General features: G+C 39.3%; 2 protein-coding genes across 9 annotated transcripts in view; both read right to left on the bottom strand.

Annotated features, from left to right (window-relative positions):
- Positions 1 to 7,530: 7,530 nt before the first annotated feature.
- rxrba (retinoid x receptor, beta a) lies at positions 7,531 to 29,142 on the bottom strand. 5 transcript variants are annotated; one of them, XM_042436268.1, is made up of 14 exons: positions 28,646 to 29,142; positions 27,710 to 27,858; positions 26,287 to 26,522; positions 25,900 to 26,053; positions 25,545 to 25,724; positions 22,719 to 22,739; positions 20,525 to 20,685; positions 20,209 to 20,338; positions 19,347 to 19,479; positions 16,337 to 16,372; positions 13,775 to 13,866; positions 13,538 to 13,643; positions 12,541 to 12,575; positions 12,281 to 12,412 (listed from the first exon to the last, which is right to left on the bottom strand). In XM_042436268.1, exons 2-14 carry the CDS (start codon positions 27,723 to 27,725, stop codon positions 12,363 to 12,365), a joined length of 1,350 nt encoding a protein of 449 aa, XP_042292202.1. In that variant the 5' UTR covers positions 27,726 to 27,858; positions 28,646 to 29,142; the 3' UTR covers positions 12,281 to 12,362. The 5 variants fall into 5 exon arrangements, with proteins under 5 accessions (XP_042292198.1, XP_042292200.1, XP_042292199.1 ...); XM_042436264.1 differs by lacking the exon at positions 12,541 to 12,575 and having other exon boundaries at positions 7,531 to 12,412; positions 28,646 to 28,864; XM_042436266.1 differs by lacking the exons at positions 12,541 to 12,575; positions 16,337 to 16,372 and having other exon boundaries at positions 7,531 to 12,412; positions 28,646 to 28,862.
- Positions 29,143 to 55,193: 26,051 nt separating this feature from the next.
- LOC121913600 (major histocompatibility complex class I-related gene protein-like) overlaps positions 55,194 to 60,948 on the bottom strand; it is a 36,707-nt gene continuing 30,952 nt past the window's right edge. For 2 of the 4 annotated variants that reach the window (XM_042436303.1, XM_042436304.1), the window contains exons 2-8: positions 59,572 to 59,838; positions 58,509 to 58,787; positions 58,109 to 58,411; positions 56,982 to 57,092; positions 56,754 to 56,771; positions 56,613 to 56,673; positions 55,194 to 55,992 (exon numbers count right to left, since the gene is read on the bottom strand). In XM_042436303.1, the coding sequence (XP_042292237.1) occupies positions 56,618 to 56,673; positions 56,754 to 56,771; positions 56,982 to 57,092; positions 58,109 to 58,411; positions 58,509 to 58,787; positions 59,572 to 59,838 (1,034 nt within the window). In that variant the 3' untranslated portion in view covers positions 55,194 to 55,992; positions 56,613 to 56,617. Of the gene's footprint in view, positions 55,993 to 56,612; positions 56,674 to 56,753; positions 56,772 to 56,981; positions 57,093 to 58,108; positions 58,412 to 58,508; positions 58,788 to 59,571; positions 59,839 to 60,948 lie in introns of those variants that run through there. The other 2 variants (XM_042436305.1, XM_042436306.1) reach the window with 2 other exon arrangements.

Raw genomic sequence — 60,948 nt, 5'->3', positions numbered from 1 at the left:
CAACTATGATGCATTCATGAAAATGTGAACCTTTTATTTGGGTCAAATCTGGAACACAGGACAAAAACTCATTGAACAGACACTTGAGGACTGGATTGAAAACAGATATTAAGGTATCACAAGTGAGCTGATATTATTCACTGTTCAAAAATTCTGCCCACGGCACCTTCTGCCCACATTACCTTTAACCAGGCATCTTATTTGGGCAATGGTGGTTTAAAGTTTATAGAAGTGGGTGTGTGCCTGGAAAGTAGTCTTTTTAATACCCAAGCTCACAGGGCCGGGATAAGTCTGGGTGGATAAAGTGCAAGATCAGCGTTTGCAAATACCACCACTTTAATGCCCTTGAGCAAGGGCCTTAAGGGACCATTATATTCAGTCAGAAGGGCTTGTCGGTTGAGCGAATATAGCCTATAGCTTCGGAAACCCCCTCTCCCGACACCTTTTCGACGTCGGCTAGTGGTGTTGGGGGGGCATTCATACCCACTTCACGTCGTGACCTGCCGGCTGTGCGGAGGTAAGAAAGGATCCAGGGTTTTAACTTCTCTCTAGCATTCGTTTTTTTCAATGTTCCTCAACTATTTCTGTCTAAATTATATCACATCTTCCCGCCTCTCTATGACGGCTGACTTTTCACCTCGCCTTCAAGCGTAGCCGTTCAGAACAACTATGAACACTAGATTTCCAACATGTTGAACGAACTGGTTCTGTCCGAGCATAAACCGACCATTTAGCTCCCGACTGCTGCCAACAAATGTGACTGGAGGCTTCCAGGTGTAAATGTTTACAACACACACACACACTGTGAGAGTGAACAGGGTGTTCCTAAAACTTCCCTGCATAAATTAAAGTTAAAAAAAAAAAAAATCTAACAAGGAAGAAATATCAAAAAGAAAAACAAACAAACATAATTTGCAGAGAAAGTACAACCATGGAAGCAGTAGTGAAAACACCCGAGAGGAAAGGAGTGATGAGACGCGATTCTGAAGAATTGAGGCACCAAAAATCAAAAACAAAAAAACAAATTATTGATTTCAAAGCAGGAGACTGAACATGCGAGCCTACTGTATTAGTACACAGACACAACAGCTGGTTAATGAGGCCAGTGAAAACTAGCAATAAACACAATCAGAGCTGTTGTGACAATGAACTCATTTCAGTCTTTCTGTCCTCTGAAGAGCCATCAAAGAGCTTTTTCATCTCAGTCTTCAGTTCTGTCCCATCCGGGCCATTACTGTACCAACAAAACATACACATCCTAAGGCGGCGGGATAAATCACTGTGATACTGCAAAATAAAAAATACCACCCTCCCTCTTCCTTTTTCTGTTTCTCTGTCTACACTTGTTTCCCCTTGCTGACACATTTGAGCGCTCTCACGTTCACTCCTTGCACACAAACAGGAGCTCGTTAATCCTCCCACACACACACACGCTGCCCAGTCTCTCTTGTTATGACAGTGAAATTAAGAGGTGGTGCTTTGCAATCTTTCCAAGAAATTTATTTCACTCCCTTCTGTGCTCGCACACTAAAGACATCATTAATGAGGTTGCTGCACGCTTTGCGTTTTTATATTTTCCCCCAGAATATTGTGTGTTGAAGCTGTTGATTGTAGTTTTCTTCTGAGTCACATCGCTTTATAACTGAAGCTCATTTTACAATCCATACTGAGGTTAAATGTCAGTGGGTCAACTGTTGCAAAAAATGTGTATTATGTACTTCATGATTTTGAAAAATTCACGACAGACTTGATTGCAGACTGACATCTTTTTATAAGATTCAACAGGCTCTTCTTTACATCTTCCAGGTAGTATGTGTCAATGTAATATCAGTGTTTCTGCAGTGTTCACCAAATTTAATTCACTTGTTAAGACCTTTTTAATTCCACATAGAATGCAATTTAATACCCTTTTTATGGTCATACATGATATTATATAATACATGAATTTATTGACATTTATCTCACAATTTTGCCAGTACTCCCCAGCTGTATATAACTCCAATTAACATTAAAGTAACCTGGACGCAGATACGCAGCAGAAAACTGATGGATGGATTAACCAATTACAAAGTAATTGATCGGACTACGATGAGCTGCTTTGCTACTAGCAGTAGTGTCGGTGTTCGCTACAGGTCCACAAAAAAGGATGAAACAGCTTCCTGTCACACAATCCACTGTCACACCAGTCTCACATGTAGTTCATAACGTCTCCCAACAACCTGCAACAGCTTACAAAAGTTATAACTCTTACTTACTGTCTACATCAGGCAAGAAAAACTATTCAATACCTCTGTACATTAAATTCAAAACTTTTTAGTACCTTTCAACGCCCTTTTTCTGGAGATTAATTCACTTTTTAAGACCTACAGATACCCTGACTTTTATTTTATATTATGGTAATTTTTGCATCTTTGGTGTTTGGGAACATTAAAGTATACATGCAAAGTGACAAGGCATACTTTTATCATCAGAGAAGAGACTCGGTCATATTAAGAAGTAGCATGTACAATCACATGATCTGGAACGAACAAGGCAAACAGACAATGTGCGTGTGTGACATCATGTTTGACTTTGGATCATGAATGAGGCCTAAAATCCCGCATTTTCCATACATAACCGTTTTCCAGTTTTGTATTAAGGTTTGGATCATCTCCTTGATATTTCTGGCACCATGATGTCGTTCTGAAACATCTCTGTCGGCGTCTCTGTCAGTCTGACATATTTTTATCTGTCATCTTCCCTTGATTAGAAAGCAAGACCAACCACCCTCAGATGTAGAATTATATACTTTATGCGGGACCCATTTTGAGTTTCACCCAGATTTAGCTCTGCTCAGGAGGCGCGTTCAGCCATCTAAGTGTACCCTGGCTCATATTTGGTCTGTATATACCAAAACCTAGCATATCATTACAGCTGAAAGAACACGGGGACAGTGGCTGACCAGTAATTTGACTTTGCTAAATGTTGTCACTTGTCATTCCAAAGTTTTTTCCCCTTACCATCATTCTTGTCCTTATACAGCAGACAGCTTGTTTAGCTTGTTTTTTTTTTTGTTAAAAAAGCAAACAGTACAGTCATGGCTGTATATTAAGTTGACAAAAATCTGGTTAAAATTCCACACTAATGGTTGCTTTCACCATTTACCGACATGACATTTTGATCCCACGTGCAGGTAAACATGCACGTGTTGTCTTTCATTTGGCACAATAAACACTCAAAGCTGCCAACAGTAGATGGTTTTAACCAGCAAGCTAAATGTTTTTGAGATTGTGTGACTGCAGTCTGATTTATGTAGTTCTTGGTACAAATCAGTATCAGTATAAATCAGTTTTCGGTGGTTCAGAGTAGCATCTGTCCTCCAGGCAGGGAGGATATAACGTGCAAAACACTGCAGGTTTAAAGTTGTGTGCTTGTGACTAAGTGTAAATGTTTAAGAATTTGAATGAATCTCTTTTGTACAGTAAAGGAACATTTTGCAACCCTGAAGTTCAGAGTGGGGGGATTATAGTATTAATCTTACTGTGTAATTATACCTGAGAGAACAGAACAGTGAGCAGCAAACACACCTGGCATATTGCCCTGCTGTTTGGTACTTGCCCTGTCTATAGAGTACACAAACTCAATAAAGCTCTGTGTTTCTCAGAGATGTGGGTGTGTGTGTATGAACGCAATGTGTGAGGTAGCTATTTTTACCGCACAGAATCCACCAAATCGCTGCTGGCAAGTGACTTCAAACAAGATTCGCACAGCATTAACATTCACCTGGTGAAAATTGACATTTGTGAAGCAGAAATTAAGAGGAATTTGACCCTTGGTATAAAAGGTGTCTTTCTGCAGCGCTCGCCCTCACACACTGGAAAAGGAGGGAGAGGGAAGAAAAAAACAGGAGGGAGAGGAGGAGTTAGAGCCAGAAGGAGACTGAGGAGAGAGGAGGGCAGGAAAGACATCGGAGGGGATCGAAAAGGTTGACAGACAGGATGGATGGAGGGAGTCAGAATGAGAGAGAGGTGGGTAGAAGAGCGAAGGAGAGGAAGGTACAAGTATAAGAAGGTGAGACAAGAAAAGTGAGACACGAAAAGAAAGATGTAGGACAGGAAAGTGTAGTTCAGAGAGGTTCCTCCTGATCAAAGGATGTGCAGACAGACCAATAGGTGTTTAAAGTGCTTCTGTGCTCAGTCTTAAAGAAAACGTGAAAACCTCGACACAAACCCGACACTTTCTGCACCGATCTTTAATAAACATTTAACTCGTCTCCTGAATCAAAACTTACTGTCTATCACTCCAAGCTGAGAGGTTACAGGTAGAGGTCTTCTCCAAATATGATGCTGCTGACACGGCTGTAATGTACTGCGTAGTAGTCCTGAACAGAGATCTCATTGTGCCTGCTCCCTCTGCTGGCAGCTGCTGGAACTACAGGAGCAGCTTTCCACAGATGTCTGCAACATGGGAAAGTGATGCTTTAACTGACGAGTGATTTGTTTTACGCTAGTCATGTCAGGGTAACAAAACTCATGTTTGAGAGCGTATTTAGTTAGTCGAATACTTCTCGAGTGTGAATAGTTTAACCCGGTAGTTTACAGGCTTGTTCCTAAGGAGTTTGGAGGATCCGGGACAAAACTCAGGTGAAACATTATACTGTAACTACGATTATATCTACATTATTTTATACAAGACTTAACACACTACTTAGTATCAAAACAAGATTTAAGAGAATCATAAAGGGGCATTTTAAAAGGCTAAATAATGGGATATGTAAAGGTAAATTGCCAATCAATGGCTGCTTTCTAAACATGAGTTTACTAGAAAGAGGCTGAACATAAGAAGATAACTGCTGTTAAATCCTTTCGTATTCAGTTTAGAGGAAACTTTAAAACTATCATGACAGGCTTCACATATGACCTTATAATGTATTTGAGTCTACAGAATTTAGATAACAGAGTGAGTTAAGTTCTGCACATCATTTCAGCTTGTACAGTCTAGCTCCTGCAGGCCAGGACGAAGAAGAGGAAGAGTAACTCTGGACAGACTGTCAGAGACGAGGGAGGAGACGGACTGAAGGAGGTGGGAGGAGAGAGAGAGAGAGAGAAAGAGAGAGAGAGTACAGCCTCAGACTACATGGCCACACAAATACAAACTCATAACCACATTCCTATCCTTCTTAACAGACATCTGAATCTGTGGCAGAGGGAACAGAGCCATGAAATTTACCTATTAATATGTTCTGATCTCAGTTGCGCTGCTTCCTTATTGGCTGAGGTGCGTTAAGTGGGCGGGAAGGCAATAAAAAGGGCACTCTACAACTCTTAGTGGAGGGGAGGAGGTGGTGCCACGGGAGACCACGGTTTGTGGAAGCTTGGACGAGGACAAGAGGTCAGTGCTCCCTCTAGAGGTCGTAAGGCGGGAGTGCGGCGCCAGCGGTCACCCGAGGCCCTGGGGTCCTGCTGGACTGAGGAGTGTACCATCATCTCTCTGAGACACAGTGGGAGCCGAGTCGGGACGTTCCATTTCATAAGCAGTGAGTGGGTGCAGGAAGGAAATGAGTGCACTCTGGTAATTTTCAACCTACAGATTATGTTTTAAAGCATATAACTACTGTAATTAAAGCAATTTTCTTTTACATGTTGCCATATCTGATATTATTTGGAAAAAAAAAACACTGGTGAATTATAAAATGCACTGCAGAGATTCAAATGTGAGCTTTTTTTTTTTTTTTTTTTTTAAATAAGGAATGAAAAACAGTTCGGGTACAGTATTAAAACCTTTACTCGGACATGATACAACAAACAGAAACAAGATTCAGAATTAATGACTGAAAAAATTATTCAGATTTTTTTTTTTTCTTCTTTCAATCCCCGAAGCACACAATAGTCAATCAGCTCCACATGTACGATGGAGTAGGATACAAACAGGACAAAGAACGAGACACGAGAAAAAAAAAATAGATAGAGAGAGAGAAAAAAAAATTAAAAAATAAGAGTGACAGATTCCATTCAGATTTTACAGTTTTTGTATTTGTTTAATACTTTGTAATAAACAAAAGATGAATAGCATAGTCAGAGAAGAGGGAGACAGGAAACGAGACAAAGAAACAGTGTGTGAATTTTTGTTTAGGTGAAGAGTAAACAATTAAGGAAGATTCTAGGATCTACTGGAAAAAAAAAAGGGGGGTTTTCTGTTTTTCTTCTTGATCGACAAATAAACACCTGATCAGAGTTCTTTAAAGTCCCTGCCCTTCTTTTCCTCCCTCCTTCTCTCTAACCTACCCTTCACAATTCCTCCTACCTTTAAAACCAACAACAACAACCTCCAAAGCAATCATAGTAAGTTGACGCCTCCCATCAAGTTCATTCAATGTATCCAGATCCTGCTCGGGGGGGGGGGGGCAGACGTGTGGATTTCAGCGGCCTTTGCGATGTGTGTCTACGATTAGAGCCACAGTTTCTCCTTCGTAATCTAGAACTGATTCCGAAGGTTTTGTGTGTTTTTTTTTTTTATTGCTGGTAGTATCCAGCTACAGCCACACATGATCCTAACACAGTAAACACACAAAAAAGTTGCAGCGGACCAGGATGCAGAAAACATCCGACCGAATGCAGCTCAAGTAGAGCAGGTCTAGGGTTAGGCTAGGCCGGTCAAACCATTCCTTATTTGCATTTCACTCATATATGCAATTTTCCCTGTGTTTTGGAAACCAAAGCAGACGTTTTCAGGCCGGGGGACCCTTTAAAAAAAAAAAAAAAAAAAAAAAGCACCAATGCACAGCTTGAGCACCCAGAGGGGGCCACACACTGGTCTACTCATCTCTCCTAAGACCAGTCCTCCCCTCTCCACACGAGCTGTCATTCCGTTCCTATTAGGGCCCCTCTTTAGTATGCATTACACAGGGCGACGTTAGGGCACACTCTTTAGTGCGCTGCACAATAATCACAACATATATGACAAACAAGCACTGGGCGCTGAGCGGCCCTGCATTTAAAAACGGCCACATCCGCTAACAGCTTGGCAGTGATAAATAAACCAGTGAGGGTGGTGGTTTCAAGGCTGCATAGCACACACTGCGCCTCATTGTTCATAATGGGATGGGCCTTGGCTCCAGGGGGCCTGTGTCAATAGGTAAAAACGCCACCCTGATTATCTAATCTATACAAAATGATCAATTCTTCAGTCACAGCCTGTGATCCGTTTAAAAAAGAAAAAGCATACTTAATTAAATGTCTTTATTTTCAAAAAAAAAAAAAAAAAAAGCGAGTAATTTCAAAAATGTAACAAAGATGGCGACAACGATACTGCTACACAGTCAAAAGGTCACAGCATGCGTCTGCCTTGAGTGCACACGGTTGCAACGACAAACATTTTTTTTTTTTTTGTGGGCGTTGCGGTGCGATCCGACGGTCTCCCACGGCGACCGCAGATCGTCGCTGCTCTGCCGTCAAGTAAAGTAAGCAAAGAGGGACACACGGTACTGAATCCCTTCCTTACAGCTCTCCGATGCTTGATTCACGAAAAAAAAAAGCTTCACATCCTTTTTTCCCCCCAAAAAACAGTCCAAGAATCATATGTTACGAGTCAATTCCGACGCAAAGCTCAGGCGTTTTTCAGCCCGCGTGGGTGAGTGAATAAACGTTTGTTAAGTTTGAAGTAAAAAAAGCAGGGGGGGGGGGGGGGGGGGGGGGGCGAAGTGAAGGAAGGGAGGAGGCTGGGTTGTGTTGATAAAGCATCGGGTCGACAAGCCGGTTTAAATCACCCCTCCAGCCTGGCTCCTGTTCCTCTGTGCGTCCTTTTCGTTATTTTGCAAATCAATTTAACAGCGCTCAGCACATCACGTCACAGCCAAAGCTACAGTATCTGCCAGTCAAAAGGCGTAGCTGCAGACAGATCCCATACACGTGTGTAATAGTACACGCACGTGGCCACACATACTCTTTAACAAAAAAAAAAAAAACAAACCAAACTGTAACACCCGATCACCAGCTCTTGCTAAAACAGGCCGTCTGATCAGCAAAGCTTTAAGTGGCTTCGCATACAAAACCTGAACTATCTATATAGCTTTTTTTTTGTTTACTGTATCTGTTTATCATCCTCTAAGCTCATAGCAAAATGTAAAGAAATACAAACATGGCGTAGCAAAACTTAAATGCATTGCTGTTATATGGAGGGATGGAAATTCTAGATAATTTCACTGCCAGTTATTATTAACTGATGTAACAGACTAAGCTAAAATTTACAAATGCCGGAAACATAATGTGCATATTGCATGACAACTGTTTAACCACGTTACCACAATATGAATATACAAGTTGCATATGTTGACTTTTATGATGAATCGTCAACAAAGATTGGCATTTGCTCAGACAGTTGTGTATGTTTATGATTTTTTTTTAACAAGTGCATCACTCAGCACTCGACTGATTGCGTGATTATTCCCATCCCCGGCTTTAAAACATGATGCTGTAGCAGCAAAGCTTAAACATTCAACAGAGGAAAAGCTCCGAAAAAAAAAAAAAAAAATCCTGCAGATAAAGATGCTGAGCTGTCAAACAAACAGAAGGTGAGATTATTTACAAAAGCGCACGTCCTAGAGTCAGGCTACTCTCAAAATCTCATTTTGGGTTTAAAGGTTATTTATTTATTTATTTATTATTATTTTTTTTTTACCTCTAATCTAGATATGCTCCGACAATAAAAAGACTGAGAAAGTGTGGTCGACCGGATCACAGATCTCAAAGCCCGGCGGCCGCAAAATCTTTTTCACTTAAGTCTCAAAACTGCTAATATTCGCTCGTCAGAACCGATTCAATCCGCTAAAGCACCGCGACCGCACGGTAGCGTATACAGTATAAGAATTCAAGCAGGTGTTTGGTGCTTTTTCACCCAAAGCATCAGCTGCACCTGGCTTTTCCATGCTAACAAAACACCAAAATGAGGCAGTAACGGTGTACGCGGGGGGGCTGACTTTCCTCTGCATGTACGAAATTAATCTGGAGACTACTTTGTTGAGATGGCCATGCATGAGTGGAGAAAAAAAAACAAAACAAAACGGAAACAACACCAAACTCTATGGTTAGACCAATTCATCGACGTGTTAAAAAGAACAACCTGTCTTACAGGTCGTCTTAACTGCCGGCCTCCGAGTCCACATCACATGGGGGGGAGGGAGGCCGAGGATCCTCTCTGAGTAGAAGTATTTGGACTATCTGCAGGGGAGGAAGCTCATTGCTAAAATCTGGTGAAAAAAATTCAACAGCTACTTTCACCGTTTTCCACCAGCCTTTTCTAAAATACAAAAGACTCTGTGGCTGTGTCTTATCATCCACAGCCAAAATGTACAAGCACTTAGCTGGTGTTCATTTTCCATAGTTGGGAGTCTGCGATAAAGTTAGGGGTCATAAAGAAACAAAAAAGAAAAATAAATGTACATGTTAAGCAGACCAGTGGTGGAGAAATGTCTGATTTGTCTGTGTATTTGCATTGATGTAAATGTGCAAGTCTTCAACTAAAAAGACCACATTAGTTATTTAGCACCTGGTAGAGGACAGCTGTACCTCTTCCCTGTAGAATGATACTGCAAAATGTACGTTTCTAATTTGTATGAAATGTGGTGACTAATAAGAAGGCTAAATATACCTCTGAACTTCAACACTCCTTTAAATACTTTACTAACAAAAAAAAAAAAACGGTAATAAGTCTTAATGTGTACCCCAGTATTGCTCGACTTGGAGCGTGCGTAGACGGTTTAATTCATAGTTTATATATCCTGAACATGTGGTAGCTGCATTAGACTTCTCAATGCAACGCTCAGATTCAGTTGCCCGCAAATTTTCAATCACAGTAAATGTCAAGTGCCATTGTCGATGAAAATCCAGCCAATCAATTACCAAGAACATCAGGAAACATTGGCAGAAGTTGGTGCAAAAGCAGCAGTGAGGTGTGGTTTTGGCCCTGGGCTCGATAATAATAATAATAATAATAATAATTTTCATGGTGACGTCAATATATGGGAGGCGAGTCTAATGTTGATTTGACAGCAAAAAAATAGAGCTTTTAAATTTGTCAGAGCCACGTATTTCACATTCACGTGAGTGTGAACAGGCCTTTGTTTCTGCATGACTCCTGTGTGATTTTTTTTTCTTCTTCTTCTTCTTCTTCTTCTATTATTTACATCTACTGTACAAAAGTCGCAAAGCATTGAGCCGATACACGCTGAATAAAGTTTTCAAAGCTGCAGGTAGTAAGTGTAGGATTTCCATTAAATAGAACTAATTCATTTCATTATTGCATTACAGTAACATGGCACACAAAATGTCCTTTGCGATTCAAACACCGGTGCTTTGTTTCAAGAATCGATATCAACAGTCGGCGATCCATCCCGTGAGCGACGGGCTAAAAAAGTATCACCGACTGACTACTAGGTGAAATGAAATGTTGCATTATTGCCACTGTAGGATCATTTCTAATCTTTATATTTACCATCTCTGCTGTTGTTTTTTTTTTGTGTTGCACAAAAAAAAAAATTCAGCTTTTTGCACTTTGTTTGACAAAGAGGGCAAAGTGCAGCATCTTGAATACAAAGCAATGCCTCAGAAACTGGTTCATTCAGTATCTTGAACAAGGACACTTCCATAGCTGCGGCGAAGAAGGGTCAAGCCTAGACTAATTTATTTACTCGATGATTTCCCTGACCAGTATGGCCACACAACACAGATACAGGTTGGCCAGTGCAACACAGCGTTATTTTCCTCTTCTGTGGCCAATAGACAGTTGATACAAAGTAGATTTTTGGAATAAAGAGCTACCTATCAATAATAGTAGACTATCAGCTGGACTGGACAGGTCGATATACCTGCTGCCGGCCAAAATTTTCCAACCATTTGATTGGTTAACTAGTGTTAATTCCCAAACCTGGTTATCAACTGTACAGGAAGTAACATATTATTTTGCAAGGTCTATAACAAATCATCTCATCTGATTTGAAATTGATGCAATAATGAGAAAACCCTACACATAGTACCTTCAAGGTCATCTTAGGTGTCTGAGAATAGATGGTCATTTTGAGAAAACAGGAACATTTACACAGTTACAACTCACAAAAGTGCATAAATGACCACCAGGAAAGGGAGGATTTAGAGGAACGGGAGATAAAAGAGAAACAAATACTATTTTGTCTTGCATGAAGCTGTACTTCCTGTGAGCCTCAAACTGTTCAAAATGCCAACCAACTGCCAAAGTAGAGAAAAGGATAAAAATCAAAACAAACAAAAAAAAAAAAATTATAATTCAAGTCATTCTTCTTGTCTTACAAAGCCCACTGTGCGCATCAGGGTGGGAAGGACAAAGTTTATCTGTTCAACAAAGTGCTCCCAGCCCCCTTTTCCTGGATTACAATGCCTTGGAAAAAGCTCTCATTTCATGAGTACAGTACTTCAAGATAGAAACTCAAACAAGTTTCAGCATGAATATTCAAAAAAAAAAAAAAAAAAAAAAAAAGCATAAAATATTTTAAGGTTAACAAGATTGGATGAACTCACTGGGAGGGTGTGTGTCTGCCTGTCCGTTATAGGACTCCTCCTGACCAATAAGAAGTTAATTTGTTTGATGGTGGACAGTTGATTGAAATGCTACGCACCTGATTTTAAGCTAAAACCATACATGGATAACTAACCGACTAGTGATGGATACAATATACAGAGGTGCAGCTAGCAGTGTAACCAAGTAAAAACAGGGGGAGTACACCAGTTATGCAGAAGCAAAAACCCACTGTGAGATGAAGATGTGAAAACTGAAGGCTAACTTAAAATTAAGACATTAGCTGTAATTTTGTGATAAAAAGGGGATATATTCCTTGAGTCTTAACCCCTATGGGGGAAAACTGAGTATGGGAAAAGAGGGTGAAAATGTATGTGTGTGTGTATGTGTGTGTGTGTGTGTGTGTGTGTGTGTGTGTGTGTGTGTGTGTTAGCATCCTGTTCATTCAGAGCCATATCATCTGTGTAATATTTACGTTGCATGTTGATTCATTGATGCAAATTAGCATCTGCATGTAACAGTGTGTGTGTGCGGAGAATTCGCCGGTGACTGAGAACATATGTGTGTGTGTGTGTAGGTCTACAGTATATGTGTGTGTATAAGTGTGAGAGCTGGTACATTAAAACCAGCAGGTGCTGCAGTTAAGTGAAGCCCAATGGCAAGAGCCAACGACCCAACACGGGGCAGGCTGTAGGTAATCCTGGTGTGCATCGGATCCTGACCGGACTGAACCTGGCTCCTTTAGGTGAGCTGGTGAGGCGCCTCCAGCATCTCCATCAGGAAGGTGTCGATGGGCGTGTCACCGATCAGTTTAAAGAAGAACAGGTGCTCCAGGCACTTTAGACCGATGGAGCGCAGTGCTGGGAGCCGGAGGAGGAGCTTTGCAAACCTGGATGACATAAGAAGGGATGAAGAGGAGACTAGAGTGAGAGACGTCCATAAATCTATCAATTATATGAACTGAAAACAAGAATTCAGAAAAAAATATGACGATGTAATGCATTAAATTGTTCTCACTGGATAATCTGGGAGATAGACTGTAGCCCAAGGATCTTCAAGATGACACAAAACAAATACAGACTGATACAGATGTTCACAATGTTACAGCGTTCAACAAAATACACTGTTTATTAGGTGTGGATGGTATTTTAGTCTCATCTTTAAATTTAACTTGTGCCAGACAGACACGGGAATGATGTGCGCCAACCTCTGACTGAAAGCAAAAATTATACTGCAATAATAATCATACTAATAAAAACTACTAGAGTGAAACAAATTACAGCACGTTGGGGGGTCAAGTGGGTATGCCACAAAACTTATTTAACATGATGATATCTAAGGATATATGATAGTATCTAACAGCTTAGATTAATTCATGCTTTACATGTCAACACTCTCGACAGTCTCCTGACAAAAGATACAGGACTCCTTGCTTTGCTTTTATTCTTTACCTTAAAAAAAAAAAACAGGAAGAACAAGAGATAATTAAGCACATTGATAACATTAACAGTCCTGCCAGAGCCAGCGAGGCACGAGAGCTTTTCTCAACCATGAACGCAGAAATAAACAGAAATGAAATGTAAAATTTTATATCATTGTGTGTAAGTCTTGCTGGATGAGTAATAGGATTTTTTTTTCTTTGTTTAGGAGAGCGGAAAGTACCAATACGGCAATCAATCACATCGGGTGGCGGCTCTTCATGCAGTAGTTATTCCCTTTAACAGTTATATTTTATGAGGGACAACTGTCTAGCATGTATAGTGACCAAGCATTTATTAGAGTTCCCTAAGGAAACAAACCTGAGTTTTTGTTTCATCTTGGTAGTACAGGGGAAACCGCTGCATCACATCCAGCCTTCAACCAGCTGCTGGGATGCAGTGACATCATAAAGCTGCTGAGCTGAATATTATGTAACTGTACTGTTATGTCTCCACACACACCACAGGCTCCCAGACCCGTCACAACCAGCAGCCTCCCCTCTTGTGTGTGTGTATGTCTGGGTGTTGTAACGTACCTGCCCTGCTGGTCGGGGTATTTCTGTTTGCAGTAAGTCTCGAGAGACGCGTACACCCTCTCTCTCAGGAGCTCCACCTCGCTGGGGTTGGACAAACCCTTGGCATCTTTAGGAGAAGAAGATAATTAAATGATCTGTTGCTACATATTTCACAAATCCTTTTTTATTTTTCCAGACATTAATATGTTCACTTTCTTTGTGTGTCTGATGTTTTCCAGATTCTGCCTGCTTGTGTACCTGGGTTGAAGAGGATAATGGCTCGAAGGCAGCCCAGCTCCGTCTTATCCATTTGCATGTCTCTCATCTTGCTCACGAGCTCTGTCAAAACCCTGCGGAGAGGAGAGGAGAGGAGAGAGGAGAGGAAAGAGGAGAGAGGAGAGAGGAGAGAGGAGAGAGGAGAGGAGAGGAGAGGAGAGGAGAGGAGAGGAGAGGAGAGGAGAGAGGAGAGGAAAGGAGAGAGGAGAGAGGAGAGGAAAGAAGAGAGGAGAGAGGAGAGGAAAGAAGAGAGGAGAGGAGAGGAAAGAGGAGAGGAGAAGCAGGGGGAAGCACAGTTAAAAGACAGGAGGATAACATCAAATTAGAGAAGAGAGAAGAAGCAAAAGGAAGGAAGAAAAAGAGAACAAGGGAGAGACAGAGGTGACAGAGCAAGAAAAACAACGAGAGAAAGAAAGGGAGGGAAGAAGAGAGTAAGAACAACAGAGAGGCACCAGACTCCATAATCACACTGTCATTGACTTAATGTCCAAACTAGTTAAGAGTATGGCTGAACTGCTGGTTCTGTAAAAAAAAAAAAAAAAAACACACTGGTTACAAAATGGCCAGAGTGATAAACTGCTGCCACCAAATGGTGTTAAGTTGCGGCTGTGACTGGTTCTGGTTCTCCTACTTACTATTACAATGTTTGCCTCACGCTGTTGTGTGTAAGATAATGAAAGTGGCTGATAAACCTTTAAATCTACCATGGCTGGAGAGTAAGAAGGTTAGTTTCCTGTCTAGTTTCTTTTAAGTCTTACATTATTTTGTCTTGACTACAGCTTTTTAAGAGGTTCTAGCCTCTCAAGTGGATATAATATGAATTAAAATGTTCTTAGTTCTTCATTCATCTGTGATAGTAAACTAAATATCTTCGGATTGTTGACTGTCGGTCGTCACCTTGGGCTTTGGAAAACAGTGATTGACATTGTCCACAATTTTCTGACATTTTATAGAGCAAACAACTAATTGATTAATTGACAAAATAATCAACAGACTAATCGATAATGAAAATGATCATTGCAGCCCCGGTTCTGACCTCAGCAGACGACTCTAAGGAGGTTGAAGCATATGGCGATCAGGGTTCAGAGGCTAAAAACACTTTAATTCTCAAACGAACAAACTGTTCAAGTATTTAACAGATGATCTCACTCACAGAAAAGAATGAAGACACCAGGATGTCAAAACTGGCATGTTTTAAGGTAAGAAACAGGTTTGGTTAAAATCCTCAGTTTTAAAACTACTGCTGTAAAACCTCTAAACAAGGAGATTTTAACTTGATGGTGCAAGAATGAAGAAAGAGCCGACACAAAGACATGATGGTGAATTTGACGGCTATATTCTAAACTTTCAACGTCATCCGTTAATTTGTAAACATGCTTCACGAATCTCAAAACCAGAGGATCTAAGAGAGGTGTCTCGTTATTCAAGGAACAAACATGCAACCAGTAGAAACAAGAACTTCACATGGTAAAGACTGAACAAATACCAAAGACTTATCCAGGTGTCTCACCCATATATCAATATGTTATCAACAAACTTATCATGCTGCATTAGATGTAATATGAGGTATGTGAAAATGGATTACAAAAAAATACTCTCTTCACCTTCACCTTTATTGTCTGGTAATTTGTTTGCAGAAAACTGTGTAAACAGCAGAATGTCAGTTTAACTTTAAGAGGCCTTGTGTGGGCCGTGAGAACAGATGTGTCCTAAAACCTTTATAACTACTCCTGCTTTGCTCCTGACGGGGAACGATTTTAATGACACTGCCTGAGCCCACAATACAGCACACTGCCAAATCAAGGTTTTTATGCATACCCAACACAAAGGATAAAAAAAGTTATATTCATATTTGGTTGAGAAAGTGGGGGAAAGGAGTGATTTTACACACCCAGAGTGTACGTCAATAATGTTATAAAACAGACACCTCCCGTCACAGAGGCGTCACTGAAGAAGGCCGATAAAACCTCTCGAAAGCTCAAAAAAAAAAGCATCAAAACTAACTAACAAGAACTGCGAAACAGCGTCCTGTATAGGAGATACAGAGTATTTCGAGTCATATCCCACCATTAATGCCATGGGAAAAGCTAGCTTCGCAAAGCCAGCCCACACATTTTGATTTGCTCATTATGGTCTGGCAAGGCTCGACAAGCGTTTGGCTTGGCAAGAAGAGGCATCATCAATGGGCAGAAGATGAAAAGTACTCTGCAGGCAACTGGACCAGCGTTTTAGCACTCAAAGCCACAAACCAAACATGGTGCTGAATTCAAATACAAAACTGCGGTACTGCTATTTGTCATCATCATCATCATCATCGAAACCCACACCCCCGGCGTTTGCTGAGTGATCAGGTCGAGCGATTCTCTGTAGATGTTGTTCAGAATAACATCATCGTAGCGAGAGAGACCCGGCTGGCTTCGGCAAAGCTGCGGAAAAGCCTCAAACGCATCAACTTTTAAAGCTTTTGGTTCTGTGATTGTTTTAATGTTGACTCAAGAGGAGGGGTTCAAGAGAAGTGTTTGTGTAGTGGCAAGTGGTAATTACCTGTCAAATATGGCCCCAACCTCGGCATTGTGCGCCCTGTGTATTCAATCACAATGTGTTATTACAATGTCATTACACAGTTACATTGTTATTACAGCATTCTGTCTGTTTTTTTGAGCCCTTCAGCTGTACAGATTGTAAGTTCCTACAAAATCTGTGGTGCTACAAACTAGTTTCTGATATATTAAAACCTGTTTAACACTAAACATGGGCTCAAGCTTTGCTTTATCTTTCTCCTGCACCAGAATTCAACTCTGAGAAACATCTGATCAGTTTTAAACCATCTGAATCTGTAATCTGACGTAAGGAACTACTATATTCACATGTATCAACATAAGCAGAGAGAAGGTTATGATAAATCTTATGAGCCAAATGCATTTGCAGCAGAAACCCATTAGTACACATGAAACTGTTCATAATTGAAAAAAAATTAACCCTCGACCTTCAACAGGTGTTACTGGCTAAATGTTGTTAATATAGCATAAAAACTACAAGTGATTGAATCAAAATCATTAAAAAAAAATTTCACTGAGCTGTAGCTGTTATGTGTGAAAACTCTGAAGTGCAAAACATATAAAGCATTTAAGAAAACCAATTAACAACAAAGAAAATACATTTTAACACAACAACTCAACAAAACAGAGAACAGAACATTTCAGAAAACACAACATTTCACAGACTGGAGAAGAAAAGGTATCAACTGTCTTTATCGTTCTGAATTCTGACTGAATGTAGACAACAGACCTTTGTCACTGCAGACATTTTGACATTAACGACAGCTGAATCCCGTTTAGTTTTTCCAAATTCATGACACGACTTTAGTGCATCGAGTGTGGGTTTCTTGTACACTTGAATGGGACTGAGCCATCATTGATGTCACCAGTTCCAGCTGTGCTTTTCCTGCTATTACAAGAGCCCCAGCTGCTTAGAATGATAAAAACAGTCGGTATGCACCTTTTCCACTTGGTAAAATGTGCAGTTTTCGAAAATGTTTTCCTCTTTTGACATTTGTGTTGTGTTTTCTGAAATGTGGACGTATTTTCTGCTTTGTTCAGTTGTTTTATTAAGAGGTTGTCGTGTTTTGCACTTCACAGCCACCCTAGTAAGAAATCTACCTCGAATAAGGTGTTAAAGAAATTACATTTTTAGGATTTCATTATTAACACCCTGTCTGATAAAAAATACAATCCAGTAGCTTCAAACAGATACCAAGCTGAAACAGAAGCCTGCTGCTAGAAGAGAGCACTGCTATGAAAAAAAAAGTAAAAATCAGAAGGAAAACATTGAGCCGTTTGCCATGAGCCTAGTTAGCTTGCTTTCATTTAAACCTGACTAGATTTATAGGTGGAATTGTTCCTTTATAACAATGTAATTACTGTGTAATTAACAGTGAATTGACACGCTGTGATGCAGTTGGGATTTTATGGAAGATTCGTTATGATTTGTCATATTATCTGCATGGTTTTACTTCAGGCAGGTGATAATGTCTCACTCAAAGCACTGACGATATAATAATATACTGATTGATTATACAATTTAACATCCCATTATGGCATGAACCAGCATTTATTACAGCATAAGAAGTGTGATATTTTAATGCAATAATACTTATATTCTGAAACAACTCCTGACAATTACAAAAATTTTTTGTTGTAATTGACTAAAAACACGTAATTTTACATTTGATGTAATAACTGATGGTTGATGCAAAAATACAGAAGGTTGCAGAGGCCACGGCTGCAATTTCTGTTTTGGTTTCCTGTGATCATAGAATAGATTTTAAGATTTTTAAATGCATAAAACTGTGATGTGGCAGTAATGTTTAACCAGCAGACATGAAGCAATTTCTGCCAGCAGATTACAGTTATTAACTGACGTACCTGCAATAACCTATAACATTCCTATAAGGATTGATAGTGAGCCTGTGGTTATCAATCATACAGTAGCCTAAAGAGAACAGAGTAGTCATGAGGCACATAACTGCAGATTATAGATAATTATCACAATCTTTTGCATTTTTATCTCATGAAAAGACAGTCTGGGTTATATTAAGATTGCAATTATTTTATGATCACAAGAAAACAAAGCTCTTCATGTTGAATAATTATTCTGTGGTAGAAATAGAAATGTCCTCTTCAGCCTTCTGTGCAACAATGGGATGTCAAATATTACATTAAAGTATTTAAAATAAATTTTAGGGGCATTTTTTATCCTATTTTACACGTTAGTAGTGTACATTAGCCAGCCATTATAACATTATCAAATGCTGCAATAGGTGCTATGCCACTGAGTGTGTGTGCGCGTCTGTGTGTGTGCACATGCTTGTCTATTAGTCACCAGCCTCCCCGGCATGCGCTGTCACCCTACAGGCAGTACTAAAGAAGCAGAGTCTCTCAGCCAATCACAGCCAACGCAGAACACAGCAGCTGCAGCCAACCAGCGATGAAGACACAGAATCCTAACTTCTTACCCCCGATCGCTAAATCCAGCTAAACCTGAACAATGTGTGTTTAGATTACAAAAAAACAGAGAGCGTGTGAAACCATCACACAGAAAGAAATGCATGTGGATGAATAAAGGCCAGAGTTCTTTCTTTCTTTCTTTCTTTCTTCATCTAGCTGTTAGCACTGATGTGGATTTACCAGGTGGATTCAAGAGGGGACTGTGGATTTGATGTGGCTTTTCAGAGTCGGTCTATTTCAGGCTAAGAGTAGGTGGACCAAATACTGTGTTGAAGCTCATCTATTCTAATCCCTTGCAGTTTGAAATCCAAAGTAGAGCAGAAAAGACTCTGAACAAGCACAAGAATAATCATATAATGCTAAAACTCTCCAGTGTGTGCTATTTTTTTTTAAAATGGTGGCATGTCCTCCCAGTTGGGTCATCCACCCAAACTTTAGAATCACTAGTGTGATCACTAAGGGGGGGGGGGGATCACTATAGTATTAAAGCCTGTCAGAGTAATGTTCAGCAACTGTTTGTCCATATACTGAATGCACCTGTGTGTTACCTGTCAAAGATGGCTCCAACACCTGCACTGTGAGCACTGTTCCTGTGGACGTGCAGGCCGGTGGCCAGTAAAATCCCATCCTTCACTGAGATGGAGCGATGGGAGAACGATGCAATCAGGAGTTCATTCCAACCTGTTGAAGAGTCGGTGGCTCAATATTTCTAGTGAATCAAAATGCATAAATATTCTACTATGTTTTCAATATGTAATAGGACTGAATGTTCCTGGTGTCATTTAACACCTGCTGTCATTAATTTATAGTTGTAATCCTTTATGAAGATACAACTCATGCTTAGTGTGGAGCTGAAAAAAGTGTGAAGTTTATAATGTTCAGTTTCTGTTGACAGTGTGTCAGAGAGGTGCTGATTCTAAGTGACAGTAAGTGGTTTTGTATTGGATTACATTATGTTGATTGCTGCTAATGTTTCATCCACCAGTGAGTACATACATGAGGCCATTAACTTAATGTAACGGCCTGAATTCAATAAAATGTTAGCATGGAATGTCGTAGTTTTTGTAAGTGTTTACTGTAGGCTAAAAATCACATTAGAGTATGCATTTCAAACTCTGTATTGGGAGAAGTATGATGGTACTACAATAGAGTATGATGGAGTAGCACAAAGCCATGAAAGGCATATAAAAAGGTAAAAGCTTCTCATTTAGCATTGGACTCTCAGCTTACTTGCCCCTTATTTTCATGCAGTTAAAAAAATCTGTCTGAAGCCACTGTCAAGTAGAAACACACACAAAAATATCCAGAGATGTGCGTGAAACCGTTTACACTAGGGCTGGTGATATACACGATATATAAACTCTGTCCCTGCCCTACTTCCCCTGCCGTCCAGCCCTACTTTACATTTACCTGCACGTAGCAAGATGACCTGGTCGTCCAGAGGCAGCTCAGAGAAGTGAGGGATCCTCTTGGCCCACTCCACCAGGGTGAAGAGCTGCTTATCTGCTGCCTGACAGATGTTTGTAACAGGATCGTTGGGCTGAAGAGAGCAGATTTAAAGGATTTAAGTTATTATTTCATCAGACAGCTCGACTATGAGATACAGTATTATTCATACCAACGGCCTACAATAGAAAAAACAATGCACACCTGCATACAGGTTACACAAAGTACCTCAAAGGCATTTTTTTCTTTGATTGGATTTTCCAGCATCCCCACTACTCACAGAGCTGCCTCCTGAACTTCCATCTGCATGAAGTTCCGTCTTCTGCTCTACAGCCATCTCAGCCTCCAAAATCTTCTCCACGGGCATCTCCTCGTTCACCACGCTGGTCGACTCCACTTCGCCCTCCCGTTCCTTGTTCCTCTGCCGCTCCTCTTGAACAGCTGCGGGACGGGGAGGACAGAGAGGAGCACAGGAGAAAAATAATGAAGGACGAGAAATAACAGAAAGAGTACAAAAGGAGAAAATGTGGGTGAGGAGAGGGGATGAATAGGAGGTCGATATGAACATAAGAGCATAGAAGCAGGAAAGGTGAAAGGGAACGGACGACAACAGAGAAGCGAAGGGTTTTAAGGCAGAGAACGACGAAAACAACACAGCAAAAACAAGACAATGAAAGGCGGTGAAGTGCAGGAATGGCGTGAGGGTGAGCGGGAAGGATGGGTCAGCAGACAAAAGAATAGAGAAAGAGCGTGAGGGGAGTAGAATCGGAGATTAGAGGAAAATGTGCGGACAACGACGATGAGAAATGATGGGAGAAAGATTGGCAGACAAAAAAAGAAAGAAACAAAAAGAACGAGGGAAAGATCAAAGAATAATATGTGAAAAAAAATAACAGTGAGAAAAAAACAGTGGGAAAGAAGAGACACACATATATGTACGATTCATGATCAATTCAATGTCTTTCACACTGTCTTTCATACCTCTTTCAGCCCCACTACCAAGGCAGAAATGGACCATATGTGACAAACACAACATCAATTATATTCATTAACTAATTGTTTTAATATCCAATTAAATACAACATTGATATTCAGAAAACAGGAATTTTGCCGAGGTTTCACTGCCAGGAAATCAGGGTTTTCCAGCAGATATGTGTGATAGTAAAGTTTCTCTTAACTCCTTACCCAGATGGAGGAAACTGGGTTTTCATGACATTTAAGAAATGAGGTTACCGCAGAAAGCCGACAGCAACCAGGTTATATAAGTACATGTAAACATGATAAATGCGACTCCATGCAGTCACGCTGCATTTTCTATTTTTCAGACGTTCTAGATGAGCTGTCATGTGACTAAATATGGACGGAGAGTTTTATCGGCCCCACATCAGATGAACCGAAGCCATTTTTTTGAACAATCTTCCAATTTTAGGGGACAAAAATTCTTTGGACAAATTAAATACATGTAATTGAAATCTTCATATGTAATATTTTTTGTAAACCCTTTACAGTAAATGGCTATCAAAAGACAGAGTAATATCATGTGACTGGGCTCTGAAAACGTGGTTGCTTCGGCTCGTCTTTTTACATGTGTGTGGTGGGGGGGGGTCACTACACTGTTCATGGATGGCACCATATTAACCTGCAGTTTCATCAAATTTACATTCTCCAGTATATCTAATAATTATGCTTAATTTTTTTGGATTTTTTTGGCCCTTTGATGAATAGCGACAAACAGAATTAAAAGAGGAGCAGCAATTCGAAGTGACTGCATTTAACCTGTAATTCAAATCTTTTTTTTTCTTGGTTGTGGTATTAAAGTAGCCTGTATCGACTGTTTTAAACAAAACATGCATTTTGTATTATTTTAATGATGAATCCATTATTGACCGTTGATATGTCTGATAATCTATTAATGAAGTTGCTTTAAGTTTGCATCCTGGTAGGTGCATTTAATGTAAAAACAAGGTCAAATGTTTCAAACACTCTGGTCACTGTGTCTGGATTTGATACAGGAAAACAAAAGGCTTGACAGTGGCCATAAATTGAGAAAAAAAAGAAATTGAGAAGTGGGTTTGTGATGGAGGGCTGCCCAAAACTCTGGGTGGGAAATCAAACATTTACTCCTCCTCTCCTACAAACATGAAGGGAGGAAATTAATGTTGCTGGACAGAAGTGGAGCTGCTCTAACTGTGCACCTGGGTAAGTATACAGTACGGTAGGATGGTGATTAAAAGAGAGTGTGCGTACTCAGCAAACTTTCCCTGGATCCATAAAGGTTAAAAAAACATGGGGAAATAATTCAAGGCTGGCATTGGTCCACCTCTGAGCACTGGCAAGAAACTATGGAAAACATTTCAGACTAGCTCCTTCTCACTGATATACAATGTAATATCTCTCTCTCTCTCTCTCTCTCTCTGCTTCTCGCTCACTCATACAGACACAGACACACACCCCTCCCTCCCTCTTCTCCTTACATCTGTCGTTCATCTTGGCCACTACAGAAGGAGGGAGAAGGGGGGAGAGAGAGAACGAGAGGAAACAAAAAGAGGAAGAGAGGGGGAAAGGGGGTTAGTGTTTACAAGGCTTACCCACCCCCATCTCCCTCTCTACCACTCTGTACTCGTTCTGTCTATCCCCTACTGCAGAGATATTATAAAACCTCTCTTTAGGGCTGTCCCGAATACCTTTTTTTTGGGCTTCGGCAGCAATTATTCGAAGGCAGGGGGCTCAAGGTTGCGGTGGTCTGATAGGAGCGAAGGGTGAGGAGAGCGAAGAGAGAGAGAGAGAGGGAGAGACGACAGAGGCTGCTGGGGAGAAGGAGTCACGGCACAGGTGCCTCCTCCTCCTCCTCCTCCTCTCTGCCCCGCCAGCCACCTCGGTGTCCCCTGTGCTGCTGGTGTTTTGTCGGTCTGCGTCCAGCTCGCGCTGAAGCGGCAGCTGCAGTTGTAAGCAGCGACACATCGGTGAGAACAGGGAAGCAGGCGCGTGGCACGAGGACCCGCCAGGAGCAGCAGCTTCAGCGAGAGCTGGATGCAGACCGACAAAACACCGGTAGCACAAGTGACGGGGCGGAGAGGAGGAGGAAGCACCTGCACTGTGACTCACTCTCCTCCCCGCTGCCTCCGTCATCTCTCCCTCTTTCTCTTCGTTCTCCTCACCCCTCTTCCTATTGGACCACCGCCGCCGGAGGAAAAAAATAAAATAAAAAAATATACAAATATTCAAATACTGATTTCGCCGTTCGAATACAACGGCGATGAACGAAGCTTCGAGGGATTCGGTACAGCCCTACCTCTCTTGCGTAAAAAGAACGCACAGCAAAAACATCAACACTGACTTCATCATTCACTGACTCATTTCCTTCTATCCTTACAAGACCTCATTTAATCTTATGGGTAAAATTATAGTCAGAAGGTTTACAGGTTGAAAGCCCAGAAAGTATCTGCCACAGATAGAAGCATCAAATGCTCCTTTCCTAAAACTAATCTGCATGAACTGTGTTACTACGGCAAACATTACAGTAACAACAGTAGTCACACATCTCAGAGACTAATCGCACACAAACTGAATTATGAAATTTAGCGTAGTAAAGTTCTGATGAACTCAATCTTAATCTAATCTGGGGAAAAAAACAGTATGTAGTTTGTAGTTAGACCTTACCTAAACTGCTAAACTCAAAGAGATTTAGCACCAGATTATCTCAGACTGATTGACTTAAACTGGATCTCACATGATTTTCAGGGTTAAGACACTCGTATGAAGCAGCAAACAGTTTAGTCTTAATTTGTAAATGTGTTTTCTGTTTCCTTTTTAATGTAAAGCACTTTCATGACTGGAGGGAGCAAGAGTTGCCTATGTAGTTATGAGTTTTCAAGTTTCAATGTTTAATTTCAAACATGGTGGGTAAACAATGTTACAGTTTAATAGCAGTGACTAGTCTATTTGTGACTGATGACCACCTAAACACAAACACCTGGTAGAAACATGACTAGACAAAGATCACCAGGTTGCACCATTGTACAATTTCTATAAAATGTACCAGACTTTTACGTGGTTTATTATTTTTAGACCCTGAATCACAGTGGATGTAATAAAGGTTTTTGATAACGATCAACAGCAAAAAGATTCAGAGATAATATCGAATGGTAGTGATCAATTCTTAGATACAAGTGACAGACACACCATGAATTTTAGGATACTGAAGGAAGGATACACTAGTTGTGTCTTCAAATTTCAGCCACAGTAAGGCTACCATTCCTCAGACGACCTTTGATGACCAATAATGATGTCGCCCGCATTGAAATGTGGACTTTGAAGGACGCGTCCCCGGAGCAGGGAATATATTAATAGTAGTTTGTCAACACATGAAGTTTGCTAAACTTTTTTTAAAATTTTATTTTAATAAATACAAATAGTGAGTTCTTTATTAGCAGCAACAGATTTGCAGAACAAATATGCCGTTGTTACAGGAGACTTGCAGAAATTTTCTGATCAGTCAACATCAACTTTGTCCGATACTACCAGAGTACAAGCCTGACATTTTTAACATTTTAATGATTTGAAAACTTTACCCCTAATACTGTGTGAAATCTGGGAGTTGAGCTGGAGTGTGTGACACAAAATAACGACAGTGATGCTGCTCAGCTGAATCAAACACTTGCCTGTCTCTCCCTAACACACTACAGCCTCTGTGCTACCGATAAATAACCTTTTTTCAGGTTCATAGATGAGCTTAAAAGGTTCATTATTGACCTTTGAAATAGCAGCTTGACAACTTACTCCACTTAGCTTTCACTCACATCTCGTAGCTTTCATTAGGGAATGAGTCATGGGCAACTGGACATGTGTTACGGACGCTTCACCTCTCATCCCAAAGGCTTCTGAAGTTCGGGACCTTTTGTGTGGGAGGCAAAACGTCTTCAAGAATTTAATACACGTCACGTTACCCTTGACTCAGCTCCTCCTGGACATATCATGACTCGGATGACAGAAAGTCTTCACAGACATTAAGGGATGGAGTTTGCTAAGTGGAGGCATCTCCATGACCACTGACCAAACTCCATCTGCTAATGGAGGCCATGAGATTTTTTAAGAACTTTCTGTCATCTATGTAGTCATTACTTGAAGCCTCCTACTTTTTTTTTAAACAATTCTTCATTGTCTAAAGGCACCACTCTGAATTAACATCCTCAGTTGTGTGTGAGGTGTCAGCACTGGCTTCATTTTTAGAGGTGGTGAGCAGAAGGGGTTGAAAACCAGTGATTTACAGAGAGGTTTGATGAAGTTACATGGTTGCTCACCTTCTCTCTTCATGCCCATGGCCAGGCACTTCTGGTAGCGGCAGTACTGGCAGCGGTTCCTTTGTCTTTTATCCACCATACAGTCTTTATTGTCCCGACAGGTGTAGGTCAGGTCTTTACGCACTGTCCGCTTGAAGAAACCTTTACAGCCCTCGCAGCTGTAGACACCATAGTGCTTACCTGGGTGGTGAGGGGAAAGGGGGGAGGAGAAGACCCAAAAAAGAAAGACAAAAAAAGGTATGCCAATTTGTTTCATGGCTAAAATTTTAAAAAAGTAGCAACTTTTCAACTGTTACACTGTATAAGCCGAACTCAAAAGGCACAGAAAATAGGTGTATTTAAGGTGTCTTGTCACCAGAGGATCTGTCTCCGCAGATGGAACAAAGGCGTTTCTGGGAAAGCATCGGCCCTGGGCTGTGGGACGACAGCTGCTTCAAGCCCAGCGGAGGTTTCACATCATCTGAGCTGCTCACTGCATGGAGCCCTGACATGGACACTGTCGAGTTGATCTGAAAGGAAGACAGAGGAGATGGAGAACACAACGATTATAAGAAGGGTTTTTTAGATGCATTTCATGACTCTTCTTCTTCTTCTACGCAAAGTAAATACATGTAGGAATCTGACGCAAATCGTACACAAAACCTACACAGTGACTGAATCTTGAAACTGGAATAAAAACATTTAATCACAAAGCAAAATCTGTTCAGAAAAAAATCCCTGAAATAAAGCAGTCCTCCCTTACCTGCGGACTGCTAATGGGGCCGTAGCCTACTGACGGCGTGCCGGGTAGACAGGGTGAGCCCAGCGAAGAGCTGATGACGGAGAAAGGGGAACCGATGCTACTGATGGGGCTGTTGACCCCGGCGGAGGTGATGGGAGGCAGGGAGGTCATGGAAGCTGCAGCTGAGGGAACCAGTGGGGGTGAGCGCTGGCCTGACGGAGGGGAGGACACAGACGAGCTGTCTGGGCTGCGGGAATCTGACAGGAGACAACCAAAGTGAGAGGATGCATTAATGAACAAACAATTTTGTAAATATATCAACTTGATAAAGAGTCTACAAATGCAAGGGATCATGCTTTCAATTACTGAGGACATGTCTTGTCTCCCGAAATTATTTATGTATTTATCTACATATATTTTTCTCATGTCTGGTCAAAAATATGTTAGGAATAATGACTTCAAGCTGCACAGTGTGTAACTTAACGAGTATGGCATCAACATTGGCATGGTTTACCATCACTTTACCGGAGTAGAAATAAAGGTTCAGCCACAGTGATACAATGCTCTCATGTTACCATTATGTGTTTCAGATAAAAGTGTACACACACACAGGTGAAAGAGTTAATTCTTAATTAGAGCACAGCAGCATTATAGAAGAATACATCATTAATACTGTCATATTAAGTACACAGTAACATCAACAAGTTAATGTGTTTAAAATTAAGTATAGAAATGAGTGTTTTAAATTAGTTTTGAAACTACATGGACATTGTTTTTTTATGGTGCACCATTTAAACCTATTACACTCCTTGCTGTACATCACAAAATGACTGTGCTGCCGAAAAAGGGACACTGTTCAGACACATAGGGTGCTTCATTTTAAATAAACCCACTTTTCTTTATAGCAATCTGTTGGGTAGTTGGACAAGTGACCCTGAGTGACTTAGACCAGCTGAACTCTCTGGAAGACATGCAGTTATAGGTAAACTCAATCAATCAATACTTTATTTCCATGTCAACACAGCTGACAGGAATTCAGTTATCACATATATACATTCAAATATACATAATATAATACTTTCCTGCATAGTATCATTTTGTGGAAAAAAGTCCTTAAGAGCTTGTTGCTGTTATCTACCTACTTTTAAAGTGCTTGTTAACTAATGCTTGCTCTGCAACTACAAGTGCTTGTGCGTCAGAGTTCATTTAAACACACTTATAAAGCATAAATATTTGATCATTAAGAAATCCTGGGCAAGTCTTTGCTTCACCATAAACCAAATCTTTCACAGGCCTGATTTTACAGCAGACATGAAAACAAATGTGCAAGTAAGATCTGTAAATCTGTGGCTAATATCAATATTATACAATAGAGATGCAATGTTTACCAGACATCCATATTTTTGCATTGCTTGTAACTTCTGAAAATGAAATATTTTCTCACCTCTACTGTCTCCCATGATGGTGGTAGGGGCACGGAGACTGGCTGGCTGCTACACACCGACGTGCTTCAGTCTCAAACAGCCCGCTATCAAACTCTAGACCGCGGACTGAGGCCCGGGCCGGAGTTGTTTTGGGAAACCAAAAACGGGTCTGAAATTCCAGCACAAGAAAGACCTCCGCATTAGATACTGGTTTGGCACAAAATATACAAGTTTATCGCATAAATGCAGCATCATAATTTATACCACACAGCCCCATACAAGTATATAAGTTGTCTGTTTGCTTGTCAATAGAAATATCTGTGTATTTGATGCATTTTTGGCATAAGATTTGAAGAGGACTTTGCAAGGCAGCCAGCTGTTCAGCTGATGCCAGGCTCGCCCCGTCCTGATACAGTAAAGGGCAAAGATACTCGGTTATATAATGAATATGAAACATTATATCGATAACCACATACTGACAGTGATATATTGGTTTAAAGCAGTGAATTAAACGCCCCATTCCATAGAGAGAGCCCAGACAGATGACAACAAACCACCGCTTTTGCATGCTAGCTTAACGTTAGCCGTCAAATAGCTCGTAAACTCACTGCCCTAAAGCTAACTGGTTCACGCTAGCAGCCCTGCTCCGACATAAAGTACACCGTTTTATGTATTTTCATACGATGTACAATGCACGCAGCACATTAACGTTACACTTTCTACAAATTATGCCCTGTCTGGTGTAAGTTGGCAAAACAAGCTAAGCGCCGTAGCTAGCTAAGATTAGCCACCTAAGCTAGCAAGCTAGCTAGCATGAATGCATCTGAGGAAAGCGAGAGACCCGAAGAACAAATCAGTTAGCTATTGGTTCATCCGCCTCGTTCACACTATCATAGTCATGCCCTAGCTAAATGTTATAACTATATATTTAGTGCAAATAAATACGGATTACTGACGTTTTAGCGGCACAGCTTCTTCGCATGAAAAGATGTGGCGACTAGGCCCCGTGTGTGTCTGTCTCTCCCCCCACTTTGCCTCGTAGTCAACCCTCCCTCCCCCTGCAAGGATGAAAACATGATGATGGTGGAGGATTTGGCTTAGTGCTCTCTTTTACAGTTACACATTGGCCCCGAATCAGCACCAGACACTACAGACTAGCTTCTTCGGGCAGGGGAAGGGTCGTGTGGTCATGTCACTGAGAGAGGGAGACACATCCAGTGCAAGAGGTCAGGAGGTCAAGACAAGTTCAGCTCAGTATGTCAGATGCTCAAAAGGTTATTGACACTGACACACACAGTGACGATGTCTGGCGCTTTGATGGACCTGCTGAGTTGGAAAACAAACCAGTATCATATCATGTGGCTATAATCTCTCCTTCTTCTATTTTCTTCTGTTTATAAATTATGTCAATAGTTTTTAAAGTCCCCCTTCACTCATAAAATATTTTTTGTCTTGTTCCTACAGTGGAATATCTGAGCTTCAATATGCAGAATGATGTATGAGCAGAGTTTGACACTGGAAGGATGTTTTCACATTTATCTGCTAAAAGTGGAAAATTTCTCTGTGCTCATTGAAAATCTGATTTTAAAGGACAGGTTCACAATTTTTCAAGTCTGTCTTAAATCAACAGTCAGGTGCCCATTTGAATACCGAAAGAGGTTTTCCTCGCTGTAATCGTTCCTCCTGTTCATACTGGCTATTAAAAAATCCCCTTCAAGTGTGCTTTCAATGTAAGTGTTGGGGGCCAAAATCCACAGTGTGTCCACACAGTCATTTTGTGCAAAAATGTATTTAAAAGTTTATCTGAAACTTATATGAGGCTTCAGCAGTCTGAGTTAGTCATATCAAGTGGATATCTGACACATTTACACTAAAAAGAATGTAACGTTGAAAGATATCTACTTGATTTGACTCATTTGGATTTTTTGCACATTTTTGCACAAAATGATGACTGTGGATTTTGGCCCCCATCACTTAGATTGTAAGTGAATTATGAAGGGATCTTCTAATTGCTATTATGAACAGGAGGAATGATTACAGCATAAAAACAAAACTATTTCAATATTCATTTGGGAACCTGACTGTTTTAAGATAGACCTGAAAAAGTGACATCATTACTAGTTTGGTATGCAACTTATACAAGTATGATGTGGAAACATGAAGCCTCCAGTGCACATACACTCAGAATGTACTTGTCAGTGAAGTAGGAAACACCTTTTATCCAGCAGTTAAACTTTTGAAATGAAATATATTTGTATATTTAATTTTTAATGAGGGAGAAGGAAAAGATGATGAAACAATTAAGGAATCATCTTTACCTGCAGAGGTGAGAGCCTGATTTTTCTTTCTTTTTGTTTGCAATCATCATATCAAATAGCAAATCTACCATTTATTTACTGTTAATATAAATGGCCAGTGTTGTGTCTCTTACCCAGTATAAATTAATTCCAGAGGATGAATGCAAATTAAACCAAAGCAAAGCAAATTTTATTTACACATATAGCACATTTCAGTACACTGAGATTCAACATGCTTAAAGAGTGGCCTTCATCAGGGTCATCTTAAAACACATTACAGACAACATTTAAATAGAGTAAGTTAGGTATGAAAAAAGGTAAAAAAAATTTTTTTTATAAAAGACAACCAATCATGTCCATCCAGACACATATCAGCCAATGGGGCATTTACAAAGATGGGTTGGATATATGGTCATGTGGCTTCAGGCCAATCGTTGTCCCAGATTAACAGAGAGGCAAGGGGAGTGTCCGAGGAGGGACATGGGTGACATCATATTTGGTCCATTAACTGAAAAAGTGCAACTAAGGGCTGGTACTTGGGTTTATACAGAAGATGTGTTAATCCAAAAATGTGCCTATTTGATATGACATACATTAAAAACACTTTTTTACTGATTAGAATAAAAATAATAGTAATAGTATAAATAAAAAGTTTTATAAAATGCTGTGTATAGAAAGAGCAAAAAGATACATCATACAACAATATAAAATAATACATTATAAAAACCACTACAAAACCACATAAATGAGAGGTATTTAAGAACCACTACAGAAACTCATGAACTGAGAAATCCTCATTCATGTCCCCCGGAGATAAACTTTGGAAATAGAAAATCCAAAATGCTTTTCTCTTTTTCCTGAGAAAACTGACATTACCACCTTTTTGGCTGGACTTAATCACTTCTATGCTTATGAAAAATAGAGATGAAATGTGATGTTGTTTTCATTGAAATGTCTTGCGACAGGGCTGGGTACATCATTACTCTTAATGGAGCTTCTGTGTTCAGTGATACGTTCTTTAAGAGAATGAGATGTCTCACCTGTATATATATGTTACCACATGGACACTGTATCATATAGACAACATTTTTTGTTTTACAGGTAATAAAGTCCTTAATGTTAATTGTCTTTCCATTGATAGGATGGTTTTTGGTATATTGGCAATTTATACAGGCTCCACACTTAAAGTTGCCTTGAAGAGGTTTAGTTGTGAACTTGCTGTTCGGGACATGATTGGTTGTCTTTTATATATTTTTCTTACCTTTCATACCTAACATACTCTATTTAAATGTAGTCTGTAATGTGTTTTATGATGACCCTGATGAAGGCCACAAGCTGAAAGTTGTTCTTTATACTACAAGTGTTGCTGGAGTTTGATCTCTTTAGACTTCTTTCTCTTCTCTGTGCACCTTGGAAGTATGTGAAGTTGTGCCAGAAACCCCTACTCTGCATCTACAATTCAATGTGCTTCACATTAAGAAAAATAGAACACACACACTCAAGTATACATATTAGAGTTGCGACAGTTAGTCGATTAATCAATTAGTTGCCATCTATTAAATTAATCACTATTTTCATAATTGATTAATGGTTTTGAGCCATTTTTTTAAGAAAACAAAGTCACAATTCTCTGATTCCAGCTTCTTAATGTGAATATTTCCTGGTTCTCATGACAGTAAACTGAATATGTTTGAGTTGTGGACTGTTGATTGTGACACAACAAGACATCTGAGGACGTCATCTTATAGACCAAACAACTAAGCGATTTATCAGGAACATAATCGACAAATTAATCATTAATGAAAATAATTGTTATTTTCAGCCCTGATACATAAATGCACTAGGGGTGTGTCCATATACAAATTATTCAGCAAAGCACAAATAGTGTTTTTTTTTTTTTACAAATATTTGTTTCATACAAATATTTTAAAAATTATTTGTTTTCGGGAAGAAAAAAATCCCATCTCAAATACCAGCGCGCAGGTCGGTTACATCACTATCTCAGTGTCTCTCCTCTGCTCAGCCGTTACGTCTATCAGCAGGTCTCAACGAGGGGAGTCACATCCACCTGCTACATGATGCACATTTCCTAATTTGGACGTCACTCCCGGAGTTGGGGGTGTTCTCGAAAGATAAAACGGAGCTACTGACACATGTGAAGTGCTCCCAAGCGACTCTCCATAACCTGTTGTTCCCAATAAATGTGACAATAATTGAAAAGTGCAAAGCAATAATTGCCTTTGAAGTTCTTCCCTACACGTTACACGCTGTGCTGTCTCTGTGTTATGGGTGTATAAATAGGTAGAGGTCTGTCTGCAATGAGGTGATGAGTAAAGTTTAGTCAGCGCAGTCGTTTATGATCTAGGAGACTCCAGTTGGAGACCCGATGTGGGGACCTCCTTCGTAAGGTAGTTTATTCATGAACACTTATTGTAACACTTTGATTTTCTAAAATTAAAAGCATAATAAAAACAAAAACAGGATTTTTAAGCCTCTTTCCACTTTTATTTGAATACAAATACAAATGCAAATAATTTTGCTGCCTCAACAAATACGGATACAAATACAAATACTGAGCCCTCTGCACATCCCTATTATGTACATACAGTATATACGCACATATATATTTGTATATATACATACATACACATGCAAACACAGTCAAGTAGCCACGTAGAACAATCAGACACTTCAAAAAAAAAAAAAAAAAAATCAAATGCACAAAAAAAAATTTCAGTCTGCATTTAAACACTGTTAATGTATCTAAAAAAATAAATTAATATCCTGAATGCATGTCCTCTGCAGCCACATTACAAGTATTCTGGCAACGTTTAGACCAATAAATTCAATTTGATTATTTGAATTTCACAAAAATATGATCTGATCTTTTCCTATTGTATCACGTTAAGCAGTCCATCAGTGTCTGACACCTGAAGTTGTAATTTATCTTATTTTGATAATTGTATTTATGATGCAGCATCGCCCTGTAAAGTATCTGCACAAAAATAAGAACACACAAAAATATATTAACATAGATGAGCTACATAAAAGCACAGATGCTCAGCTGTGTACATTTTGTGGTGGTTAGAAATGGCGTGACGATATTCATGAGTCATAAGAGCAAATATCAGACTCAAGAATATGTTCATGTCACCCTTCTTGCTATCAGATGTCCTGAGAAGGAAAGTTGGATGTTCAAACTCTTTTGTCTATTTAAAATCTTTATTTTTTTTGCTACGCCACATTAAGTTTGGATTTTATTGCTTCTAGAGCTGCAACAATTAGTTGATTAATCTATTAGTTAATCGGCAGAAAATGAATCGGCAACTATTGTGATGTTTGAATAATTGTTTTAGTTATTTTTTGAGGAAAAATACCAAACATTTAGTGGTGGCGGCTTCTAAAATGGGAAGAGTTCAAACATTTAGTTGTCGTACACATGACATGAATCTGAATATATTTTGGCTTTGGACTGTTTATTAGACAAAACAAGATATTTTAACGCCTTGGGCTCTACATTATACCTGCCATTTTCCTGACATTTTACAGACAAAACAATTAATCAGTTGCAACAATTAATCAATTAGTCGATCAACAGAAAATTAATTGACAACTATTTTGATAATCGATTAATTGTTTAAGTCTTTTTTAAGCAAAACTGCCAAAATTTGATGGTTTCAAGTTGTCAAATTTGAGAATTTGTTGCCTGTCCTTGTCTTACATTACGGAAAATTGAGTATCTTTTGATTTTGGACTGATGATGTCATCATAAACTCTAGGAAATTGTGATGGACGTTTTTCACTGTTTGGATGTTTTATAGACCAAACCTATTAATCAATCAATCAAAAATCATCAGAAGGTTAATCGATAATTAAAGTAATTGTTGCATCAATTAATTGGGAAAATAATTGGCAGATTAATCAATAATGAAAATAATTGTGCAATAATCGTTGCAGCACTAATTGCTTCACTTATTATTTAACAGGAAGGTTCTACTGAGACTGTGGAGAGGTAAGGATTGTAATGTTTACTCATCACTAATGAGCATAACAGTAATATTCAAGAATATAACAATATAATGGATTCTGTTTTGCATCTCTCTTCACCAGCTGATACACACATTAATAATTCAAACAGTCTCAAGTTAATTAAAGCTTTCTCGTTAACCGTTGTTAAGGGACAGTCAGGATTTGTATCCGTCATGAGTCAGCAGTTTATTCTCACTGTGGCTGATAAAGATGTTTGTATCTTTGTCATTAAAAGTTTAAATGGTTAATTTTTTCAGGTCTCATTATAGCTCTGCATTAACTTTTAATATCTGCATCTTTAGAACAAAAATATTACGTCAAGTACAAGATGATGTAACTCCCTGTTTGCTTTCCCCTTTGAATTTCACTTTTACACTCATTACATATGGAGTGTGTTCTTCTGTTTGTAAATAATAATGATAATAGCAATAATAGCAATGATATCTGTGTTCAAAAACAAAAAACTGAGTGTCCAGAATGTTTCTTTTTTATGCTTTACCATCCTCAATGGTCACGTCAGGTCAAGTCAGTTTCATTTATATAGATCATAACAGAAGTTATCGCAGGGTATGTTTCATAAAGAGCAGGTCTAGACTGTACTCTTTATAATATTATTTACAGAGACCCAACATTCCCCCATGAGCAAGCAACTTGGCGAGAAAAAACTCCCTTTTTCCCTTTTTCATGAGGGTGATAACGGCATCACATAAAAACTCATGGAACCTAATTGTGCAGGATTTTTTTTTGGTATAAATGCCAAACTCTAAACAAAATCTAAATAACAATATAAGTGTTTCATTAAAGGTGTTTTACTTTACACACTGCCAGCTATTTCTGTAGTTTACACTTCAGAATAGATTTTTCCTGCATTCCAGGCAGCCTTTGTTTTCTGTTCATTTAATAAACTAAATAAACTGCAGAGATTGGTCATTTTCACCAAAGTTGCATTATTGTTGAAGTTAAAAGCACAGATTGATGCTGTGGTTTGGCTGATATTGATCTGTAGGGTGTGAACGTTAACAATGGCAGGTTGAATGTATCCCTTTATTTATTTAAGTCATATAAATTACACACACAATGACAGAAAACTTTAGCAACTTTGATACTAATGAAACACAACAACACTTATTGCACTTACTCATTGGTGTTTGTAATTCATGATGCATTTTTATCCTCAAACATAAGGACTTTAAGAGCATTTTGTTTTCATTATCACAGAAACAGCTCTGCAGGTTTAACTCTTTAACAGGTCTTTTACAGTGTCAATTAGAGGAAGGAACATGCTAAAAACACTAAAAACTGGGTTTAAAAGTTGATCGTTCTTATTATTTTATATATATTATATTGCATTTGCATCTTCATTATTTTACTTATAATATGACAACGTAATATTAATAATTACACACATATTACAGAATATATATGGCATACAGGGAAGCAACAGTTGGAGAACCTGCATGCAAGGGTCATTTTGGATTATTTTCCTCATCTCAATTTCCTAATTCTGTTTCTGTTTCTTCGAGTCTCAAATATATTCCAGTAGTTGAAGTCTGACAAAATGTTTTCAGTTGTTTTGGCTCTTTACTTCAGCACAATGTATTTTTAATTGATTTGATGGTATTTACATTTAGACAAACAGTTTGGGAATTCCACCTCTTTTTATTCATAGTCACACAAATTTTAGGGAGACAAAATTAATATAATGAGTTAACACAAACTTAACTAAACTACTTGATATTTTCCCTGCTGATGTTCTCTTTGTAGCCTTTGTAGCAGCCATCTTCACTTTCTGCTTATTTTCAGGGATATTTCAATCTGTTTTTTAACAGTTAAATGCATAATTAATTAATTAAAATCAAGTGACTGACTTATTAAGTTAAGAATAATGACTTCGTGTTGTAATGTTGTTTATGGTTTGTCCATAAAAACACTGTGGATGCTTTGTCTGCATGTTTGGGATCATTGTCTTGATGTGTTGCCATATAATTGAGGGTCTATTGTGAAATGTGGTTCATAATTCCTACATTGTTCAGCCATTGTGGATGTGAACATCCTCAAATGAAACCTGAAATTCAGCAGTTTAACCTCATATTCACTGTTTCATTTCACTGCACTGTATGTGCATGTGTGCCTGCATATGTGTGTGTGTGTGTGTGTGTGTGTGTGAGCTGCGTGAGGGATTAGCCGCAGTGTGTGTCCACCAGTGATTAGCCTGGTCAGTGGGCCTGTTGTGCATTCACTCAGGCCATTAGCATATTAATGCAGCCTCGCTCTTGATCTCCCTCCCACCCTCTCTCTCCCACTCTCTCTCCCTCCCTTTCTTTCTCTTTCTCTATATTTCCCACACCGAGTTGTCGCTTCCTGCAGCTTCAATGTATAAATCTCACCAATTTGCGCCACTCGTGCTGTGAAGCAGCGGACTATCTCGCCACACAGATTTCAAGGTGCCTGGTCTTCTTTTCCCTCCAAAAATGTCCTCTTGTCCTCCTCCTCTCTCTCTCTCTCTCTCTGTCAGATCTTTGCCTTCTTTTTCATCCTGTTCACCATCTCTCCCTCTCTCTCTCTCTCTCTCTCTCTCTCTCTCTCTCTCTCTCTCTCTCCGCCCCATTCAAATCCTTTACTTTCTCTCATTTTCCCTTTTCTTTCTCCAGGTCTGGCCTCCATGAACTTTGTCAAACATAGGAAAACACACACAGAGGCAAATTCACAGGGGCAAACACAGAGAGACTGAGTACACACACACACACACACACACACACACACACACACACACACACACACACACACACACACACACTCCCTCCTCTCATTCATTCTCCTTTTCTGTCACTCACACCGCTTCCAGTGAAATTTAGCAAGACCCTCTCTAGACTGTGTTGAAGTGCGAACCGGACACATTCAACTGTACTTAACACGGTGAGAGCTATTCAGCCCTTTCTGCTCCACAGACAGACTCTAACCCCCCCCCCCCCACCTCCCCCTCCCAGAATGGGACACCCCCTGATCTGCAGATCCAGGCCTGTATGAGTGTTAGGCTTTGCACCTGAGCAGAGATGGAAAAAGAAAAAGTAAAAAAAAAAAATGCTATTGGCTGTTCGGTTATTTGTTCATTTCTTTTCAGGAGAGTTTACATGAATATTTATGTTTCAAGTAAATTTCATAACCTGCAACCTGTTGAAACCTAGAAAAGCACATTTTTATATGTGTGTGAAAGAGAGAGTGTGTTTTCTTGAACATTTGTTCTGTTTGAAGATTTGACAAAGGCTAACTTGTATTAGTTGTGTGTGAAATGCCAAATAAATTAATTCACTTCCTCCTCACTTCTTTTGTTTTGGCTGCTATCCATTTGCCATCTCCATTTAGTTCCATTACACTTCAGACTTCAGACCAATGATGATAAAAAATCATGAACCAGCCTGTCTTGTAAACCATAACTGGCCTGTTGAAGGAAAACTGTATCAGCTTCTCAATGCACAAGTCAATTGTCCTGAAGAAAAAGCTTTTATAGCTTTTAAGAAAAAGCTTTTTTATCTTTTTCTAGCTAAAGTAACTATTCTATTTGGGCAATGTTTGGGAAAAGTTGAGCTGACCTCCAAAAATGTCAAGAGAGGTTCTTACAGGATTTACATTTACACTGTAAGAAACTTACTGTGATTTTTACAGTAACTAACTGGCAGCAATTGACAAGTAACTTACTGTAAAAGTAATTTACAGTAAATTCACTGTGTTTATATTTAGAGTAGCAATGTTGTAACTGTATATATATATATGATACTGTACATTAAATCACAGTAAGGAAATTGTAACTGTGAAGTCAAACACAGTAATTTTCTACTGTATCTACAGCAGTAGCTGCACGTAACTGTCAAATAAAATACAGTAATTTTATGTTACTGTGTATTGGATTACAGCACCAGACATTTTTCAGTAAATTAGATTACAGTTATTAATGTAATGCTGTAAACTTTTAAACCACATTTATATTTCAATAAATGAGTACAGAGCCAACTCTTTGGGTGACAATTATTTATTGTTAACTGTTGAACAGGAACAAACATATTTACTTATTTACATTGTGCATACCATGTTTACAGATATCTACCTTCTTCTGAGCTGGTAGATGAAGAGCTGCAGGCTCTCTGTGGCTGTTTCCTCTTTTACCCATCCCACTTTGCAATATATAAATCTGATCTGCTGACCAAACAGCAGAAAACATTTGTAGACCAATATTTACTGTCCAATAGTGCCGTCAGTTTTGCATTTCCTGTACATGCTTCATGATAAAAGCCACAAAGTGGTACACCAGTAAGAAGGTTTTAATGTGAAGTAGCAACAGCAGGAAATCTTTGGACTGCATCAGCATCAACTTAACACAGTAAATAAGAAAGTTTTCAATGTTTCCAGTTCTTATAATTTTTGAAAACATTTTACCACGTCCCCTCTAGCCATAGAAGAAGCATGTGCAACTTTCTGTCCTCTAAAAATCATTCTGTAACTCAAAAGGTCAACAAAGTTTTCAAATGTATATATTACAAACATTAGAAAATGTTAAAAAGACATTAAAATACTGACACCATTTCTTAAGCCCACTATGAAAAAATCAAATCAAATCACAGAACTTGTCAATATACTAGACACTGTAATTTCTTGAAACACTCAAGTCAAGTCACCAGTGTAGGCAGGTGTCTTCTATGCATGCATCCTTGTCTGTAAAGAGTCCAAAAACCCACCTCAGTCCACTTTAGATCCTTGCAGGTCAGGAGCCACCAGGTGATTTCACTTTGATCCTCTACTGCTGCTTCATGTTCTTCAGAAAACTGAATGACAACTACTGTAGATGACAGAAAAACAAAAATATTTTACTATCACTGTCATTGTAATAGTCAAGCTATGATCAAAACATGCATTTTAAAGACTGTCAAACACAGAAATAAGCCTCTTAACAAGATTACATATGCTAACAAACTTTTAAAGTCATCTTAATAGTAATCTTGGCAATCATGGGGAAAATGCAAGTGAAAAGAATGTAAATGAAATGGGATGTGATGTAAAAATGTTGAGAAATACCTTTTGATCAGACTCCAGTGATCTTGTTGTTTCCTCCTGATATTCAGCAGTGAACATACAGTTAAATGTGAAGAGGACAGTCAAGATGGTGGTGAAGTCATGTCTCCATCAACAGCATCCATTTGGTCGCACAGGATCTCAGTTTCAGGTTCTCCTGATGAGTAATAATAAAACAATGAAACTGACAACTATTCTAACACCTTAAAGTGCTGTTTTCTCTGTGAAAATAAAGAAACTTACACAACAGTGACAGCATCGTTTGTGTGAGTTAGTACATAAGAACAGATCTGAGCAGATGACACCTGCAGTGCTTGTGTTTAAGCCACAATAAATGTAAAATATAAGTATAAAATGTCTAAAAACAGGCACATAGTATAACAAGCACAACTGCCACAAGAGCTGACTAAATTGGCTTTGTCTGTGGATTTTCAAAGAACTACTTAGATACAAATCTTTCCTTGCACACAATCTATCTTATTAAATATCTCTCTCTCTCTTTCTGTCTTTCAGAGTCTCTCACTCATCTATCCACAAAGGCACTCAGTTTTATCCCGTGCATGTTGGTCCATCCCTCGGTGATTTGCAGAGGTCAGGGGCGTGATGTCCATCCACAACTCCTGGTTTCACCAAGGCAGACGCAAGAATTGCGTTTGGACAATCAGCTCCAGACCTCCATGCTTCTCTTGGTCATCCATATGTTCATACACTCACACATACTTGCACGATTGGGAGGATTGCCTGGTTCGCTGGTTGCTGAGGTCAATTCAGCCTCAATTCAATAAAGTCAGTGGGCGAATGGTGAGTTTCCACACAATAATCACTTCCTCCACTTGCTGAAGCTCGGTTTCATAATGGTGTTTGACCCCCAGTTCGCCTCAGGTCAGCGCTTATGGATGGACAAGAAGGAAAGGATGATCAGAATAGAACAGAAGAGTGAGCGGGAAGGCAAAGAGAAAGAAAGAGGAGAAGAGAGAGAGAGAGTGAGAGAGCTCTAACTCATGCTTGTCCTCTGTGTGGGTGACACCATGATGAACGAAGGGGTCACCACCCGGGGGCAGGCCTGTCCAAAAGGAGCCGGCGATGTGACCTCGTACAAAAGAAGAAGTGGGTCCCCCAACTGTCACACAGATCAAAGAAGACAAAAGCCTGAGATGATAACTCAGCGCAGCAGTAGAGCGCATTATTATCAGACACATGAGCAGCAGTGGTAGTAAATTTAACTGAGTTGGAGGCAGGAGGGCGGAGGGTGGGGGGGGGGGAGTAGAAAAAAACCTGAAAACGAAAAAGTAAAGCTCTGACTCGCCTTAATCTGATTTGCCGTACGCAAAATTTTCTCTTTATCTGATTCGCTCTGTGAGGCGTTTTCTCTTTCTGTGGGAGCCCGTCTTTATCCAAATGATGTGGTCTTTGGTGAGGCCTGGCCTATTCATGGGAACCCCATGTGCTGTGCCCACCATTGAGGTGCAGAGCAGCATGGCCACAAAGGATGGCAGCGTTTCAGAGAGTCCTTTCCCTACAGTTAAAGTCTCTGTTCAGAACAGTTTACAGTTAAGTCACAGAGCCAGAAAATCCACCACACAGTTTAACAAATGAAAAGAAAAAAAAAACCCAAATGTCATTTAAATTCTAAAATTACAAGTGTATGTATATATTCAAAAATTAATAAACAGAGAAAAATTTGAATTTTCTCATAGAAATTACTTTCTGTCATAAAAAAAACATTTAACACTCATTTGATACTCAAAGATGCTTTAAATGACAAATTAATGATGAAATAATTAATTTTAAGTAAAAAAAGAACCAATAATGTCAATGAGACATAAAAGTTTAAACTTTTTTCCAGTGATGAATAAACTTTGCAATAAAGTTTGCTAGTACCTGTATAAAAAATGTGAATCCTGTAATATATAGTCAAATAAAAGTGTTATGCACCATTTTCCTGACAAAAACTCCAAAGCAGATCATCTTATTTCACCTTCTTAACCGGCTGTGATCACGCTTGTCTTAAAAGAGGCCTGAAGGCCTGAACTCATCCGGTCTCTTCAGGTACTGCTACCTCATAAGCTACTAAACCCCATTTCAAAAAGACTTGTCCTGTTCAAAAGTGAAATAAAGGTGTAATTGCCTAAATTTACATCAATTAATAACAGCTCAAAGAAAAAAAAAAAAACAAGAAAAAGACAAAAGCGCATTAGAGCCCAGTGTTTGGACCCTTTGGGGCCTAAAACCTGGAAACGAGAATAATTGCAAAAAGCATGTGATAAAGTCCCTCTCAGCCACAGAGGACTCATCCTTACATGTTCGACAGACATCCTCGCCTCTCTGTCTTCCTCCCTCAGTTCTGGGTCGAGTTTTAGCTGCATCGCTGTCGACGTCTGACCGCACTTGTCCTTCTTCTCCATCTTTCACTCTCTCCGCCTCTGCCTCCTCTGATCCTGCGTCCTTCTCCCTCTCCTTCTTCAACCCTTTCTGTCCGGCCCTCCCTCCGCCTTTACATTTCCTTCGCCCTCTCTCACTCTCAATTTCCCCGCCCTCTCTCTCTCTCTCTCTCTCTCTCTCTCTCGCTCTCTCTCTCTCTCTCTTTCACTCATTCCATGTCTCTCCCTCTCTCCCTCTCCTCATTTCATGCAGCGCTGGGGTTACCTAAGAGACTGGGCCTCAATGGAGAAAATCTCCTTTGGTACAATGAACTGGGCGAGAGGCAGAGGGGAGGGAGGAGAGAAGGAGGGGGGTGGCAGGGTTGGATGAGGGGGTGTTGGAGAGAGGAGGGGAGGGATGGGTGAGGAGGGAGGGGGGCGGAGGGGGGGAGTGAAACTAGAGGGAAAGATAGTGGGATGCAGATGCATGCAGGAATGGAAGGGGGATTCAAAATCCCAAAAATTGAATAAGTGGCTTCGTTTGTGTGATTTTTCCTATATGGTCAGCTTTTTGGCGGTTGCCTGTGGTCCCCCCCCCCCCCACCCACCTGCTCCCTAGTTGGCTAACTTGGTCTAACGGAAAACAAACACACACCCATTTAATGCATTTCAAGTCAACATTTTCCTGAAACCTTAATAAAATTAAAGGATGAAGTGGTCTTTTCATGAATGGAAAAACAAAAAAGTTGAACTCCTTTTTTTTTTTTGTGCAATCACCAAAGAAAGTTGAAGACCATCTTAATAACCGTTAGATGGGAGGCCCTCAGTTGTGTCAGTGGTCGCCATTTTGTTTGTTTATTTGTTTGTTTGCTCTCGGCAGGAGTGCAAGATGAGACCCAGAGGATCAGAGCCTTCTTTACAAAGACAAAGTTTCGACAGTGTAAACCCTCTCTTCCTCTGCACCGTGTGGGCCCCATTCAGCACAAGTAATTACACTATCCCCCTTTAATCTATTCACAGTCTCTGTCCGAGAGGTGTTCCCTAAAGAAGGGGACAAAACACACACAACCTTGTTTAGAGGTTAGTTACTGATTAGCACCAAAACTGTTGCAGTTCATTTTCCTGCTGCACCTTATTGAGCTCCTCCGCGATGCTATTCAGTTTGTCGTTTGTCTCTGAGTTAGCAAACAGATCCCCCGCTGCTCAGCTCTGTGTCTTTACAACTCTCCCCCCAGCCCCTTTTCTCATCGACGGATGTGAGAAAACAATAGGGCTAATAAAAGAAGCAGAGAGATAATTACAGCACGGCGATGAAGTTAGTGCTCCTACGCCCCGAACTATAAATACCAGCAGTGTGAAATGGGATATATGGGTGACTTTGGGGTGTCTTCTTATGCATTTTTATGCACCAACAACAGCAACTTATTCTTATTCCCATGTATTTCCCGTGTACATGCCAGGGTGAATCTGGGATCTCTGTGTTAATGACTCTATCAGGCCCTGATACCCAGAGGCCCCTGCTGAGGGAATGGATCCGAGGGGATTGGGGTGTTAGAATGTAGCACAGGAGGTGTCAAAGTTGGGTTGGGGGCGCTGTGTGTGTGTGTGTGTGTGTGTGTGTGTCCAAGTATGTGTATGTGTGTGAGACAGGGAGGGGAGGAGGAAGAGGGGGGGGGTTAGGGCAGATTGTCCATGGTGCTCACCCCTCCGGGCGGGGCTGAATGAAGTTATTTCCAGGCCCCTGTCCATCTGTTACCGTGGCAGCAGCAGTGACCAAGGTGTTGCCATGGCGAGGTGGACACAAAAAGGCGTGGCGTGGGAACGGGTCCAAGGGTCAGGAGTGAGGGTCAGGGGGTCAAGGGTCACAGCCAGCTGGACAGCACACAAGAGGAGGCCAGGGTGAGAAAAGAAGGAGGGAAGATTTGGTTTTCTTTCTCTTTTTCGCCCTTTCTTCTCTGGGTTTTTGCGCGGGAGGGAGACGTCCGAGGAGTGGACACCACTGGACATTAACATTGAACTGGGGCGGTGAGATGAAAAAGGGAGGGGGGGGGGGGGGGGTTGTAGAGGGTGAAGGGGAGTGAGAAGGGCCATGGGGCTCACAGAGTGGGGGCCCCACAACGTCCAGGCTTTTCGAGGCTCCCCTGCATTAGGCCTTATACCCACTGGTGTCTAATCGCGCATAGCATTTGACAGCCAATTGACTCTGGTCAATGTACACGCAAATGCGACTATTGAGAGGATGTGGACTGCTGCATGTGCGTGTGTGTCGGTCTGTGTGGCCACGGTCTGCACTTTAGTCAGATAAGTGATACCAAGAGAAAACAAAAGGCCATTGGACGAGATTTCATTCCGGTCGTTTTGAGCTCAAAACTGCTCACAGACAATAAGAAAGACTGAAGGGGGATAATGAATCAATATTTCGCTCAACATGGGAAAACACTATTTCTAAATCTTCCTACATTTTATATTTTTTTATCTGAAACTTCTCTTTAATGCATCTTGTTTCACCTGCTGTCTTGGCACCGCTTTGAACATTGTCATCTTTCAATTTAGTTAGGGCTGTAAAAAAAAAAAAATCACTTATGTATCGTAATGCAGTGATTAGATACAGAAAAGCCACCATCAGGAATTTGAAAAGTTTGAAAATGTGATCACAATTGATCAATATCACATTAAGGTGTTTCTTTATTGAACCGCTACCTACTAATTACTGTAGAAGTCCTGTTTCATTGGCAGAATTTATATTAAAAAATGAGAGTTTTTGCTTTCTTTGAATAGTGTCTCAGCCTAAGGGTTGCATGTGTTTATGTATTATTGCCTGAATCAGTTATTCTTTTACAATTTCCATTGATAGCGCTGTTATAGATTTGATGATGCACTGAGTCAAAATCAAATCAAATTACTGCTGGATTTAATTGTTACACTCCTATCTTCACAAACTGTTCTCACTTTGGGTAAGAATCTGTGAAACATTAAAATGTTGATGGAAAAATCTTAATTCAAAACATATAAGAGGAAATAGAGAGAATGAGATATTAGTTTGTTATCTGATCTACACATCTTCATAGATTGATTACACAGGTTTTAGTTGTGCTGTCCCACTCAGCTCTTATGATGATATCTAACTTCGCCCTACATTCCTCAATTCATCAGTTCTTAACTAGCTTTTCTCCAAAACATCACGAGTTTATCTCCACTGATGGAGCTGATTAGATTCCTGGAAGATAATTATGAGGGGCTGATGAGGTGTAAAGATGAACAAAATTCAAGGTTTGACTTGATATGTCACAGCAGTGATACTATTAAATATATTTTTAAAACAATAGCTAAATAATGCACACGAGAATCTGCTTTATGTTTCCACTTTTATTTTGATTTGACATTAATCTTCATAAAGGTAAACTATTTAAGACTCGAGACCAACTATTACTCTAGCAAACATGGTTTTTGTACAAAAAGTGTTTAAATTGTTCAGTTGATACAACGCGCTATGCTATGATACAGTATAATATGACAGGATGGGATATGTTATGCAACGTTTCGATACAAAATTATATGATATGATATGCTTATACTATACAATGAAATGTTACATCCTTAACCCTGCATGCATTAACTGATTTTTTTGGCCACTTGGGGGCAGTGGAAACAAGTAGTGAACACAACATTAACATATTATCACCTTTTACACTGACACTTGTTAGCAAACCGTTGCTTATTTCCACATCCAGCAGTTACTTAGCAACATTATCATTCATTTGGAGTCCTGTTTCTGTCCACCTGGTGAACGAAAGTGCAATATTCACTCTCTTTTAGCTCTGTTTTTGCTCTCTACCAACTCCTGAGGGAAATATCTGGCCCTTTAGCTGCTAAATGCTCCACTATGTTCACCAGCTTGTCTACAGCTAACTGTATCTGTTTGTCATTTGGTGCTGAGCAGGTAGTGTACAGTGGCTTTTTAGAGCTTTTTTCTCTGAAAAACAGCTGCCCACTGTGGCTGAAAACGACGCTATGAGAGACAGTAAAGTACCAAATAGTGAAGTTGCAGCCAGACAGCTAAACAACGGGCTGAAACTTGTTATAAAATTCTATAAAGCCGAGGGGAGCTGCAGAGTGGCTGGTAATTCTCTGTGGTTCATCACTACAGCCGCACACAACACATTACACACTGTCATTTGATATATTGTTATTATGAAAAATATTGATTAAAGCCGCTTTAAAGGTTGTGTAACATACACCATAATCAACGCAATGTCACTTAAACTTCTCAGATTCCAGCCGAATTGTCCGAACGTCTCAAAGAAATTACATCCACAAAAAGACTTATCATTTGTCATTTTCTGGAGGATACTGTGCTTGTTTTACATACTATTGCTGTGAGACATTCCAACTCTACATACAAAATCTTTTCTTCCCATAACAGCATCAAATACCCTCCAAATTAAATGATCTACGGTGAAGCTTCATCACATCAAGCGTCTCAGCTGGGTTGAAATATGGCAGCAGTGAAGAGCGAGATTAAAATGTCCACCTGCCCCGTAACAAACTGAAAAAGACGGCAAACCTTGAGCCGCATCAGTGGATAACACATTATGACAACGTGGATAAGAAGTCGCTTACAATGCAATTACACACACAAGAACACACACACAGACACGCACACATACAGAGAGTAAACACACAGGGCCCCCTCAGACTTTAATAGTTTCTGGGATGAAGGGACAGGATCCATACTCCTCCACAGCCCGCAGTAATAGGATTAGGAGCAGCCTCAGGAGGACATGGCAGGCCAAGTCCAACGCTCCGTTTGACACCTTTTGTCCACAAGCCCTGAGACGCAGATCACAGCAATAGGATGAGGGACAAAGGCTTTTGAATATTGTGTTGTAGCTACAAATATACCCTGATGGGAGAACGCCGAGCCCCAAGTTCCACAGCACATAAAATGAACAGACAGCGATTTAGACAACTCAATCAATTTTTAGGATGGATCAAGTGTTCGAGAAACCCTTTTTTTCTCCTTTTAAATCAATAAAACATTATTTTGTCCCTTTACCAGTGAAGACTAAATCCTGATATAGGATGCTTATTTTTTTTTATTTTACTGGGAAAAAAAAAAGTATTCACTCAAAGAGAGAGTTTAGATTATTCTTCTCTATATATGCTAAGAGAAGAAAGGAGAAATAAAATGTTATACGTAATGGCCCAGGCCCCTGCAACTTTTCATAATTCATTTTCATGTTTCAAGGATTTCCCTGAGAGGATGATATTAATTATATTGACATAAGCACATGTTTTTTTTTTTTTTCAATCAAATAGCACAAAACATTTGAGTTGTTAGAAATTGCAAAAAAGAAATTAGAAAAGTTTTTTTTTGGTTGACGTATCATGATTATTAAGAGAAAACAATGTTATTAGAGCCTTGTAATTTTAGGACATTTTTTTTTTATAGTGATAATCTGAAAAACCACAAAGTTTTTCCAAATTTAATAAGGAACAAAAATGCATACATGTAAACATATATACCTAGTCCCACATATATAAACTTACAGTCATATACATTTATATATAACAAGCATATACATTGTACACATCTGGGTATAAACACTCTACGATGGATATTGTATATATAGTGTGTATACTCACCTACATACAAACACATCCAAATATAGACGACAACAATAACTAATCCTATACGTTTGTTTTGCTTGTCTAGTGGCTTCTGCTGCTTTTACTAACTATGCAGTTTTTCAAACCAGAAACATAAAAACCATCACTTCCTGTTCACCAGAGGATTATTTTCCAGGAAAGACCCACAACATCCTAGATGATGATATGTAATCGAGTTTTTTTTTTTAACAGGCTATAAGTTGTAGCAATATTTTGACCAAAAAGGAAAAAAAAAGCCCACTTACTAGCTTTTCCCAGAGCTATCAACCACATCTCACAGTCTTCAACAGCACATTTGCTCAGTTGTCATGGAGATGGCTCATGGAGTATTGTGTTATATTAACTGTTGATAGGTAGAAGCTAAACTACAGATTTTTTTCCAAACTGTCTTTTATTCCATAGCTCTATTGGTTATACCGATCCAGAGCAGATTGTTTTATGAATCCTTTTTTCTTCAGCAAATTTGTCAGCAGAACTGTTGTTTCTCTCACATGAAAATAGCAGAAACATGCACAACTCCTTTCTTCTTTATTAAACATAGTGCATGGGTGCAAGAACTTCTGCACATGTGCACAAAACAGCTGTCTTATATTTCCCTTCTATAAAACTCACAAAGCAAATACGTTTTTGGATACATTAAGTTTTCACACAGTAAACAAACATTGTGACATATAGCAGACTTTTAAATTTACTCATTTAATTGAATCATCAATAGTTGACAGTGGAATTTACTATCCTTATATTTTCATTTCATTTCAATTGTCTAACAGGTGTCTTTTGAAGAAAAAAAAGAAGCCATAATTTAATTTGCTCTTCTCTTGAATTGATATTCAGGTGGTTCTGTCACACTAAGAGCAGGCAGCAGCTCGTCCTCGGTTTGAGCGATTATTGACATTCCCGGCGATCTCCTCACATCCCGTGCCATGGAGAGGTGACAGAGAGATTCTCTGTCCTCTCCCCTCCCAGTGCACCCTGGGAGAGCGACCAAAAGCAGTTTTACGACCAAGAGCTGCTGACGCTCACTTCCTGCCAAGAATCAGAGAGGCGAGGTTCAAAGTGATCAGCGGCACACATACCAACACACGTGCGACGAGAAACACACATAATCACACACACAAACCCTGGCACACGTGTTCTAAGATTTGGTTTTGGATGTGTTCACACCATCGGACCTCATGCTGCTTTCAATGAATGTTTTTGTCTTTTCTAAAAACGTAATCTTGCATAACTCAGATGAATAATGTTTGGAGAAATTTCACAGAAATTACAGAAAATGTAACAAGCCACACCTGTTCTTTGGGTGCTGTCAAGAGGCATTCTGGGAAAAGTAGAAGAGGAAATAGACACGACACTTTGAAAGAAAGTAAGTCCAACAAAAGAGTCAATAACAGCACCTCAAGCACCTCTAAGACCAACAGTAAATGCACCTTTAGACTGTGTGACAGCAACGTTCATGTAAGTTTATTGCATGTCACACTTTGCAAGATGGCTCTAATAAAATCTTTGTTGCAAACAAGCCAATCCCCCAAAAGAACTGTTCCTTTAAAACAGGACAATGTCACAGTAAACACCTCATTACAGACACATATCTACATTAGTGCATCTTAATCGGTAACCACAGTAATCCTTCTCAGATGTCTCTTTTTGTCGAGCCTGGTTGTTATTTTCAGGCAAAGAGCAAGTACTCTGATAAACCTCCATAATGGAGACCGCTGTGGTTGCTGGGAGATTCATGATGCACCTGCAAAACCTCGATTGCCACGGGTGGATTACGTAAGATTTACTCACTGTCATGTCACTGGCAAATTCCAGCTTGAGTGTAATTCAAATACAATGTGCATGTCAGTTACATGCACATTGTATTTGGTTTCAATCTTTTGTCACATATCCAGACTAGCACTGACCACAGACATCATAAATAAGTTTTCTGTGTGTATCCTCTTCTATATTTCTTTTAAATAATATTCATCAATCAAACATTTTGTTAGTACAATCTTCAGTTATACTGGATGTTCCTAAAAAAGGTGTCAAAATGTCACTCTGATTTGTCTCTCTCTGTTTGCTCAGATCGAACGCAGATGTACAGAGAGATTTTTATGGCAAAAACCCCCCCCAAGTCAAAAACAATGATGTATTTAATAAAGGACACACCACAAAACACAGACATCTTTTAATAAAATATGTTTAATCAGAGTGAAAAACACATAGAATAAGTGTCTTGTCTGCTCCCTAAGCTGTAAAAACAACTGCATCCAGTCATTTTCTCCTCAACACTGGACATGCAGTGAGGACTCCCCCTCTGCATAGTTGTAACGGGTACTTTTTGGACCAGCAGCAATACAAACTGATTATATAGATAATTATATTGTACACTTTCAAAGTATTATTTATTTGGTAAATGTCAATGTGGAGCAGCTGGTGTCGTACGGTGTCACATCATGCAGTCACACGCATTCACACACAGCTACAAGTTGCAACTAAAGTTTTCTATAAGAACAATAAATTGTTGATTTTAAGCTGATATGATGATCTTTCTAAAGTATTTGCAGTATTTTATTTGGGTTAAAATGACACTAATAGAAGATAAAGCAAAATGTTATGACTGATTTGATGTTTCAAGTAGATGCTACTTCAATCTGTATGATAGGTGCATTGAAATACTCTTTACTATTCAGACAAAAGTTGTTGAAATGGCCAGAAATGTGACTATTACTTAATGTTTTACATTTATGACAGAATACAGACACATTTAGGAACATGCTGTATTGCCAAAAACCAATCTTGAGCTGTATAAGCAGTGAAGACAGTCAGTTGAGTTTGTGGTGTGGGCATCACATCTCAACTTAACATTGTGTGTGGTAAAGTTCAACACATGTTGCTTTAAACTTCTTGACATGTTCGCTCACTCTTCCCAGCGCTGAATGAGAGCCTGATGAATCAATAAGAGCACAAAAAAAAAGAGGGAAATCGTCTGAGTGGCAGAGACGTCTGAATAAGAGCCAGCGGTCAGAATTGATCACAATGGCAAATCTCCAGAGAAAGCAAAGCCTTCATTTTCAAAGTCATGTCTTTTCAAAAAAAAAAAAAAAAGTTGTAATGAAAAACTGTGTGTGTGTGTGTGTGTTTGTGTGTGTGAGAAAGTATGAAAAAAAGAGCGGTGCATGTGATTAGCGGACAAGGGCCGGACAGGGGCCAGGCAGGGCAGCCTGCAGACGGACGCAGAGAAAGGCCTTGAACTCTAATCGTCCCGTCTCTGGGGCGGGGTCAGGTATTGTAGCCGGGTCTGACAGGGTCAGGAGGGGACAAGAGGGGGAGACAGGGGGAGGCGGTGGGGAGCAGGGACAGAGGCTGCCCCTGAGGTCGTGGGGCGCTACCCCCGTGGGGGGGCCAGAGAATGTGGGGGCTGCGGGGGGAGGGAGAGTAGGTATTGGCAGATTTTCGTGGGGTGCAGATGCTCAATATGCAGATGTCTAATCGAATTGTGCGACGATGAATTGGTTCCCCCTCCTGATTTGCATCAGGACAATCCTTGGTAGTGGCTCAGGGGTCAGCGCAGTTCCCCCGGACAAAATGAGCAGCCGGCTGCAGACGCCCCTGAGAACGTGTGAACTTGAAGTAGACTCTACTCAATGACAAGGATATTGATTGATTCAAATTTCTGTCTGTCTGTCTGAGAATGCGTCTGACATCTGTCTTTCCTGTGAAGAAGTTGTTTCTTAAAGTATGAAATGGACAAAACATTCATTATTTTGTTGTGTCACTTCACTTTAGCTACTATACAAGTTCAGTGTTTCGCTCAAAAAAACATGACAAGACACTCACATGCTGCCACCTCATGCATTATAAGTCACCTTGCAGTATAACATCATAACAATAAACTGTAGAGCCACAACGATTAGTCACTTAACCGATTAGCCGATCGATAGAAAATTAATCTGCAATCATTTTGATGATCGAATAATCACTTCAGTCATTTTTTAAGGAAAAATGCCAAACATTTGCTGTTTACAGCTTCTCAAATGTGAAGATTTGAAACTTTTATGTGTCAAACACGACAGTAATCTGAATTCCTTTTATTTTTGAACTGTTGATCAGACAAACCAACAAAACAAACATTCAGAGACAAAACAATTAATCAATTAATCAAGAGGATAATCAGCAGATTAATCGATAATGACAATAATCATTAGTTGCAGCCCGAAAAACTGCTACAAAGCTCAGACCTCATCAAAAGCTTTATAGTTCTATTATTATCAGTGTGAGGTTTCAGATTTATGTGTTTTGTGCCAACTCTGACATTAAAAACTCTTTATAAAAACAGTCCTTTAAAGCCAAGACAGCACCAAAATAAGGAAGTCAGCTTAAGGTGTCTGGAAATGTCCTCAGGCAGATTTTTAGTATCCAGTCACCTCTTTGACTTTGGAGCACACTGATATTATTACCCATTTTATTGCAATAAAACCATACTCTATTAAGCAGTAATTGGAACCATCAGCTAGCGTACCTAACCTTGCAAGCTACAGATACAATGTTGTGATGATGCTCCAAAAACATAATACCAAATCAGTAAAGTCAAATCAGAATTTAGCTCCAGTTTGAGAAGGTAAAGCAAATGAATGCGATCTTGCAGCGGTGAAGATGTAGCATGATTACTTAGATTTTCTTTTACTTGAACTAGCCACATCAAGAACTGAGGGTGATTTTGACAACAACAAGGAGGGGTCGGTGTTTGCACATTCAGCTGTCTTACCACCATGCAGAGCAATCATCAGATCAAAATGACACATCTGTACCATTACTGATGTGTTTAACGTAATGGCTGCCAACAGATATTGTAGGTTAAAGGTTTTTTTTTTGGCTTTCTTTAAATGCAGACATGTCCAAGTTTATCAGACTGTAATCTTTTTTTTGTCATTCCTCCAGGTTTTGTACTCTGTACACCAGGTCTGTCTTTATGTGTGTTGAGCTTGGATGCAAGAAATGTATATAATTTGTCTAATTAGGGATGGAGTAATCCTACTTTTACTCTCCTGATGATACCTGTTACCTAAACTCAGGGTGGTACAGAGCACCAACCCGATTCCATTTCATCTATTTCAGTAACATGAGGCTGTAGCTACACATAACTTCTTCACTACAAGTGACGATGTTCAAAACTGACACTCTTTTTAAACTTTTCAGACAAATTTTAGTTATATTGTTCCAGAAGGTTTATAAAATTGTGTTGCATTACATTGAATAAGATCAATATCAGTGCAGATATTGATCCAGTGTATCAGACTGGTGTATCACTAACAACTAACACCAACATACACAAAAAATGTTTTTTTAAGATAATTTTTATGTAGTTATGTTTTGTGTATCACGATCATGGGGTTGTAGTTTTTCTACAGTAATGTAATCATATGTTTGTCTGTCTCTGTCAGTAAGTTTTTGTCTTGACGCCTCTGTTTTTATACTGAAAAGCCTTCAGTTTGTCTGTTTGGTGTAGGTTGTCTGGTTGAGACGTGTTCCCCATTTTACATTAGGTAATTTTCTAAATTCATTTGCGCATTTTATGTGTGTTTCACATTTTGTAATATGAATGATTTCCCATCTTCATTTGACATGAAATAAGTGTTGATTTGAATAGTTTATATTCGTTGCAAAAACAGTCTAATTCACAAAGGCCAGCACTAATTGCCATATTGAAGATACTTTATATCATTAACCTGACTGTGGGGACTTCAAAAGGAAGTGGTGAAGAAGACTGTCTGAGATGTTTGTTTTCCTCTGATAGATGCAACAATTGCATTAATTGCAATGGCGGTTACTGCTGTCATCAACACAACACAACATTAGGGAAATAAGACAATATAAGTCTGTATAATCTGTTAGCCTTTCTAGGAAATTTTACTCCCAACCTCCTTTTTGACATCTAAACATCATGACCATCACTTACAGTATAGAGGTCTATGCAGGTGATCGTTCCCAAAAGTAATTTGCTGTATATTTGTTGCTAAGTTTTAATTAAAGACATGTTTTGCATTTATTTGATAATAATTTGCAAGTGTTTAAACCTTCAGTAACACTGTTGAAAAGTTAAAGTTTAATTTTAATTTTAACTTTAACTGTATTGGTCTGATCTTTCATGGAAACAGGCTGTTTGTAAGAATCTTGCTTTAACTGTTGAAAACTTTAAGTCAAGAAACTCTTTGTTATGTTGGAGGTGTGTAAATGCTCTGGCAGCTGTTTCTCTGTGGTGACCTCACAGCTGAGACATTTCAGAGTTATGTTGCTCTCTAGTGGTGATATAGGGAAAGACACACTGTGAGTCTCAAGGTTCAGTGTACTTCAAAAATAAACCAACATTTGTGGAACGTGTGTGTGTGTGTGTGTGTGTGTGTGTGTGTGTGTGTGTGTGTGTGTGTGTATGTGTGTTTTTTTTATTATTATTATTTTTTTATTTTGTAGTAGTGTAAACTTTGTCTTTTATCCTCACACATTTCGACAACTGATAAAATTTTAAAAAGTAAGCTCATGCTCTCCAGGTATCAGGGACAAGCTTCACTAGAGTGTTTCCCAAAACTTGGTACAAAACCTTTAAACCTACACGTGAACATTTGATGTAAACACAGGTATGATGTAACAGAATAATCTCTTAAGCAGGTTTTCAGGAGAATTTTATTTATTAATTGAAGGTAAAAATAAATACTATTAGAACAAATGAGAACAAAAATGACACTAGAAACTGTAGCAGCTCCTCTTGACAAAATTAAGTTCACCAAATAAAGAAAAGATAAATAAAAAAATATTTGACCTTATGTACAGACAGGAGATAATTTCTACACCAACTGTATGTGTAAAATTGTGGGAACGTTTACAAATTTATGTTTAAAAAGAGTTACAGCTGTTACTTGAAGTAGAAGAGCAATGTGTGTTGGAAGACTAAGACATAAGTCACACATGAGTAGTTAGACATTTAAAGTTTAAAGCAATAGAAGCAGAGGTTAAAGTGCTACATTTCTCGAATAATCATCATCAAAGACAATACATCACAGGGATATGCAGAGAGCCCAGTGTTTGTAATTGTATCTGTATTTGTTTAGGCAGCAAAATTATTTGTATCTGTACTCAAATAAAAGTGGACCTAGGCGTAACGATCCTGTATTTGTTTTTATTACACTTATAATTTCAGGATATTAAAGTGTTAAAATAAGTGTTCTTCAATAAACTACTATAATAATTATAATAAACATCATTGAAAAGAAAATAATTTTAAAACTAACATTCAGTTCCTAATCCACATTCAAACCAATAAACTAAACTCTAAACTAATAAATCCATATGTGAACATTGTGAATATATCTATTGCATAGGCTAACATTGAATGTCACTGCACACAGTTGCACACACACACACACACACACACACACACACACACACACACACACACACACACACACACACACACACACATAACATTACTATTTTGAAAAGAGGACGACTATAAGGATACACTCACTAACGGTTGTTAAAGCTCAAAAACGTGTCGCACTGAGCTTGTGACGGAAAAACAAGTTGAAATCACCAACATATCGCTGGCGCCAACATGTCAAGACAAACTGCTCAGTCAGCAGCAAACTAAGCTTAATGTTAGCAACTGTTAGCTCTGGACAGCCACTCAGTCAGGGGACATGCACACATAGGGCCAAATCCACAATAGGATTGCGTGGCTTTTGCAGCTGCTAAACCTGTGCAAATGAGACAAAAAGAAGCACCTGCAGAATGCACTGCAAACTGTGCTGACATCATGGTTCGCCTGTACCATCTGCATGTATGTAAATGAGGTAATATTCATACATTCAGTGCAAAATTTGCAAATAAGGCAAGTAAGCCTTGTTGCAAAAACAGTCTAATTCACAAATCTGTGAAATCTCAGATACATTCACTGACACCTGAACACCTTTACTGTAAGACATTAATCTAACATGTTTCTGACCTGCCTGAGTCACAATAATAGCTGTATTTTGACATTTGACATTTGAATAGATCATGTTAGAGATGCAAAATACTAGAGAAGTAATTACATGAAAGTTGGTTTGTGATTGTGGAGAGCTCTGTGTGTGCACACTTCTGCTAATTAAAGACACAATTTGAGGCTTTAGTGCCCTCTGCAGTTTCTTTTCAAATCTTTTGTGAGTTGCACCTTAAAACGGGGCAGGTTACGGGTGCAAATGCTATGCAATTCACGGTGCTATTAGCAGGCGCAATCCATTCTTTGTGGATTTGGCCTTTTGTCTTTGTTTAACCAAGCTGACAACAATACTTTCAAACACGGACACCTTTGCAATTTTGCTGGAAGATTTACCTGAGGGTTGACTCAAGGTATGCTTCCAAGTTTGACACTGGATTATCTTCTGAAAAATATCACATATTGTTAATGTTTTTTGTTTACTATATGCAGATTAGCGGCAACACACACACACACACACACACACACACACACACACACACACACACACACACACACACACACACACACACACACACACCGTTCAGTGTCATGACAGTACAAAAAGGTGGGGCACAAATACCCACCACGCTCACATGAGGAAAACCAGGTATTTCACATGTTTTTTTCCTCACAAAAACACATAATGTAAAAAAAATTTTTATGAAATAAATTTATGCTTTGCCGAATACCATATTTGGATTTGACTCCACAACTAATACATCACATGACTAACTGACATGAATTTGATATCTGAAGACAAAAGATGCCCCACTGGAGTAACGTTGTGGCTCTTTGGTGTCTGGTAGCTGCTGCAGTGATTCATCTCCACCAAAGGTCTGAGGAAACAGCTGGACAGCAGCATCAGTTCTCTCCAGATGTTGTTACTCCTGCAGTGGAGGATTCACATCAACATCAATGCTTCTATCAGCTCTCAGATAATCTTCACAGATATCATTCTTCACTGCATCCACTGACGACCTGAAACTCATAAATCTGATCTATGAATTCACACTTTAGTTTGATGTATCCTGAGACTTTCTGACAGGTCCTGTGATGTCACATCTCAATATTCATTAAAACAAGTTTTGTTAATGAACATTTATGGTGCAAAATAGAATAAAATATTGAAGCCACAGCATCTTTATTTGAGTTCACTATTCTCCTCTAAATCTTTACTGGAAAGCTGCAAAGACAGAGTAACAAATAGAAAAGGACCTGGAATTATTAGTGGTCATATTATACAGTAAATATATGTTTGATTTTAGTCCAAAATATGAAAATTTTAATCAGTATTACATTAAAACCTCACTTGTTTCCTGTAACTATACTGGATCACTTGACTGAGAAATTCTGCCAAATCAGACAAACTGTTTTTTTAACAAGGACAGACTTTCAGTATATTTATGAGAGTATTATATCAGTATACTGTAGCTAGTTTCAGGAGGAGCAACAGAGAGATTCTTCATACAGTATCTGCACAGTGTTGATGACATGATGAAATACTCACTGTGATCAGTTAAGAGCTGCATCTTTGACTGAAGATGGATCAGAGGATGATGAGTCTGAAGCTATAAAAGAAAAACAAAGTGTTTAATTTAAACTATAAACTGCATAGAGAGAGAGAGAGAGAAACTGACAGAATACTCACAGTTTGCAGGCCTGAATCCTGAAATACAGATGAGAGATTACAATACTTCAAAATTTAAAATGTCAGAATTTTGAAAGCAAACAAAGAAAACACTAATAAATGTTTTATAGAAACACTGTATTAATTCCACTGATTTCTTCTTTTCAAGCTACTGAACATCAGCCAGGTTACACTGTTATTTGTTGTTAAAATGACTTGATGATGAGTAAAAGTATGTTTGTCTCTCACCATTATCTCTCCTTCTCCAGATGAAGACTCCAGTGATGCAGACTGCCAGGAGCAGCAGCAGTCCTACAACACCTCCAATAACAGGACCAGCAGGGAACTCTGAGGGAGAAACTGGAACCAAAACAAAACATTCACAGTGCATCAAGGGCATGCCAATGCATTTTTGGTATTTTCACCTATAATAATGTATGATAATCATACAACATTATTGACGATCACGTTTCTTATTTTCATCCCCTTAAAACACAGGACTTTCCCGTCGTGACACACAGACAGTTTGGGAATCCTGTGAGAGTTTTCTACTGAGGAAACTTATTATTGTCCAGGATGTGCAGAGTTGTTAATATGAGTACAGCAGCTCAATTATACTGCCAAAAGCAGATGATGTCTCTTTCTAGGTGAAATTAATGTTACTGGACATGTTGATGTGATGGTTTAATTTGGCATCACAATAATTCATACAATGACCATCTGCAGGTGAAAACCACCTTAGTGCTTCAGACCTCTGTGTGTCCATCCTGTGTCTATGTTGTACCTGTTCCCTGTCTTTGTTGTATTACACCTTTTGTGTTTTTGTTATTGTAATACTAAAGCTTTGTTCTTTATGTTTTTCATCCTGTCATCTTTGAGTTGATCATCCTGTCCTCCCTGAAAGCTCTTGCTCTCTCCTGCATGGTCACATGTTTCCTCAGATCAGCAACAGTTCTATTTTGTTCTTACTTTTTTTTAAAATAAATCTTATTTTCACATACAAACAGTAGATTGTCTTGTGAGTAATCCCATGACAGTGCAATAAATAAAATACAAGTGAAGTAAAAATGTGGTCTAGCATGTTGCATGTTGTGTTTCTTTTTTCTGAAATTATGTTTTATGTTTAATTTGGTTAGATTTGTGACAGACCTGTGCTCCTAATCATTTGCTGGCACACCACTAGATTTGAACTGTTTTTTGTTGCATTCACAAAAGTAATTTGTAGTAGGTCATGTGCATAATGTAACAAGTAAGAAACAATATTTATTTGAATGAGCAGAACAGCAGTTTTGTTTGTTAACCCTGTAATTAACTAACCTTCAGCCTCAACCTACGTTTAATAAATAAACATAGTAAAGTCAGTATTCCAGTCTTACCACAGTTGGTTCTGATCACTTTTTTGTCCAGTTTGGTGACGATGTCGTTCTTTGCACCAGAGAGATGAAACACACATTCGTACCTCCTCCAGTCTTCAGGTGTGACTGATGAAAGGTTCAGGTCAACACTCATCTGGAAGGATCCATCATGGTTGGGGAGGATCTCTCTATGTTCCACGTCCTCATGAAGCTCCTCTCCATCTTTCCTCCAGAACATCATGGCTCTGTGAGGGTAGAAACCTGTAGCGTGGCAGCTGACTGGAGAGGAGGGAGTCTTCTGGAGGAGAGACACTGAGGGAAGCTCTAGAGAGACAAGTTGTGAGGAGTCAGGGAGGAAGGTTAGAAACAGATGCATTTAAATATTGTGTCCATGAAACTACATCAGGTCATGTGATTCTACCTGTTCTCAGCAGAGAGCTCTTCCCAAGGTCCAAATATTTCTTCACAAACTCAGGGCACTCCCGGGTGAGGTAGTAGTTCCACCATTCATTGTGAACTCTCTCTCTGTCCCACTTGTGTTTGATGATGACAGCTTGTGGTTTTGGAGCGATCCATGTCAGTGTCTTCAGGTCAAATGCTATGAAGTCTTCTCCATCATAACCAAACTGAATAAAACCATTAACCTCTCCAGTCTCATCATCCAATTCACAGCCGTCCATCCTCTGGAAGATGTGGACACCTGAGAGAGAGACAGAGTGCAGAGTGAGATCCCACAGAGGGTTACAGGTGGCTGGAGCCTATGTGAGGCTGCAGTTTAGAAAATGTTAAGGAACATGTGGAAGGGTCACCTCTTCATTGCAAGACCAACACACAGAAATACACAAACTGACATCAAGGGGTCAAACTTTCCAACCAAAATGTACTTGACCTGCAGTTTTTAAGCATCTAGATCAAACCAAACATGACAAGAAGGGCAACACACACACGCACACACACACACGCACACACACACACGCACACACACACACGCGCACACACACACACGCACACACATACACACACACACGCACACATGCACGCACACACACGCACGCACGCACGCACGCACACACACGCACACACGCACGCACACACATACACACGCACCCGCACGCACACACACGCACACACACGCACACATATACACACACACGCACGCAGACACACACGCACGCATACACACACACACACACACACACACCATGATTCAAATGTAGAAGCCTTTTGCTCAGTTTTTCAGTGAATTCAGCACATAGCTACCAGGGAAACTATATATAATATTAATATTGACGACCCATTTTGAAAGAGTCCCTCACATTACATGGCTGGTAATAGAGGGAGAGATATGAGTGAAGAATATATGCACATTTAGTAAACTGTGTATGTGTTTGAACATGTAAACATGTGTGTTTATAATGGAACTATATCTGTTTGCTATTTGACACAAAACACAACTTTACAGTTTTTACAGTATTTTTACTTACCTTCAGTTTGGTTCAGTTGCTGCTTCAAAATGTCAATGTGAGCTTTGTATTCATATTGGTTTGATAAACACCTCTGAGTGCACCACTCCATGTGTTGTGGATCATCTTCAAACATTTTTTGTGACCAGTCCTGTTTGCCTTCTGCTGTCTTACTGATGCTGTCACAGTAAACCCATTGAACTTCATCAACCAATCCAACAGCCACATAATCTGGGAAGTTTTTGACTCCAGAGGACATTGTGGTGAAAAACTTCAGCGAGTGTTTCACTGTAAGAGAAAGAAGTTTTAAGGGTTTTTAAGTTCATTTTTTTGTAATCATGCATTTATCTATACTTGTGATAATAACATTTAATTACATTAAATATTTTGTCCAGCATGAAACCTCAGACACACAAAGTTAGTGATGAGCTGGTGATGAAAGTAGAACATCTACCAACCTAAGAGCCAGATATTGTACTTGGAATGATTGAGACTAAACAAAAGCTAAAAGGAGAGTGAATATTGACCTTCCATTGGCCAGGCAGCCAAAAACACAACTCAAAACATAAATGAATGCTGGATATGTTAATAGGCAATTTTTGTTGGCACATTTGCCATAATGACTAAGACAGCTTTATTAACCTTACTGATCGTCATTTTATATAAGGTTAGTAATGACTACATATACATTCAAGTGTAAATCTAATCAAAATGTTAAATCTTCATATAAATATCTGTACACTGCTATGAGATTCCTGAAAGTGGAACAACATATGGTGAGCAAAGCATATGAATTACAACTATTTATCAGTGTTTTCTCTAATTTGCCTTATTTTGCTTGAATAATGAAAAATATCTTAATCTGTAGAAATTTTGTTATTTTATTATATTATTTAATTTGATTAATTACATTAAAAAAAAATCTGATCTGTGTTTAGTCAGTCTGGTGGAAAAAAACAAAACAACACTGTACAAAACTGATAAAATAATTTCAGAAATGTGACTTTGGTGAATAATGTTTAATAACATCAGTATCAAAAACCTCAAACCAAGAGGGAACAAAAGCCAACTAAATCAGGCCTAGGTCAGTGATGATTACAAGATAAAGAACTCATAATTACAAAATAGTTTTCTGATGAATTCATATTAACCAGATACTTCCTCTCAATGATGAGGTAAATATCTTCAACATAATATAGCTATTAGTTATACATTTAATCCTACTATAGGAGATGCTACATTACTATGAGAACAAATTATTTGAAGAAAATATCTCTCCAGTTTTTTCTGCTCTTAATGCAATGTGCCTCCATACCAATCAATATAATTTATTGACTTTAATCAATAATTAATCAGCAGTGAACAGACATGTCAAAATCTGAGGTATGTTAAGCTCTG

This window comes from Thunnus maccoyii, chromosome 15 (genome assembly GCF_910596095.1).
Source record: "Thunnus maccoyii chromosome 15, fThuMac1.1, whole genome shotgun sequence".
NCBI classification, from domain to species: Eukaryota; Metazoa; Chordata; class Actinopteri; order Scombriformes; family Scombridae; genus Thunnus; species Thunnus maccoyii.
This window is presented reverse-complemented; position numbering and strand designations above follow the sequence as displayed.

Bases quoted from the DNA above. Each gene is read 5' to 3' on its own strand.
- rxrba (XM_042436264.1), bottom strand. The intron at 19,480-20,208 runs GTAAATGTAAAG...ACTCTTCAACAG, and splicing joins GGTCATCTTGCTACGTGCAG to GTTGGAATGAACTCCTGATT. The intron at 12,413-13,537 runs GTACGTTACAAC...TATGTCATCCAG, and splicing joins TACCCCGACCAGCAGGGCAG to GTTTGCAAAGCTCCTCCTCC.